The sequence below is a fragment of the Brassica napus genome, chromosome C2 (assembly GCF_020379485.1).
Source record: "Brassica napus cultivar Da-Ae chromosome C2, Da-Ae, whole genome shotgun sequence".
NCBI classification, from domain to species: Eukaryota; Viridiplantae; Streptophyta; class Magnoliopsida; order Brassicales; family Brassicaceae; genus Brassica; species Brassica napus.
The window spans coordinates 38,336,236-38,407,297 of NC_063445.1; the positions used below are offsets into that span (position 1 = coordinate 38,336,236).

A 71,062-nucleotide genomic window follows, 5' to 3' on the forward strand; every position below is an offset into this window, starting at 1 on the left:
CATAAGAATCATCATCAAAAGCAACTCTGAAGCCAAGATCTTTTGTCAACTGGCTCACGCTTAAGAGATTCAGTCTGAAGTCCGGAATGAACAGAACATTGTTTAAGATCATGGACTCATTCAACTTCACTTGTCCAATCCCAATAATCTGAACTCCTAAACCAGTCGGTAGACTCACTGATATATTGACAGTATCAGATAGAGCAGAAAACAGACTCCTATCATGACATACATGATGAGTTGCTCCACTATCTATAATCCATGACTCTGATGAGAGAACATGACCAGTAGTTCGTAATATTCCAGAAAAACATAAGGTCTTAGAAGAGAATGCCATACCGGGTAGTGCGGTAATGGTTCCACCAGATGTTGAGGGAATATCAGAAGTTGGTTGAGATAGTTGCATTTGAGCATTAAAGTACTCAATGACTTCTTGAATTTGATCTTTGGTAAGGCTGTTCACGAAACCTGTAGAATTGAAATCATTAGTATGAGTTTCATTCAAGGACATGTTTGCTACCAAAGGTTTTGCATCTGAGGATTGTTTGTCAGCTGAAGTAGTTCGCTTTGACTTGAATCCAGGAGGATAGCCATGAACTTTGTAGCATTTGTCAACTGTGTGGCCTGAATATCCACAATGAGAATACATTTGGCTCGCCTGACGTTGATGAGGAGTGGAATGCATAGCATTGATAGACGCCTGAGAACCATCATTGACAGTAGCTACATTGTAAGCAGAGGCATTGGGAATAGGAACAATGCTTCGCTGACTGTAATCTTGATCTAGTAGGTTGTATACTTCAGCAAGATCTGGGATGTGCTTCTTCATGATAATCTGACTACAAGCGTTTGAATACGACTCATTTAATCCAGCTAAGAACTTGATGATCTTAGTATGCTCTGTCTTGGTGTGAGTAGCTTTGCAGCATTCACAGTTGTGACAATTTTTAACACAATCTGCTCCATCAAGCTCATCCCAAAATGTCTTGAGTTTGGTATAGTATGTAGAAAGATCCATAGAGCCTTGATGAAGAGACCAGATTTGTTGTGTGAGCTGATAAGATCTTGGCAGATTCGTAATGCGGAATCTTGTCATCAAGTCTTTCCAGATTTCAGAAGCATCGTTAAATCTCAGTATACTCCCATAAATTTGCTTGGTAACAGAATTCAACAACCAAGATTTAACCATACTATTGCAGCGTGACAAGATCCTATAGTGTGGATGATTCTCAGGTGGTCTAGGAAGAGATCCATCAATAAAGGATAACTTGTTCTTCGCATCAAGAGCAATAGTAATGGCAAGATTCCAAGTATTGTAGTTCATACCATCGAGTGTATCTGAAATGATGGAAGATCCAGGGTTATCTCCATTCGTTTATAATACGGTGAATATTGGATCCCATCGAAGGTGAACGACTCGGTAGATAGTCCAGGAACCGGAAAGGAAGTCATCGGAATAGATGCCGGTACAGGATTGATCGGAAAAGTCATCGGAATAGATGAACTTGGAAAAGGATTCACCGGAATAGATGAATCAGGAACATAAGACACCGGAATAGGTCGTTGAACTGTCCGTCGAGCTGGATTTGTCGTCTTTGTCACCGGAGTAGAAACGTGAGTTCCACGGCGAGTAGATCGGCGAAAAGTAACCATTTGTGAATCGGAAAAGAACTTGATCTAACGGAACCTGGCTCTGGTACCATGTTAGAGTAATCGAAGAAGACGATGAAAGATAAAAAAAATGATTATGTTATTCAGTTACAGAGTAATTGCTCTGTTTATATACATACATAATGAACCGGTTTACTCGATTAGATATTGGTTTACATCAAACCAACTATACTTTTCATAATCTACTCTAATATTATCACAAGGACCCACATAGTCTTTACGAAACTTAATGATGAGATCTGAAACGGTGATTTCAAGAGTCGATGACTAAAGTGACAAAGCAGCCATTGATACTTTGCAGAACTCGCTTTGGTACGTAGCAAAGTTCATCAATTGGGTTGCACTATAAAACCCTTGTACATTTCAGGATTTTCTCCATCAAGCATCACTTTTGATCATCAACTAGGAAGAGATGAAGGTTTTGTCGCAAAAGAAAACAGAAACCTACAAAAGAACCTAGCTAAAGCATCCATTTGAAACCAGAAAGTAGAAAAATAAACTCACGAAGAAGTGGATATACATATAACAAAGGACCCGAATTAAAAGATACACAACTACTACATCAACTATGGGTCAGAATGCAGCAAAAGTTCATGGAACACACAGACGTGAAATCCATAATACCACAAAAATGCATTATGTTAATACTATCGCTCCAACAACAATTTAACATTTGGAAATATGGAAATATGTAAACGTAACATACTTTCGTATTTCTATCCTACGAGATGATATGTGCTATGATCCGCTAGGGTGGAGAAATGAGGGAAATTTCACATTTTTCTTTCGTTTACGCTTTCTTAGGGAAAGTTATGAATGATATAGTTAACATTACGATAAGATGATTCTTCAAAGAGGTCAATGTACAATGGCCAACAATAGAAACAAAATGAAAATGGGTTGCATGACTCAGAAACGATAAGTCAAGGATAAATTAGATAATTGAAGCCACTCAAAAACTTAAGCGAGTCAAACCCGAAGGGTGCCCAAGTTCGGTGATCTGGTTTGTATTGGTCAACTTTGACATCACATGATACTTCCCCAACGAGAACATTTTCAGGATGAACATTCACTGAGGTCGGCACAAGAACTAAGTTTACATAGCTTTATCGTTCTTTCCGAGAGATCATAGCTTTTACGAGTACTTACTCTTTTCTATTGTAATAATTGACCTCTTAGTAAACATCTTTCAAATAATTCAACATCGAATTTGTGCCTACTTCCGATATGTGCCAAATTCAGATTAAAGAGTTGACTCCATCAATTTTTCTATTTAAGTTTTTCTATTTAAGTTCTAAATCATATTTTCTTTATATGTGTGAACTCTCTTAAAAAACTGCTAAAAATATTGTTTCAAACAAAATTTTACATATTATCAAAAACATTATTTTTGTTTCTTATATTTCCGCAGTGTGCTAGACAGATATCTAGTACAGTATATTACAAAATGACTATAGTTAAACTAGTTGCGGAATGTATATGCCTAACAACTTATCAACAATTACTTGGTAAGCTTTTTCAGTTGGATGGTAACTGTCCCAGAAAACATGCGAAGATGCATTTTTGCATGTAAAAGGATTGATTTTGTTGCACAGTATTAAGACTTCAAATAGTCCTGTTCCGCACCCTCTGTTTGCCACTTCAAATCCTATAATAAGATATAATTTAAATCGTAGTTGGTGGATAGTAAATAATTTCCAACAGAATATTTGAAATCCAATCTAGTTTGCTCTAAAGATATTAGATGTTAGAAAAACGGATCCGATTAGAAAATTCATGGATCTATATAAAACATATCCACATTTTTGGATCACTCAAACATAAAATATACCTAGGTTTTCATTATCGTCAAAAAATCAAATATACTTTTAATTACATATATATATTAAGTGGTGAAAGTAGGAAAAATTTCAATATAATTTAATTAACTATAGTATTGCCATTTTAATATACAATTTTTTGTATCCAGAAATACACCAGTAAATTGTTATTTCAATATACTGACTATTAAATAAAACTTTATACTAATACACCAACTTATTTTTACTACAATTTAATACACGTACTTTTTCAAACCCAAAATATAGCTAATCTAAATTTTACTTTCATGGACGTTTTAACTGGCAAAAAAAACCGGATTTCTATGGACCTCTTGGTGATTAGTCATTGGGTCTAGAAAGCATTTAGGATCACTAAGGTTATCAAAAAAAAAACAAATTAAAAAATTAAAAAAAAACAAATAAAAAACTTTCATAATAACACTCCAATAATAATGATAAAATTAATATAAATGGGGTATTAAATGGTAGTAAAAAGATTTAGATTATGTGTTATTTTAAAATTTCTTGTATATGAAAATTTCTTTTAATGGGCTTTATTAATTTTGCTTTATTGGGTTCCATCTATGTATCGATACCAATTTTAATGTGTACTGCCCATTGGGCCTTTCATACTAATGAAAGACAGTGGACAAAAAAAAACATTTTCCCCAACAGCATAGAGCTTGGGAAGCTCGGACCCGGTCCCGAGGAACGAAGTCACTCGACTAATAGGTCTTCCTTTCTTTTTTTTTCACCTGAACATTCATTGATTCATTCAACTAACAGTTCCAGAATTACAACCTGATAGCAACAACCACAGCTATCTCCTATCATCACCTGCAACAAATTGCAGGGAGCGCCCAAAAGAGAGGCACCTAGCCTATACCCACCAAAAAAATTAGAGGCCACGACTTTCATTGACAAATACCTCAAACAACCACTCCGGATGACTTCTAGCAACATAAGATTGCATCAATCCTTTGTTAACACTTTGAGCTATGAAAGTTGCACCTCTATTTTGTCCTCTAGAGACCACCACCCAGCGTGCCTCTCTCATTCCAATTGCTTCACTCTCTATTTCTCTCACCTGAAACAATAAAGAGGGCCATGCATCCGGCCTATTCACTGCGCCAAAAAGATCTCCAAATTCTCTTGCAAACATCACTTTGTAGTATCTCATGCTTCGCATACTCTCAACTGCCCATAAGATAACTTGGAGTTTTGCTCCATCCTTGGAAGTGATATTTGAGAAGGCCCTTCTACTATGGCAAATAACCACCCCTCTGTCATTCCTCAATACCAGGCCGCTCCCATCATCGATCCCTCTTTGTTCCAATCATATGCAATATTACACATCAACCACTCCTAAGGCGGGGGAAACCACTTTTTAAGTGATTTTGGCCGTTTCTCAGGCTCTGCACTCTGAGCTTCTTCCTCCATCTCCTGTGCCAATCTTCACTCCCTCTCATCAGTTTTAGCCTTGTCTATGACCTTCCTTGGGGTGAAGTTTGTGCCCTCAAACAGGAGGTGATTCCTTGACTTCTATATACACCATAAAATCCATGGCCACTGACGCGTCGAGTCCACTATCCCATTTCTCATCTTCTTAAATTCCAAAAGATTGCTGATATTAACATATATCGCCTGATGAAACCCATTTTGAGGATTAGGGATATCAGATAAAGCCCATATATGTCTTGCATACGTACACTCCAACTAATAGGTCTTCCTAATGAAGGTGGGACTGTAAAAGATCTTTTTCTAAAATAACCTAAGATTATTAATGCCCATAAAAGGAAGAAACCCAAGCCCATATCGGATAATATAAAGTTTTCCGGTACCAGAAGAAACATCCACCGTGAGATAAACAAAGATTAAGTAAGAGACTACAAAAATTAAATCTTGAAAGGAGGATAAAAAAATGAGGAAAAGACCACTCGTGACCATACCGGAGCAAGTCCGATGAAGCCCAAGGCTCCAAACTCTAATGGACACAAGCAACATCCACTTAAATGTCTAGGGTCTTTCTCGACGGTCAATGTGTCCAAAGCTGACCGGTGGATCCAGACCCAGTTAATAGTCAGTGTGCCGCCATCGGAGGAGTCATGCGGCCAACAATGTCGGTATCACGAAGAAGAACCGACTCTTTAACCCAATGTTTCCTTCTGTTTGTGTCTCCGTCGTCAGTAGATCTCCACAATAGCGTGCCGCCCAGCTTCAATCTAGTCGAGGGGAAACCCACGACAAAGAGGATGCTAACCCCGAGGAACCGCCATCCTCATTGGTAGATTCGATGTCGCCAGGGCACCCCAAAACCGCCAATTATCAAAAACCTAGATCCCAAAAACTAACTTGTACAGTCTCTAGCGAGCCTCCATAGTCCTCAGGTAGAGGGAAACCACCATCAATTCCGACGAGTCACCAGGATCCAGAGCTGTCATGGAGGTCCGCCTCACCAGCGACCTTAACGGAGCTGGGAAATGAAAAAGAGAAACGTTTCCATGTACCATCAGAAACAACGCGAGTTTTCCAATGGTAATGACCAGATTCCAAAAAGAAAAAGAAAAAAGGAGTGGAGAACATCTCACTGTCCGACTCGAAGCCGGAGACCTAGAGCGGAGAAGACCTCCTCAAGCCGAAGAGACGAAAGTGAAGCTAGAAAGAGATTTGAGAGCGATCGTGAGATCCACGCTCTTGTTCTGTTTTACCCAAATTATCTATATACTTTTAACAGATTTTTTTTTTTTTTTTTCAAGTTTGGAAGATTTTTTGAACTTACGGATCTAGAACCGTATATAAATATGTGCAATTTCTACATATTACGCAAGAAACTTGAATGTTAACCATTTTGTCTTTCATATTTTATAGGAAATCACATTTGATATCTTCCACAAGCAATATTACCAAAATAAATAAAGTAAAAATAAATTGTGAGAAAAGATGCAGTGTTTGATATACATACCATATTTTTTAGGATTTTCAATCATGTTATGAAGAATGTCATATACGTCAACAAATACAATTTTACTCCCCGGCGACTTTTTTCGTAAAGCCACCAATCCTGGCGATAGTTTTGCATTGAACTGAAGAGCCATCTTGTTTAGGTTTTCCGAGCATTTTCTCTTTACTCCATTAAGAGTTCTGCGTGATGGTAAACATCCAACCGGAACTGCACTAAATATTGCAATTCTTCGGGCTCCAAGTCCATATAGCTTCTATATCATGATATAAACATTGCTTATCAATCTCAAATGGTTTGGTCAAATGTTGCTTTAAATGATTAATTATAAATGTAATGATAAACTGATCGAGGATTGGTTAAATGTAGTTTTAAAAATAAATTATAACTTGATCCGCGCATCCAACACTGATGGTTGCTTTTAATTTTCTTATAAATAAATATTTATTTTGTATAAATGGTAATATATAATTACGTAATTTTTCTTTTTAAATCGTCAATTGTATCACTCATATTTTTAAACTATGAACCGTTGCACAAATCTATTTTTTTAATGGATAAAATTTTAATGTATGATAAAATTGGTTTATATGCTATTTAAAATTTGATGATTTTCAACATTTATCATACTGGATTTATATTGCGCTATTATTTATATGAAAATATACGTAAATAATATATTTACATATCAATTTATATTTTATTTATGTATTATATAAATGATCCTTTTATTTGGATTTTTATCATTAATAATAAATAATTAGAAATATAATTGCATAAATTTAAAACAATATTGCTCTAAATTTAGTAAATGGATACTTTAATATTGCTTTATGGTTATTTTTGTCATGTTTATTAATTAGTTATTAATAATATATCATTTATATATCAAAGTAGTTTTATTGTTGGTTACCTAAATCAATATAACATTAATATTTTTTGTAATGTTTATTAATTAGTTATTTAAATTTATATTTTAACATTAATTAGTTTAAAACTCAATTTTTGTATGTTTTATGGTTGCTTTAATTGACAAAAAGACAATAAATGTTAAAAATTAGAACTATGTAGTTTTTCAGTGGCATTGACTTGTAAATAATTTATAATTTTAAGAATAAATTTATATTTGTACTTGGCAAATCTCCAAAATAGCACCTTTCTAAGTTTATATCACAAAAATAGCACTCAAAAACTAAAATGACCAAAATAGCACCTTTCTAAGTTTATCCTTTGAAAATTTTAATTTTTTTATTTTTCAAAATTTGAAATCTTATCCCAAAACTTCATTTCTAAACTCTAAACCCTAAACCCTAAACTCTAAACCCTAAACCCTAAACCCTAAACCATAAACCCTAAACTCTAAACTCTAAACCCTAAACTTTAAACCTAAACCCTAAACCCTAAACCCTAAACCCTAAAATCTAAACCCTAAACCCTAAACTCTAAATCCTAAACCCCACCCTTTAACTCTAAATCCTAAGTTTGTGACTTTTGATAAAACATTAAGTGCTATTTTTGTGACTTTTGACCTTGAGTGCTAGTTTGGGATCATAAACTTGATTTAGTGCTATTTTTGTCTTTTTCTCTTTCTACTTCTATTTTAATAAAATAAATAAAACAAAAAGATATACTCATAGAAGAATTTGTGCATTAAAAAAATAAAAGGGAAAAGTCGTAAACATGAAGTATGACTATTTTTTATACCTAAATTATGAAATTTTAAAGAAAAAGTAGCTACATAAGGAGCTAAACAAATTATATGTTAGACTTACTTTCACAAATTTAGAAGACATATCAGCCAAATAATCAGGATATTCAGTGCTGTTATATAGCTGAGAGAACGTGCGATATAGGTATGAGCTAAATCATTACTGCTGGCAACGACGAGATAAAGGCTGTTTTCCACCATAAATTTAGCTTTCTCCTCCCCAACTATTGCTTTTATTTTTTCTTTATACTCTTGAAAATATTTTAATTGATCCTCTAAGGATACCACTCTCTGAAACATTGCGAAAATAAACAAAATGAATGAAAAGTTGTAAAAGTCCAAAATATACAAATTATCGAAACAAAAACTTTAGTTTAACTAAGTACCACTATTTTAGCTGTCAAAGGATCGTAACCAGAACCACCCGAAGCAAAATTTATACCCTTTAGAAGATCCTTGCCTTTCAGCGCAGGATCTAAGTATGCTGGTATTGTTTTAGCTATTCCTAACCTTTCGGCTGCCACACATCAGAGTTAAAAAAAGGAAACTAATAGAGAATTAAAATGAGATGAGACTTTTCTCTAAAAATAAAAAGAGATGAGACTATACTAACCCACGAAATCAGATGGAACTCTTCCATCAGTAAATCTTCCGGTAGCAAATTTACCCTGAAAATCTTGACCGTACGGAGGGAAGTTACATTTCAATATTGTACGGAGATTGTTATTGTTTCCACTATCCACTATTGAATCCCCAAATGCTATGACTCCCGGAATGGTTACATTCCTTGGTAGCTTTATTGTGACTTTTTCATCAAAAATATATAATATATATTACTATTAAACAATATATGTATACTTTTATAATCTATTAATTAATCACTAACGTTGAATGCGTTTAAATCTTCGAAATTTAAACAAAACGGAATTTCGTATCAATTTTACAATCATAGTCCAGGTGAACAGATAATTTAAACACTTTTATTTTTTAAAATCACTTAAATTATCTTAAAGTAGGCCTTGCATTAAAAAAACGGAGCATTGTAACTGAAGTATATAATCTGAACCTAACTAGTAAAGTATAAAAAACAATTTTCTGCGACAAATCAATTATTATTCTACATACATTAAATCAGATATTTAAAAGCTTATTCTCTAGAAAAAAATACTGTTATAACTCCTACATATTATACCTTTTATAAATTCACAGTAAGCTTAGAAAGAAAAATATGGATGAAATGGTGTAGACCGTATGTATGTATTAATATGTATATGATACCTTCTAACTTAGACTCTTTTTTTGCGTCGACTTTAGTATTTTGGGGTAAAGTCTTCCAGCTAGCTTTTACTATGATACCTGCTAACTTGGGCTTTCCTGCGTCGACTTCAGTCTTTTGCTGTAAAGTGTTCCTGCTAGCTTTTGCCACTGCTAGCAAGAAGACTAAGTATACTAAACGTGACATTATAGAATAAGTTTTGTTTTTCCACTATCGTGGGAATGAAGTAATAAAAACGAATAGTAACAGACTGTTTTTGTTTTTGTTTTTTTGTTTTTTTTCCAAAATGAAAAAAATGGAAATTCCTAAAGCATGATAGTGAACTCTAGAGCAGCGGGCTAAAAGAAAATCGAACGATGGAAACATGGTTATATAGAGATGAGACTTCTGTTGCGCTTCCAAAAATAGCACGGGATATTTTTGGAACTTCCTCATGTTTTCTCTAAATGTATGCATGTCCTTCAAAATCATCCTTGTTCCGATTATTTTGCTTTCTTTTATTCTAGCGTTTGACATATTCAACTTCTAAAGGACTAATTAGTAATCGAGAAAATGTTTCCAAAGGTGGATGTAGGGACGGTTTACTGTCAAAAAAAAAAAAAGTGGATGTAGGGACGGGCGTTCGCATACCTGTTCGGGTTCGGGTCGGGTATTTCGGATTTTCGGATATTTTGGTATAGAGGTGTAGAATCCGTTCGAGTATTTCTATACTTCAGGTCGGGTACGGGTATTTTTAGTTCGGATTCGGTTATTTCGGATCGGGTTCGGATATTTAGATTTTGAAAGAAAAAAAAAAATTTCATTTTTCAAGTTTCTTGTATTTAAAGATATAACTTTCACTTAACTCATTTTTTTTTAATAAATTGAATGATTAATAGATTTGGACATAACATTTTAAAACTAAAAAGAAACTAATTTGGTTATTGTCTTAAAATTTCGGATGTAACTTTTGTTAATTCCTGAAACAAAAAAATTGACATGCATTTTAATTGAGTAGTAAATCATTTCCTCTGTGATGATATGCATATTATGTGAACTTAAAGTATGTGTAGTATCAATATAAATATTTTAAATAAAATGAAAGATATAAACTAGAAATATAGGGTTACTGGTATATATGTTGGAACTTCATCGTGTTTTCTCTAAATGTATGCATGTCCTTCAAAATTATCCTTGTTCCGATTATTTTGCTTTCTTTTATTCTAGCGTTTGACACATTCAACTTCTAAAGGACTAATTAGTAATCGAGAAAATGTTTCCAAAGGTGTAAGGGTGGGCTTTCGGATACCCGTTCGGGTATTTCAGATATTTTGGTATAGATGTGTAGAACCCGTTCGAGTATTTCTGTATTTCGGGTCGAGTACGGGTATTTTTAGTTCGGATTCGGTTGTTTCGGATCGGGTTCGGATATTTAGATTTTGAAAGAAAAAAATTAAAATTTCATTTTTCAAGTTTCTTGTATTTAAAAATATAAATTTCACTTAACTGATTTTTTATTTTTTAATAGATTGAATGATTAATAGATTTGGACATAAAATTTTAAAAAATAAAAAGACTCTAATTTGGTTATTGTTTTAAAATTTCGGATGTAACTTTTGTTAATTCTTGAAACAAAAAAAATTGACATGCATTTTAATTGAGTAGCAAATCATTTCCTCTGTAATTATATGCATATTATACGAACTTAAAGTATGTGTAATATCAATATAAATATTTTAAAATAAAATGAAAGATATACACTACAAATATAGGGTTAGTAATACATATGTTTGGTTATCTTCAGATATCCATTCGGGTTTGGATATTATCCGTTCGGGTTTGGATATCCAATCTCTTCTAATTCAATACCCATTCGGGTATCTTGCTACTTCGGTTCGGATTTCGGTTTGGGTTTTCGGATCGGTCCGGATACGGGTTCAGGTATCGGATAAAATGTCCACCCCTAGGTGGATGTTTAGAGTTTTAATATCATTCACTCAGTATTTTTTAAACCAGAACGGAAGATGAACCGGATAGTTTTTGAGTCACGGTTCAATATGGTTTGACCGGGTCAAACCTGGTTCAATAATCTCGTCTAATATATTTTAGTGTATAAATTTAAAAGTAATGGTAGTAAATATGATACATAGTTAAAATAAAAATGAATTTAAAACATAAAATATTATAAATATAAACTAGTTTTATGTTTTTATAGATGTTTGATAGTTTTTATCAGTTTAATAATTCTGAGATCCAATCCGGCTATGTGACCGATCCGTGGTCGAACCAGTTATTAGACCAAACCCGACTATATAACCAGTTCATAGTCGAACCGGGTTCAACCATCTGGTCGGTCCGGTTTTAAAAACACTTCACTAGATGTTTTCGATATTTATTTCTATAAATATTGCATAAAGTTTTTTGTTTTGATTAGATATAAGATCATTTGAAACTTTAGTATTTAGTGTTTTGTAAAATGGACAGATGTTAATTATAGATTTTTTTTGTTTTGCTAAATATATTAAATAGTGTTTGTAAAGCTGAACTTGGAATTGATGCAAGACTCAAATTTAGCTAAATAGGATAAATTTTCTTATCAATAAATTTAGAATAAACATATAATATGTTTGATGTTCAGATTTTTAACATAATTAGCAAAACAAAAATACAAAATTCAGTATTTCTTATCTATACTGTATGTTTGATGTTCGTTTGGTGTTATAGAACTACATCACATTTTTGACACATATAATTACATAAAACATACTAATTAAAGTGGTTTTGAAAGGAAATTAAATTAGGCTTCGATATCAGCCAGTTATATTACACGGTGAAGCCCAAAAAAATTGTGAATTAAGTTGAGCTCTCATGATCCACAAAATAATCACATATTCTCATCCAGGAAAATCCGCGCAACCAGAGATCTAAAGAAAATGCTTTCTAAAGCTAACATATTTCATATTTTAATGTTTTGGCTTTAGATTCAATTTAAAAAATAAAAGCATGATTACTTTTAAAAATGGCTGTAGAAATTAAAAGTCCGTCTACAGCTTCTGAAATAAAAACATAATTGCTTTAAAAAATGGCTTTAGAAATTAAAAAAGTTGCCACGGCTTCTGCAGACATTACCAATCACTCCCTTTAGTTGTGAAAAATCTATAGGATAGAACATATATTTATAAGAGATCTGATATTCAATTTCTCTCTACCTATGGAAGTAGGTAAAATCTTTCCAAAATCATGTTGATACCAACTCGAATAAAAGATGCGTATGTGGGAGAATAAATGTTGCAATATGATTAAGACCATAATTTATGGCCATTTGAGATTAAAATTTTAACTGAAAATGGTAGTAACATGGATTTGAAAATAACTCTAAAAATCAATGGCAGAATTCTAATAAAGATTTTTCTTTAATAGTATAGATATATTATTAACTCTTACCAATACTAGAGTTTTTGGCCGCGCTACGAGCGGAAAATGCTTTTAGATATTATTTTCGGTCAATTAATAGGCCAAAAATAGTTTTTCTGTAATATTTATTGATTTTGTGTATTTTAAAAACAATTTAATGAATTTAGAATTAATAAATCAGAAAATGTATTAAACCATAAAACAAATGTATATAGATTGAGTTTTTTAAGGTATATATTGTTGCTTTTTGAATGTGACATTAGTTTTCTATATAATATATGTTTTTATTAGCTTCATCTTAGGTAAAGTAAGAATAATATTTTATTCCAAATGCTGAGGTGAATAATAATTTATGTATTGTTTTAAAAAATCAATTAGAAAAAATCAAACATGATAATGAAATTTATTTTCCATTCACCTTTATATATGTTGGATTAGTGATTGTTATCAAGATAATTTATTTTTACTTTTATATGCTTTGAAATTGTCAAAAAATTATTGATTGGCCATTTCATATGAAGAAATGTACAAAACTTACATGTGAGATATTTCAAGATTAAAACATTTTTTGTAATTTTTCTTTCAGTTTATATTTTTTGTTTGTACCTCTAGAAAAGCAAACCTATAACGAATTATGTTTTTTGTATATAGTTTTTTTTTTGGTAAAATTTTCTTTGATGTGTATTTTCTCAATAATATTAGGATGGAACTTTAAAATAAATAAATAAATAAAATCTATTTTGAAATTTAAATAAGTAAACACAAATTTTATTTATAAATTTATCTAATATGAATGTGTTTGTAAGTGGCTAGGCATAATGTACATTTGATTGTAAGTTTGGCGTATGAGTGCATTTTGGGTATATTTTCTTAATAGAATGTATTCTTTACCATTTGTAAAAAATGCTATAATATGCATGATATATCAAAGATCCTTAATATATGATTTTAATTATATATATATATATATATATATATATTTATATATTGATGTTTAATTTTATATTTTAGATATTTAAAAATATATAATTAATAATTTATTTTGAAAATTTGATAGATTTATTGTTTACTTCTTGGTTCAAATTTGTTTTGGTAGAAAAATAAACAGACTCAACTTGGTTCAAACTTATTCACATATATATTGAAGTAATAAATTTGTGTGTTTATTTCCTCTTTATTTTACCATTTTATAATCCTTAATGTTTTATTTTCTTCTTACTTCTTTGCAAACTCATATTAGATATCAAATTTTATTCATTTTACTTATTAATTTATTACTATTTCATAGTTATACTTAGTAAATTTCTGAATATTTTATGTTTTATTTAGTTGCATCGTCAAAGATTAATACAATTCCTTATACTGCCTTATCACTAATTTGTTGCTTTAAATTCTTTTTGATAATTTATCTACAAAAGTATATTATATTTAATAATAGGTTAGAAATGTGTAAATTTAGAATTGGACACAAGTTTGAAACAATGATATTATCTTGGCCAAATAAATAAATTTTTATTTACCAACTTTCATCTAACCTTTTATTTGAACTGATCACATGTCAAAATAGAAATATGAGATCGCAAATATATAAAGTAAGAATCTAAATCATGTAGGGAATAAAACATTTTGTGGAAGTATTAAAACAAAGAGAATAATAAAGAAAAACACTATCTTTTAATCATTACCATAACAATTTTACGAAAACATAAAGAAGACAAATAGATCAGTAACCTCCGACACTGACTTGTTAGATTCCATCTTCCTTTACACATCCCTACTAAAAATCACAACAACTCAAATAACAACCAATCATTATAACCTGAAAGAAGGAAGAACAAATTATAATTTTGTGATTGTTCGCACTGGTGAAACCAATTAAGAAATACATTTCTTATCTTATCAAGTAATCTAATAGCAATACATAAGGAATACTCCCAAGATTAAAAAAAACACGCGTTATGTCCAATACTTCAAAATGCTGCTCTTGTCGTTCATTTCTTGCAGTGCTTTATCCTTTTAAAGCCCCTTAACATCCTTAATCCTTGTAAGCTTTTCTTTTTTCTCTTCTTTTTCTACATATATACCAATGTAGAAGCTGATATTTATGAAACTAATCATTTTGCAGCATAACCTGAGTTTTGGTTTTGCAACTAAGAAGCATGCAAAAGAACTTACTAACAGAGCTTGAAACAACATAGTTCTTATCCACAATCGCTTGTATCAAGTACCACTTAATTTGTGTAAAAAAGGTTTCGTCTATTATTCGGTATTAAAGAGATATACCATTTGCAAGATACATATCAATCTTGCTATTCATATCGCTGATCAGGGAGCTTGTAACAATACTAACCATAGAAAAACAAACAACTTATCAGAATTCAGAAACTATACCTTCAGTATTAGTGTTAGGATTCAGCTACTTAGGCAAATTACAAACTACGAACCTTATCAGCTGATGGAAGAAGTTCCTTTATGATCAAGGAAACCGTTTTCTCCCAAACCAATGTCTTTAGATTGGGAAAGCTTTGTAACAGAAAAGAAAACTTCTTTTGCTTCAACCTGCACAGTGCACATGAAGCAATATGAGAAACCATGTAAAAATTTTAATTCACTAATAAATACAAATGCCGCTAAACATTGTTTTGTTCGATAAGCATGTATCAGAGTTTCAAATGAATAAAACAGGAATCCATGTAACCATAAAACATCATTAGAGAAGTTTTGTGATGAACTACCAAATTTCATTTGGAAATATCTAGTAAGATGCCATATAAAGAAAGGGAGAATAACAAAAACAACAAAGAAGACGTAATACATGTAGTGTTTACCTGCGAGCACCTTCTAGTGTCTACTATGGTATGCTGCAGTTTCCACCCTCAGCGATAGAGGCTGGCTTCAAGTCGCCATGTTCATCTTCCCCCTTTTTGGCTTTGAAGATATGATGTTGGTGGAATCTGTAGTATATCGACAGTAGCATAAAGCCCCTGATCCCATTGGAGATAATTATGTAAGACCACTGGAAAATACGGAGTTAGGTACTTTTTTTCATTCAATGAGCTGTGATTTAACCTATCCATAGAAAGAAAAACAAATATGAGGCACATAATCATCAAAACACCAGTTTTAAGAACATTTAAAGAGCCTAGAAGACAACAAAACGTTAAAACAGTCACTGGCTTCTTCTTTTCTTCGGTGTAGAAAATAAATTCTCAAAGCCACAATTAGCTGCAAGGAAAATAAATAAGACAAAGTAACATATATACACCATTGAAAGCAGTAACAATCAAATTTTATAAATCATATATATTCTTATTTGAACTAATATCACGTAAGCATATTATACCCAGTTATAAAAAAAGTAATAATAATATTAGTGTTACAGCTGTATGTGCAACAAAAAAAATAAGAAGCTTTAATAGTGAGAGTGAAATGATTAAAGCACATACAGTCAGGACAATGTAAGGCCCTTTGCTTCCTTATCCTCTCTGCAAGCTTCTTCCCCATCTCCGTAACCCTGAAAAAAATTCAGTGCTTTAAATGCTACGTGAAACACATTTTGTTAGTTAAGGAGAATAAAATAGACGTGGGTTTAGGGAAGCCACCATTGTTAACACTGGCAACACAAATATTGGAGAGAAGGACAGGTAAAAGGAATGTGTACAGAGTATATTCGAAAAGCTTCCCATTGATCCGCCTTCTTGCTAGCATTCGAAGGTCAAAATCTCTTTTAACTCCTCTTGATCTTCAAATGTTTAGAGAATTTCAGTGTATGCCATGAATTTCTTGTACAGAACAGGAAGACAAACCATGTATCAGTTAAGGCCAATACTTTATTCCGAACAATGAATTAGTTTTCATACTTTTTAATTCTAAGAAATCAAAACGGAAAGCACTTTGCACAGACACAACACAAACAATAGATTGGTCGGAACCAAGATTCAAAAGATAGACAATCACTAACCTAAATCCAATTCGTCTTACCTAGTATCGATATCAGATCCACTCCCAGAATCCTAATTCGTATCATGTCTCCTGAGTGGCCATGGATATGATACACTAAACCTCCTAGGCGTAGGCGAACTCTCAACCGTTCGTTGTCCGACTTCCCCACTGGTCTGACCTCCATGAGTCATGAACTCGTAATCAGCATCGTCTGTGGGGAACTCATATGACAAACAGGGCACGAGTTATGAAGCTGCAACAATGGAAGCAAGCAAACTTGATGGCAAACGCGGTGGATTTCGCCGTTTTATAGGAATACTGCGGGTTTGATTACCGGGTATGTAGAGTAGAGGAAGAGCGAGAGCCATAGGCTTTACCTTCGTTAGTGGAGGTTTTTCGATTTTGGTTTGAGTTAAAATTTTGAAGAAACGATCTTCATAGGAGAAGATACATAGGGAGGAGGTGAAAGGAAACCATAAAAAAGGAGTAAAGGATATAATTGATTGACAAAGAAAGGGTTGTGGTAACGGAGATTTGCAGGGATACGAAACGGAGACGACAAAGGTGTGAGCCGTTTCGAGAAGTGGGCGTGACTGGACCATTAGGAAATATCATGAGCACACGAAAGTTTCGGTATTTTTTTACCGAACAAAACTCTTATGACATGGCAATTCATCGAAGATGACGTGGATGATTGTTTCAATATTAATGGCTGATTTTTTCTGCTGAAGTGGACAGGTTTAGAGGATTTGATATCTTGCTTTTAGTATTGTTAGATTAACTCATAAGAATGACGAACTCTCTCTCCTCCCTATATTTCCTCTTCTTTGCTCGCTGATGTTTGTTGTCTCGTGGTTTCTGGTTCCTTGCAGTTTGCTTCCAGTTATGTCGCGAAAGGAGCCCTAATTTAAGTCTTGCTAGCGGGGAGATCGACTCCGGGTTGCTCTTTGTTCGTGTTTGAATTCTTGGCACAGAAAGGAACAGTTGCTATTGGTGGGAGTCGGCTTTTTAGGGTTTCATAAGGGAAAATCCTTGTAGAATTCACGGTCCATGGAGATGGTGGTTGGGCTCTGGTTCTCGACTGCGGCGGTGGGTCTCAAATCTGCCTCTTTGGTCGCGAATGGAGTGTTTTCGGCAGTTGGTTTGGCGGGTATCCATGGTGTCGTGGAGAGCTCCGATCAGTGTATTAGCGGCTGAGGGCTTCAGAGGTTTCTTTGCTTGAAGACTTGCCTAGCCAAAGGAACTGACATGTGTCATATCCGGCGGTGATGTCATGTGGAGGCTTGTTGTGTCACAAAATCGCAGTTTTCGTCCATGGCTTCTCTGGTATGATGCGTGCAGCTTCCTTCTCATCTGACTTTCTTCTTCCTGGTGCTTATGTCTGGTTCATTGCTGAAGCCCTGTCGACGGGTTTCTTTGGTTATTCAGGTCATGTCGTTATTTGGTTCTGTTTCGTTGTCACGGGGACTTTTATCTTGGTTTCCGAATCCGGTTCTCGGAGGAGGTGACTGGCGTAATCGTGGTTGACGCTTGAGTATGTGTTCACCTCTTTCTTACAGTTACACTAGTCGGAGTGCCATATCCCATTTCTGTTAGCCACGCTTGTTGCTCTTAGTAATTTTCCTTTCTAACACCATTTTTCAGGTCATAGAGCTCTTCTCGGGTTATGTGCAGATGTATTATTTTTTCCGGTTTTATGCATTCCGTTATTGACGGAGGATATCGTTCAATTCTTCTGTTAGTGCAAGTTAGGTGATGGAGACGAGACTGTACAATCAAATTCTTCACAATCTTCGATTTTGTGTATTTCCCTCTCTCTTCTCTATTTCGTGTGCGCTTCAATGCTGGTAATGATAACAAGTTAGAAGAACACGTCGAAAGCTAGCTAACTCTGGAAACGACACGGAAATTTTCGTCATCCGAGGCAAGAAGGTCAATCTCACCTTATGTGATCATCGTCGAAAGTGGAGAACAGTAATCGATGCTTGAGGATATTAAATCTGAACTAGCGAACGCGCCGGGAGTGATGGGTCGAGCGAAGCTAGTTTAGGAAATAATTGAATTGGGTGCTTTTTTTGTAATTCAACTTGTAATCGAACTTTTATTCCCGTCTTTCGGGTTGATATTTAATAAATTTAATTTAAAATAATAATAATATTAACCCAGAGAAAAAATCCAACTACCTAAGAGCATCATACAAACTACCTATTTTGGGACACGATGATACGGCTATGGAGACACCATTGGCATCAACGACAAATAAGTCAGTCAAAACTGCCCATCCACATGCAATCTTCTCCAAAAACTCTGAGGTTGTCTTCATGAATTCCTATTATAGCTCCACTCAGTAAGAGAAGGGCCATGATTGGGATAGTACTTTTGATGATGAAGTCATCCTCATCGAAATGCCAAGTGTGATACCCCGATCGCGGAGGACTGAAAATAGAATTTGAGTTTCTTAGACTAGCAATCCGATAAAACCAATATTCTTATTGGATATTATTTTAGTCTTTTCAACTCGACCGAGTAATATCCGATAGTTGGATGGTTCGGACAAGAAGTAACATTATATAAAAATTCATCAGTTATAATCTTTATTTATACATTATATACTTAGTTTAAAACTTCTTACACAAAGGTTTTATACATTATATACTTAGTTTAAAACTTCTTACACAAAGGTTATAGTTTTATCGTCAAGCCTAACACCCAACAACGTTCGTACATACATATATATACATCAATGGAGATTTCTCCCATATATCCCCATCTTTCACCCAACAACTTTCATGCGTACGTGACATGTACTAGAGAGACTATGTCATGAGACATTATGCATTCCACAATGGGGATTTCTATCTTTCATTCTAAAATAATATTAAAAAGGGTAAACAAAAATTTTAAAAAACTTAAGAGAGGCAAGAATCGAGACTTTCGTTCGAGAGACTCTGACATAATTCTAAGAAACTCATAGGTCACTTTTCATTCATTTAAAGATCAAAATATTAAGCTATCACAGTTTATTGATTAAGAAACATATCTATCTACGGATTAATATCACAGTATGTTTTTCACCATCACAGGTGAATGATTGGTTAGAATTTAGTTATGTTGTAAGTGGTTTCAATATAGATGTTAATTTATTGATGTAGATTTTTCTGCATGAATTTTTTGTTGTAATTGTGTTAGGTGTAATTGTAAGTTTTTGGTTGTAGATATTTTAAAATAACACATGTGAAATATGTGATATATGTGATATATATAGTAAAACTAGGGGTTTGCCGGCGCTACGCGCCGGATTTTTGTATAATGATATATGTTTTAATAGTTTTAAAATTATTTTTGGTGTTTTAGTAAAAAATAGTTATCAAACATATACAGATATTTAAATTTATTTCAATTCTTGTATTAGTTGTCTTTAGATTTTTTTAAAAATAAGAAAAATTTGAATACATATGCAATATATTTTTGCCTTTTATGTAAATGGATCTTTTGACCTTTTTATTAATCTTTGTTGCTTTTGATCGAATTTTTAATACTTGGATATTATGTTCCTAAATTTTAGAAAGATATACAATGAATTTCAACTGCAATATAAACAAATTGAACATTATTAATCACAGGTGATCTAAAATACTATAATATCAATAAAAAAATGCATTAGAATCAAGACTAAAATACGAAAAATATTTTATTTCTTTCATTTGACAGAACATTTTTGATTGTTTTCCAACAACATACATGTATGATTTAATGTACTCCAATTTCAGCGAGATAATAATTTAGGAGAAGCAACCGAGCCTCTCGATTGAGGAGTAACCAAAGTCACGATCAGTCTAAGGTTGAAATCTGGATGGTCTTTTTGCTAGACCCGCTGGTTCGAGTCCAGCTCGTGACAAAAGGCTTTGATCAGACTAAAATATATAATCATATTATACTTATACCATTTGATATAACATAGTTTCACAAATACTATTATTTGAGCTTCATATGCATATATTAACGGTATTCATATATGCACCAAGAGTAAATCTGCTACTCAAACTAATAGATTATTTTATTTCTGTTACATTTCAAATTTTGAGAGGCTGAAATACAATTTATGCATGAGTATTGATATTTTATATGATTTTAATTGTTTTTGTTTGATTTTAAAATCATTTTATTATATTTAAATATTTACGCTATGAGGACTGTTTTAATTTTCTATTTTAGAAATTGTTCAATGAAATAATGATTGATTTAAAGTGTAACATCTGAATTGTTTATTATTTGAACATACGAAAACAATTAGTTGCACTGAAATGAGAGATAAATTGGTTCTAAAATTTGGATATTTTTCTAGAACAATAATATAGATTACCCTTATATGTTTGCTATTTCTGCTCATACGAACATATATTTGATGTAATTTATCATAAATATGTATAATATGTATATTATGAGTATGTATGCAACACTAATCAGTTATTGGGCTTGATTCTTGTTTAGAAGAAAGATTGTTGGAAAGAGGAAGCATAAGACGTTCTTTCATTGAACTCAAATGTTTATTAGTTTTCTTAATGTATGTTTTGTACGTATATATAAAAAAAAGAGTTAAAGGCAAATTAAAATTATCGTTGTATACTTGTAATGTGTCATCATCCTTTATCTGATAATTGTTTATAAATTAATCCTTTCTTAATTTGATCTTTGTTGGTTGGAGCTTTGGGGCTTTAGATTTTAGACCAGGATGAGATTTATTCGCAAAGTTGAAAATGTTAAGAAAAACTAAGTGTATCCGACTTTAACTTGTTTATTAAATCAGTATATATTATGCACTACAAATAAGAAATTTCATGTTTCTCAGATTAGTCATAGCAAGCCGATCTCCTTTCTAGATCATCCACTTCAGTAGATTGCAAGAAACAAAGTTTTAGTTTAAATAACCTAGGGTTATTTTCCAAGACATATTTAAGAAAACTATTTAAGAAAAACAAACCTTAAATGCAACACAAAACACTAATCTCATCAAGTACCTATGAGATCGATACAAAGGAATGAGCTACTTAGAAGAAGCTTGAAGAAAACAAATGAAAAGTGTGCGAGTATGAATCTTGTGATTGAAAAAGCAAATAACTACATGGTTTAGTGAGATCTTCAGTTTTATTTTCATCTTCTCTTCGCCAACTCCATCAGTAACCTCTGACATCATCGCTTTCAATAAACACTATAAACAAAACAAACATGACACAGTCAATCTTTGTGATTACCCATGATTTCAGAGTATTATGGTCCTAGAAATGAATGTAGTTTTTGTTTTGCGTCATGTCCAGTTGTGCATAAAGCTTTTGGAATTCGTTGATCACTTTTGCTTGATCCATGGATGAGATTTTCTGAAAATGTGAGAAACATAGCAAGGTATGAGAATATCAATTGTGCTAAGATTTTCTTTTGCTACACCTTTTAGCTACCATATCGTTAAGATATAATTTCCTCGTAGAAGTAAGTTTCCAGAGGTAAGAACACATACCATGTGTAGCCACAACCATTTCTTGCTTGAAAGTGCGGAAAGCATCTGCACATGAAATAGTTTTCAATTGAAACAAAGCAGAGTTGGAGTAGCTAAGAAGATTTCAACACTGTCAGATTCACTGCTCAATTTTTATAAGGAGATAGCCTGGGAGAACTAAGCTAAAACACTGTTACGAACCAGACCATCAGATCCTAGCACATATAAATATAAAAGGCAAAATTTTTGTAGAATCTTGTAGAAGCGGATGATAGAACCAGCTAGGAGAGTCCATACTCCATAGATGAAAATCAGTTTACGATCATGATCCCAAATTCCATTACAACCTTGACCGCAAAGGAATCAACAACATGCTAAGAGATCATCAACGAATAAAGAAAAATATTTAAGTGCATAAATGTATATAAAAACAATGAAAACTGCAAAGGGTGGCCCATAACATCTATAACCATCCTACTGCCACTTATGCCTGAAGAGCTTAAACCTCAATTTTTTAAAGCATACATACCATACTCACTGGAAAGTTGATAAGTGTCCCAGGTCCCCAGTATTTAAAGGTCACAAAGGTCGTAAGCTCTAGAAGCAGCCTCTTCATCATCATATGCTCCTGCCAAGTATATAAGGGTTAATCCAATCTAATACCAAGTATGTACAGATACACAAAAAAATACACAATGAAACCTTCAAAGCTTATAGCTTACCTAGATAAACTGATGCGGTGAAATTTCAACGATGAAAACGTGTAAGGACAACAAAGAAAATAGATCGGCTTTGTGGATGTGGAGAGAAATGTTGGTCGAATGTGGTGAAAAAAGAAAAAAAAGAAAAGAGAAACCTTGTTTTCCCTTCTTGTTCTGGTTTTGGTTCCATGTACTCTTGTCTCAAAGGTGAGCTTCACAACGACCTATCCATCTATGCATGTACTTACAAAAATTCAAGAAACAATACACCTCAGCATCTCCTACTGCTATGTAAGACAATACATTCAGTTCTTGTCTCAATGAGACATGATAATTGTCAGAATAATCAACGATTCCAGATGACACAACATCTCTCTCAATCCAACAATGACATCACAACAGTCCTAAGTTTAATTCTCCAGATTACACAATATGAAATTCAAAATGAATCACACCACCCTCATCCGGATCGTAAACATCTATTCAGTTTAGAAGACACACAACCACAGTACCTTGTGACTCCACGGTAAATGGAACCTCTCTCCTTCTTCGCCTTCTTAAAACCTCTATACAACAACGTTTGATCACTCGCCGCCACCGTCTCCGAGCTCTCTCCTCCTCCTCCCGCCTCTGTCTTAGGCCCCTGATCCGACAATGATATCGACGCCATGATCAGAACCTCTTGCCCCTCCAATCAAAAAACAAACCCTAGGAAAGAGAAAACAAAAGGCACCATGTGTGAAAGCTTGAAACAGAGCTCGATACTGTAGAACCAAAGATAGAGAGAGAGAGAGACACAATGCGGTGAACAAAAAAATCCTACAGGAAACTCACTTATCACTACTAAACTCACTTCCATATTGTAGTACACGATAAGGCGATATGAAACTATGTAATCACAGTGCCCTATGTAAATGCAATTAGTCAGGGTTTTTGATTCTTCAACATGGAAATAGGAATAGTAAATCGAATCATTACCTGTTCGTTGATGAACATCTCGACATCAATCCGGAGAGCTTCCCATAAAAGGATTAGCTTGAAGATGAGCTTGGCCTCTCCCAACCCAGAAGAAAAATCGTGGAAGAACACGATGGAAGGTTCCGTCACCATTGATTTTGATGTTTTGTTAGCCATGGATCCGATAGTTGCAGTTTTATAGTGGAAAGGCTTGGGGAGGTGAAAAGAACATCTTATGATTTCGTGATAACCCATGACACGCGAGAAGGAAGAGAGAGTACACAACCCCATGACGCGCGAGAAGGAAGAGAGAGCGTAGGATACACAGACGCACTACCGAGCTGACACGTGTCGACAAAAGCTTTGAGCACAATTCAAAAAATTATTATACCAATTAAAATACTTTATATTGATAAGCAAAATATAAATTATCAAAAATTTACTATTATTTAATGTAATATATGAATGACATTTATGTTACTTAAAAATTTAATGTTTTATATTATCTAGAAGTAAATAAAACATAAAATAAAAACTATATCAAGGTAAAATATTATTCTATATGAAATAGATGGTAGAATATAAGTTAGGATAAAAGCAAAAATATTCCAGCTATAGGCAGAACACAAAACAAAACATATATATTAAAAAATAAATGATATGAATTTTTTCTTAATCCAGTGGTTTAACTAAGAGCATATTAATGTTTATACACTAAAATGTATGATGTTCAAATTCTAGAGAATGCAAATTATCCATATTACAAAGAAAATGGTTATTGAAGATTTTTTAGTATAGTGGAAAGAGGGGACGCGGTCCCGATCAATACATGAACTCTGGGCCTGTGCAAAAACATACATCAACACAATTTTTATTCAAAATTCATACATCAACTAACACTCTTAGGTCAATACATACATGAACCGTGTTTCCGTTAACTTTATTCTAACTGTGTATTATGTGGACTTAACGTGGGTTACATGGATAAAATGAGTTAATTACGTGGATTATCAGACCGAAAGGAATAGAAAACGACGTTGTTGTGGGCTTTTGAAAACGACGTTGTTTTGTGTTTTCTGAAACAAATTTTTTTTCGTAGAAGTCGCGAGAAGAAGAAAAGAATAAGGGTTTGAGAGAGAGAGGAGAGTAAAACGTGATTGAGAGAGAGAGTTAAGGGAATGATTTAAGGAGCTGAAAGCACGTCTAGAAGAGAGCAGTTGGAATGAGGTAATGTTAGAAAAGAGAAGAAATCCGAGAGCACACAAGGTGTTCGAAGAAATGTGTCTGTGAATTTTTTTTCATGATTTCTTCTGTAACTGATGTGTTGTGTAATTGTTGCAGTGGGGATACAACGTTTATAATAAACTATGAAGGGAAGTTCGAGAATTTGGAAGAAGGTCTCACCTATGTTGAGGAAAAAATTCATTATCTTGGTTCGATAATCTCGGCCGGTATTGTTGATATGTATGGGCAGCGAGTGTGGTACAAGCTTCCTAACGAAAGATTATCAGATTTGAAGCTGTCGTGTGATGGTGGTATAAACTTTCAAAAACATGTGTACTGCCACACAATAGGTAAGGAAAGTGGAAGTGTATCTTGAACACGAGGAGGTTAACAATGAGGCTGAGGAGACTAAATCTTTGGATGAAAATGTTGATGATTCTCCAATAGGCAGGAATGAGGCTCGAGAGAACCCGGAATCAGATCCGCAGGAAGAGGCTGTGGAAGAAATAGTTCTCAGGTTTGTTGATGAGGAAGAGGACAATGAAGCTCTTAGAGATACACCTCCTGCCTCAGATGATGAAGATGACATCGAACCCAGATATGAAAGATGGCGAAGAGGAAGTGGATAGTTGAAGATTATGCATGTTTTTGAAAGTATAAAAGAGTTCAAGGAAGCTGTGTTAGAATATGCATTAATGGGAGGTTGGAATGTCAAATACACAAGATGGGGAAATGACATTTCCGAGGCAAAGTGTGTTGTAGTCGGTGAGGTTCCTTGTACTTGGCGAATCTACTGTTCTTATGAGAAATCAGTGCATCATCAATACATGGTGAAGTCATTCCAAGAAGAGCATTCTTGCACCTCTTGCAAGTTATTGACTGACAGTGTCATTGGTAGGCTTCTTATAAATGAGGTTAGACACGACAATGCATTGATGCCAAGGGCCATACAAGACATTATTCAAGAGAGATACAACTTGACAGTGACACATGATATCGCTAGAAAGGCACGGAAGAGAGCATTGGATATGATTAGTGAAGAGTTTGATGAGCAATTTGCAAGGATTAAAGACTATAAAGAGCAAATCCTAGAGTAAGTTTCTTTTTTTAAAATGTCTACGGTTGATCTTGTTTATAACAACCATTTCAGTTTAGTTTTAAATTGTTGCTTTCATTTGTTGACAGATCAAACCCGGAGTCTATGGTTGATCTTGTAACAACCATTAGAGATGATGGTGTGGAGATCTTCGACAAGTTCTATGTGTGTTTTAAAGCTCTGAAGACAATATGGCGAGCTTATTGTCGAACCATTTTTAGGATTGATGGATGCTTTATGAAATCTACCTCAAAAGGACAACTCCTTGCAGCTGTGGGCAGAGACGCAAACAATCAAATATACCCTGTTGCGTGGGAAATTGTTCAAGTTGAGGATGCTGACAATTGGAAGTGGTTCATTCAAAGGGTAAAGTCTGATTTAGACCTCAAAAATGGTGAAGGGTTCACTCTTATCTCTGACAAACAGAAGGTAAGTTTGTTAATTTTTTTTATACATTTTCAATCACATTTTCTCATTCGACTTGTCCTTATTGACAGGGACTTATAAAGGCTGTGGAAGAAGAATTTCCTCACATAAAACACCGGACGTGCACTAGACACATATACGGGAACATTAAGAAGCTACACCCCAACAAGCCTAAGTTTAAACATTTGTTTTGGGCAGTGGCAAATAGCTTCAACGAGGGTGATTATAAAGCGGCACTTAAGGAGCTTAAAGCCTTTGATTCTCAGATCTATGATGACTTGATGGTGAGAGATCCTACAAGTTGTACTCATGCATTCTTCAGCACCACTTCTAGTTGCGAAGATGGCCTCAACAATTTCTCAGAATCTTACAATAGCGGTTTGAAGAAATCACGTTCTCTGCCTTTAGTGGGAATGCTTGAGACCATGAGAAGACAAGCTATGGTTAGAATCAAGGTGAGGAAGAAGAAATTGGTGAAGTATGAGGCTAAATACAGTTTAAAGGTCGCTAAAACCATCGCTGAAGAGACAAAAAATCGCAAATGGTGTAAGAAAAGGACCCTTGGTCCTAATGGTGTTTCAGAAGTCGAAGAAAATAGCACTTCTCACACTGTCAATATGGACAGGAGAACATGTACCTGCAGAAGATGGGACCTCACCGGGATTCCGTGTCGTCATGCTTTGAAGGTGATTCAAGACAAGAAACTTAATGCTGAGAATTTTGTGGCGGATTGTTACTTGACGACTTTGTGGAAGCAGCAATATAGTGATTCAGTCACTCCAGTCGAAGGAATGAAGTTTTGGAAGGAAGCTTATGGTTCTCAGATTCAACCGCCAGCAAGACCTGATGAGAAAGGTCGGAAGAGTAGAATCCAGAGAAGAGGAAGAAATCGATTTATGAGTCTCCTACTAAAGGGAAGAAAGTTTGTAAACATTTGAAGACTATTCATTGTTATCGATGTGGTTTTCCTGGCCATAACTCTCTATACTGCAAGAATGATGGAGTTCCTAACAAGCTGAGGAAGATTTATCCAAGGAAGAAGACACAGCCATCGCAAGGTAAAGCTCAGGAACCAAGTCAGCCATCACAAAGCGAAGCTCCGGGACCAAGTTAGCCATCACAAGCTCAGGGACCAAGTCAGCCAACAGCCTAAATTCAGGTTTGCTCTCCTATTTATATTTCATTGGTTTTTTGATAATCATCTAACAGCATTGGTCTTGTGATAATCTTCTAACATCAATTTTGGATCTTTTTCAGGTCTCAGGTTATTAAGGAATGTTATTATTATGGATCGTTTCTTTTGGTATCGTATTTTCAAGAAAAAGACAGCCTAGAAGTTGGACATTGGTTTTGGTGCTTTAAGTGTGTTGTCTGTCTAGTAGGAAGCGGCTAAGATGTTTTAAAATTATCTCTTTTGTAAAACGTGATGTTCCAAAACTTATCTATTTCGTAAAACTTGTTATGTTATCACAATTTTTGACAAGTTCTTATGTTATAATAGAAGCCATAAATTCATAACATAAGTTCTTAATACAAGCCGTTAACCCCTTGAAAACCCAACAATCCGACAAACATATTGTATTCGAAACTGAAAAACATTCGTTGCAATCTTGCACATTAGTACATAGCAAAATAGTAGTACACAATCATCATTCCAACTCCACAAACTACCATCTTCTTCAAGTTCTTCACATCTTTCTCTTACCCGTGAACCAACTCTTTCATCTCCTTCATCTCATTTTCAAACCCAGCCAAGCATCACCCAAATCTTCTATCTTTTTTTCATAGCTTCTCACTACATCTTCATATTTCTGAGACTGAAGCTCCAAATGACCGATTTTGTCATCATACAAGCTCTTCATATCATCAATTTCCTCCACAACCGACTCATCCGTCCATTTGAACAAATGATTCTTATCCTACACAAGAACAGAATCAATTCGAATAAGCTTAGAACATACACAAAAAACAAACAAAGTTAGATTTTTTACCTCTTCACTACCATTAGGACAACCATGGAAAAGTCTCCATGGGTTCTTGGTCGTTTTCGATGTAAAAATCTCAACGGCTGCTCCACACTTCTTACAAGCACTCGGAAACCCTCTTTCAATCCTCTGTCGCTTCCAATTATCACTCATAGCTGCTTAATGATAACTCAATTAAACATCCTACAAATAGACCCAAAACTTGATTAATAACAAAAACGATAATGTTTGCCTGTACCATATGAGGAATTAGGGTTTGATGTGGTAGACATTAGTGGTTCTCTCTCAATCACGTTTTACTCTCCTCTCTCTCTCTCTCTCAAACTCTGATTCTTTTCTTCTTCTCGCGCCTTCAAAATTTTGTTTCAGAAAACACAAAACGACGTCGTTTTCAAAAGCCCACAATGACGTCGTTTTCAAAAGCCCACAATGACGTCGTTTTCTATTCCTTTCGGTCTGATAATCCACGTAATGAACTCATTTTATCCACGTAACCCACGTTAATTCCACATAATACACCGTTAGAATAAAGTTAACGGAAACACGGTTCATGTATGTATTGACCTAAGAGTGTTAGTTGATGTATGAATTTTGAATAAAAATTGTGTTGATGTATGTTTTTACACAGGCCCAGAGTTCATGTTCGGGACCGCGTTCCGCTGTTGATGTATGAATTGGCCATTTTCCCATGGAAAGTGTATTCTCAAGTGTAGATCTTATAAGACGATTCAAAATTGTGCAAATAGACGTAAATTCTCATGAATCATTAAAAATGTAAAATTGTCGGTTGTATAATCATTTATGTAATATTTTTTATACTAATCAGTCGGTAAAAAAAAAGAGCAAACTATAGGATAAAAGCAAAAGTATTCCATCTCTTGGTAGAGCATACATACATTAAACATTATAATAAACTAGGGGGTGATTGGTAAGTGTCGTGAGTGCTTTCCACAGTTCTATTTTTTTCTACGTCCACTTTAGTTTACCAATGATGCTTTAAGAAAAAATTTAAAGCTACAGCCATAAAAAACTAAAATAGGAAACAAAATAGCTTTGGAAATCAATTTTTCTAGAGTTTTATATTTAGTGCTCTGGAAATAATTAATATATAGCTACAACAATAAAATCTACACCTATTCTAAAGCCAAAAAATAAAAGCTACAGTACTTACCAACCATCTCCTAGGTCCATTTCCGCGCTATATATATTTTCTTTTAGTGTAATATAAATATACGATATCAATTGCTTATTTTGTTCTTAAAAAAATACAGAATTTAAACTTGGAAATCAGCAAAGATTTTATTGTCTCTGTTAAGTTTTTGGTGATATCTCCTTTGGCCTCATAGTTTTCATGTATGTTAGTTCAGTATCTACATAAATTTTCAGGAAGAAAATATTGTTGGATAGAACAGAGAGAAAACTAAATCATACATACATTCATATGAGGTGGTTAATACTTTTATTTGGAGAAGCAAAAAATCTAAATTTTTAATATTATTTTTATGTTAATGTGTCATTTATATTTGAGTATATAGATTATACTACATATAGATGCATATAAATATTCAGCTAATATTATTTATAAACTAAAATATATTGTTCTTTTGATGTGTAAACAAACTAATGTATTTTGTTTGAAAATTATTCTTAAATTTAAAAATCTATTTTGTTGGAGTTATAAAATTAAACTTTAGTGATTATATAATTAAACTTTAGTGATTAAATAAACAACAGTAACAAATCCATGACTGCGAGGAAAATATTATTCTTAGCAAAATAAACAAATTTTAACTGGATAAAAACTTACAAATTTATAGGTGTTCACAAACTTAAAATAAATTGTACATTCAAACTCGATATTTATTTTTCCCCATTTATGATGTTGGTTCAGTAACAGTATTTTTTTTTTGTCGGCTACCCATGTATGCAAGATCATTGGTGGCAGACGTGCCGATTCTCCGAAGAGCATCTCCATCAGTATTTATTTATTTACCACATTTGGAGATTTATCTAATTTACATTAACCAGGTTATGCAACGTATCTTAATCACATGTGTGTCTCACAATTTTTGGCTTTTGTGTTTTTTTCCTGGTTTTGATTGGTAAAGATTATTATTCCATGCATCTACAGAATTTTATAATATTGCACGCTTGAGTTTGAGAGGAAACATAGAAGCTGTATATGGATGAATGAGAACTGGAAAAAAAAAATAAGCATCATGTTTGCCTAATATGGTTAATCCTTATATATAATGGGTAAATATAAAATGACCAAGAGAGTGATGTGCAGTGTAAAGCTACAAAACGCTCCATTAAATACTAAAGTGTGAACGATTACCATTGGGTTCTAAGCTCTTTAACAGGTCGTTTTGCCTAATCCACAAATACAAAAAGCAGAAAAGCATAACTCTTGCTCTTCACTTGCCCAGGGACTAAATACTTTCTTTAAATCCTCCTCCATAGTACCTTTGTCTAAGCTTCTAACAAATATTTCAAAATCTTTACGCTTACGTCTATCATGGAGAACATCATGATGCTCTTCTTACACATCAACAACTTCTCCAAACTTGACTTCTTGATAAGCATGCACCTCATCACCTTCACTCTCAAGATCAGACCATCTCCAATCTCGTCGGCAAACTCACCTGCATTTTTCTCTGCCACAGTTTCCTCCTCCAGTTCTCTGTCCTACTGATTTACCAATTCATGATCCTCTTGTCTTAATTATCTCTCTTCAAACTCCTCCCCACTATATTCATCAGCATCATACTCTGATTCATTTGTCATCTAAATCCAATTTTTCATCTCTTTCAAAATCATCCGCACAATCCTTTACCTCAGTCTCCTCAGCGAGTAAAACATATAGACAATTCAAGGTAGCGTAAAGTTAGTTCAGAGAGAAAAAAAAAAACACCATAAGATATGTCTATCTTCCAAAGAAGTAAGAAGAGTTAGCCCTAAAAACTAAAATAACCATCCCAGGCAAATCTAAACTTAACCATCCCAGTCAAATATAAACATGTTATGGTCAGATATTATGTAAGGAATAAGTCTCAAACTTTTACTAAAACAGAACTTAGATCCGTCAAATCAATGAAGGAATACGGTTACTGATCCATTCTAGACTGATCAGTTGCATTCTCAACATATCTTTATTCACTCCCATAATCCTGGCTCCCTTCAACATCGAACCAATGTTCACCATCAATGTATCTCCTTCGACTATTATTGACACTCTGTTTTTCTTCTTTATTTCCTTTGTTATCAGTCCAATCAGACGCATGAGAAGCTTGAATGTAGAGCAGCAGCGTATACTGCGTTTCTTTGATAAGCCTTCTCATCTCCGAGATAGAGAAATTTTGATGCTTTACCTTAAATAATTAATAAAGCATATCAAATTTTAACTTTGTATTAAAAGAAAAATCAAAAAAGTATATAAGCTCCCATGAAAGTTTGGATGCTACTTACTTCCGATGAAAGATGGTAATCAGATTGGACTAAAGAGTCTACAAAAGGATTAGTGTCGAGAAATTGATATGGAATCTTGAATCTTGTTTGAAACATCCTTTTCAACCTTTTCGTCTGAGACTCCTCACAGAAAAGAAACACATGAATGGTAATCTGATTGGACCATCTCTTTGTAGCCATAAAGCACATGCTTTCTAAAGGCTATTGAGATTAGTTGTCATAAACCATATTTTTGGCATCAAAGAGTAACTCTGGAACTAAAGCTTTCTGGCCGCTTCATGTAAGCACAAAAAGCAAAGTAAATGAAACATTAGAATTAGAATGAATATATACAAACCTTAGCCTCCCAATCTCTTATCAAACAGCTGCTAAGGCAAATCTCTCTTTACCATCAAGCGATGTTAGCTTCTATAAAAGAGCACAAAGAATGTTATATTATATATATCTTACACCTGAAATATTTTCTCAAAACAAAGTGAGGCAGTAAAAATGCTTGGAATCCACACGAAGAGAATTCATGTGACCTCGTATGTCATCAATTTTTTTGTCATCACTCAAAGATTCCCGAGGAGCACCAGCTTCGACACTAATTGACATCACAGTCATACCCTCTACATCAAATACAACAAAAAGAATACAAAGATAATAAAAACACACAAAGCGATACTATGTAAAAGTTGTACCTGCTCAGCAACCATGGTGCTAAGCTGTGCATCATTCGCCTGAGGAGAATAGCAAAAACAAAACACCACTTAGGTTATTACATTTCCGGCAGAATTCAGAGTAAATGATCATGTTAGCATACCTGTTGACGTGCCATGCAATCGGCCTTGATTGAAGAAATATATTGCAAAAGTTTGGTAAGGGCAAGAGCTTCGCCACCTCCGGTAAAGCCGTCCATTTCGCTTACACACGAAGATCTTCTACCATCATCTTTCGCTAGATCACCTTATTTGATAACTCTGATCCTAAATTGTAGACCGTCTCTGCAAAAACAGAAAACATTGATTAGAGGCGTTTGGTTTAGACTACCTTTTCATCAAACATCAGGAGTATGATTCCCATGATTTTGCGATCTTTCTAGAGCCATAGACACCTTCCGACAATGTTTTAGGAGGTCCGACGGAGATGCGGATTGAATTGTTAGATTAATGTCGTTTGAGGATGTATTGCTGTCGCTTAAGGTTCTAACGGAAATAACTGCAGGAAGGAGCTAGAAGCTTAACTTTAGAAGTGGAAGGGGAAGTTCATTCTAAAATTTATAATATCTTGAACTAGTTTCTGGTCTGTGGCAGCTGAAGAATTGGTGTTTTCATGGCCGAAACTGAAAACAATTAAATTGACAGCTGGAATCCAAAAAGTAGACGTCACAATTTATGAAACATATAGCATTAAAAAAAAAGTTACGTAAAAGTAGACGATGAGTCAAAACATTTATTTTGGTTACTACCGTAAATTTTAATTTTTGTATAAAGGTAAAATGACATGGAAATTTAAAATAGTTTGATTGGTTGATTTTTTGAGGTGAGGTGGCATGATTCTCTGTTGAGTATATCTTCCTTTTAGTATTGTTAGATATTGTTCCCTACAAAAAAATATAGAGTAAAAGTTAGTGTATTAAAAAAAAGAACGGTTAAGAAAAAAACACACATTTTTTTTGACGTCGTAAGGCCATTCTATTACTCAAGCTAGAGGTGGTCTGAGTAACCAGACCGGAATAGAACAACCAATAAAAAGTAACTCCCTATGGAAGGATCTTACAGTTTTAGCTAAAAAATCTGAAATCTGATTGCGCGCTCTTGGTACATGAGTGATGCTGAAGTCCGGGAAGCATATTTGAAGCGTCTCTATCCTCTCCAATTTCGTCGCAAAGCTTGGCCAAGCATGAGGTTACTTTATCATTGCGATCAGGTCCTTACCGTATGTCCCAAAGCTCTGACATGTCGAGTGTTGAAGCATATTCTCCATTGCCCATCGCAGTGCTTCTAGTTCCGAATGAAGGGCTGATTCGCGACGAGTGATATTTCTGGTCCCCATAAGTTGTATGTTCCCCACCACTGTCCATCCAAACCCATCCACATCCACTAAAGTGAGTAGCAGATGTCCAAGATCCATCTAACAAGCAAATATTACCCAAGCTTAAGACTTGGGGTTCCTCAGTATTGTTTTCCTGTATCACTGGTTGTGACACTTCATTCACATCAAACAAGGCTTGGCATTCACTTTCTGCATACCTAACCAGTTCTAATGGGTCTCTTTCTATCCCCCTGAAAAGTTTGTCATTCCTAGCCTTCCAGATTATCCAGGGATAAGGATCCATGTGTTGTTCTGGCTCAATGATGTCGTTTTTCCTCCAGAATAGTTAATCCATGTTTGTGTAGACGCTTGATATTGGGAACAAATTTGGACTTGTTGGAGTTGATGATAATGACCAGGCCTGCAGAGCTGGTGGACATTCAAAGATGGCATGGGTTACTGATTCTTCAGGTTCTCCGCATCTTGGGCAGTAGTTATCACACCTCATATTGCGTATTGCTAAGTTCCTTGTTACTGCCACATGACCAGTTAACAATTGCCATATAAGATGACATATCTTCTTAGGTGCCTTTAATTTCCAAGCAAAGGCTTGCAGCTTAGTGATACTTGGCTCCAAAACTTCCTTTTTGTCCTCTGTCGTTAATAAATTCTGAGCCACTCAGTAACCAGATTTAACTGTGTATTGTCCATTCCTTGTGTAGTTCCAGCAGAATGTATCACGACGATGAGTTGAGCTTAAGGCCAAACTTATTATAAGTTGTATATCATCAGGATTGACATATTGTCCCAAGAGATTAACATCCTAATCCATCGTTACCTGATTAATAAGATTGATGATTCTCATATTAGGATGCATAACGGGCGCTATAGAAATGGCTGGTCTCGCAGGGGTCGTTGGGATCCACGAATCCTCCCATACCTTGACTTCATAGCCTGAATGGATCTTCTGCCCGATACCCAGTAGTAGCAATTTCCTTGCAGCAGAAATACTAGTCCACACATATGATGGGATACTGGTCGAGTTTACTCTCAGTGGAGAGCTCAATCGGTAATATCTTCCTCTCAAGACCCTGGCCACCAAAGAATCAGGAAATTGAACTAGCCTCCATAGTTGTTTTCCCAAAAGTGCCAGATTGAACTCATGAATCATACGGAAACATATCCCACCCTCCTCTCTCGGTAAACAGACTTTCTCCCATTTTTCCTAGTGTAATCCTCTTTTTTGGTGGATTCGAACTCCACCAGAAATGAGCAATGGCACTCTCTAATTTTCACATATTTCCAATGGGAGCAGGAATGTAGACATAACGTATGTCGGGAGAGCGAGCATGATGGATTTAATTAGCACTTCATTTCCTCCTTTTGAGAGCCATCTGCATGTCCATCCATTCACTCTATGCATCAATTTATCCTTTAGAAATGCAAAGAGCTTACACTTGGAGCCACTTATGTCCTCTGGGATACCTAAGTAGGTTCCCATTCCGCCTTCATTTTGTATTCTCAGTGCATCTTTAATCTCTTGTCTAGTGGCTGCATTGATCCGCTTACCAAAGAGTAAGGACGATTTATCAAAGTTGATGCATTGACCTGATGATTCACCATATTTCCTGACTACTTTCATTACTTCTTCACATTCACGAGACTCCACCTAACAAAAGAAAAGGCTATCATCAGCAAAGAGAAGGTGGGATACCGATGGACACGCGTGTGTGACGCACATCCTCGTTATCTTCCCTTGGTTCTCTGCATGATTGAGAAGGCTAGCGAGCGCTTCCGTGCATAGAATAAAAATGAAAGGAGACAAATGATCTCCTTTGCGTAGACCTCAACCTGGAACAATATTTCCTCTTGGCTCTCCATTCATGAGGACCTTATATTTCACTGACGTAATGCATCGCATTATCCAGGTGATCCATGTTTCTGAGAAACCCATCTTGCGCATGACTGCTTCAATAAATGACCATTCCATCATGTCATATGCTTTGTTCATGTCTGTCTTGATGGTCATCCTTTTACTGCGTCCACTTGGTTTAGTTCTAAGAGCGTGGAACATATCTTGAGCAATCATAATGTTGTCTGAAATCGGTCTCCCAGCAATAAAAGCTGATTGGGTTTCCGATATCAAGCATGGTAGCACTTTCTTTAATCTCTGGCATAACACCTTAGAGATTATCTTGTAGCTGACGCTGCACAAGCTAATGGGTCTAAACTGAGCCATTTCATTAGGCTTTGTTGTCTTTGGGATGAGACATATATTTGTATCATTCAGTCCATTCGCCACCGTCCCCTCAAAAAGGAATTTATTAACCATAATAATTAAATCCTCCTTTATTATATCCCATAGAAAAGCGCAGTCATCCCATCTGGTCTTGGGGCTTTTTCTGGATGCATAGCAAAGAGCGCTAATTTGACCTCCCATTCAGAGACTGAGGCTATAAGGTTGTCATTCATTGCTCCAGTGATCGTCGTAGGAACTTGAGCTAATACCTCTTCAATATCCTCTGGATTTGATGATTCAAAGATCTGCCTAAAGTAGGTAGTAGCAATGACTACTAATCCCTCTTCATCCTCAACTATATTTTCATTGCATCTAGGAGCTGTGTGATTTTATTCCTTGCTCTTCTTTGCTTTGTTAAAGCATGAAAAAAATTTGTATTTCTGTCACCTTCTCTCAGCCAAAACACTTGACTCTTCTGTTTCAGAACATTTTTTCTGCCTTAAGAGCGTCAGAGAGTTCCTTCAACGCTGCTGCAATTTCCTCAGTTGTAGCATTATCATCTGCGTACAAACCCTCCACTTTTTCTTTAAACTCCTCCACTAATTTTGCCGAGTTAACATTATGTTGTTTCCTCCATTCGCTCAAGGATTTTTTGCAGCTGGAAATATGTTTCATAATAGTCACATTGGGAGAGAGATCAGGAGATTTCCATCCCTCAAGAATAATTTGCCTTAGCTCCTCATTATCCATCCATCTTTTATCAAACTTGAACTTTTTTTATCTCCTCATTGGCTTTATGAGTATGTCTGCAAGAATCAGATGATGGTCTGATCCCCATAACCTTATATACTTCACAGTCGATTGGGAAACTTCTCATGCCAATCTGCATTTCCTACTGCTTTGTCTAAGCGACATCGAACAGTTGTTCCTCCTGCTCTCTTCCATACCCAAGAGAGCATGTCCCTCGTGAAAAGAAACTCTAGCATCCCACAGTCATTAAGCATCTGCTCAAAGGGGAGGAATGAAAAAAGCACACATTTAATCATATGATTTTGTTGTTTTCTATATTTTTATGTATTTACGTTTTTCAAAAATAAATACTGTTTTCCATTGATAAAATTGTTATAAAAAAGATGCTGTGTAAGCTTATTATTACTCATGACCAGAGATCTATATTTATACAAGTATTAGACCGTCTTATTTAGACCGTCATAAGAGAAAAGGAAATCATATTCCTAATAGGAATAGGAAATAGTAATTATCCTAATACATATGGAAAAGGATAAACATCAAGTATAGATAAATGTAAACTCTCATTCGCCTAAGTCATTAGCGAATTGGCCGGATGGATAGCTGATGGGCCGGACGGTTTGGGCCTGATATGGATCGATCACCACTTGGTTTATAACACTCCCCCTTGATCGACACATCCGGTTCAGGGCTTGTAACATGCTTAATGTTTCCTCATTAAAACCTTTCCAGGAAAACCCAGTGGGACAAAACCATGGATAAGGAAAAAGAGTACAACACATGAACTCCCCCTGACTTGTACCCCCGTGTATGTTCTTCAAGTTGGCGCATGGACAATTTGATAGTTTAGCTTCATGGGTGCCAAGTCTTGAACTGGTCCTTTAATTGGCACATCCCAAACTGATTGACAAATTTCATGGACGTGTTGTTGGTGTAGAGTAGACATGGTGAAGAAGTCGACTGACATATCATATGACTGAACTTGTAGTCCTTTGAGCTTCTTGAACATTGATGTAGGAATATCTCTTGCCGAATTGTAACTTGAGTTATCTTGTAACTCTCATATCTTCTGGAACTTCATTAAAACATGGTCAAGACGTGCATCTTTGCAGCTGGCCACTCTATGTCCTGGTCGGACGGATGACACTCGACCAGTACTAGGATGGACCTCTAATCTGCGATCAAACTTTATTCGCAAGTCCTCTCATGTCGTGGATACTTTAATATATATTGAGTCATCGACCCAAACACATACGAATCACTTGGCTTCTCACGGACATGCCTTCGTCCATTCGGACATACATCACCCGTATGTGCTAATGGCTTATCCATTATAGCCGACCTTTCTTCATTGGTCGATCCATGTTGAGTTATAGACCTTGTCTATACTCGTCCATACCCCATGAGTGTCTAAGGTCATATCATTAATAATCATTGCTGCAATGAGTTTTATAATCTCATCAAACTATGGATCTGCAGTCAAATACACTCAAGGACCTTTATACATGGTTATCGATCTTTCTTGCCTTCAGCAATGCCATATTCATTTGACCTCGACCAGACATACTTCTGGTCACTCTCTTGGACCATTATGGTTTCCTTTTATCCATTGATATAAACATAATGGCTTGTGCTTACATTGCAGTCCCATACTATAATCTTATTACTTGAAAAACATCGCAATCCACACTTTCTTTGATGGCATCTCATGACCTACTTACAGTGCCGATTTATTATAAACACAAGGAATTTCTTTTATAGGAATATATGGACTGATTTTGATTGTTCTTTATCGAACTCCTTCACTAAGTTTTACTTAGTCTTATCATATTCAATGCAGTTGTTTTTGCTTCAGTCCATGAACAGCTTAGGAACAATGCTGTTCTTTGAGAACTTCTTTTCTCATCTTTCTGGTACCTTTATTTTCTTTATCCAGTGATCAATATACTACTTACTATATCATTATTTCTTTTGTTTCCAAACTTCATCAATTTCGAGTTTGTGTAGTAGCATCCACCACATAGGAGCATATTTCCTTATAATATGTTCCTTTGGTCTCTATGTGTATCCTTATGTAACAAGCCATTCTTTGAATGTTGTAAGTAGTAATGTGAACGACCTCTTGACTACTTGGTCACGTTCCACATCTCACGATTTTCTTTCCCTCACAAGACCCATTTATCCACTGGTCTATATCATCAGATGGCGTTTCTATATATTTGGCCAATACGCCCATCTCTTCTTTAAACTCTTTAAACCTCACGTTTTCTTTTAATCTGATCTTTATTCTTTATGAGTACTCTTACGTGGGTTCATGATCCTCGCTTTATATCTTTAAACTCAAGTGCTACTTTCTTTTATGAGCTCTCTTATATGTAAATACATCATTGGTGTTAACACTCTTCTGTAGTTCCATAGTGTTCCAGACATGATCTAATAGATTTGAGATCTCATTATCCAGGACCTTTACTACCTTGCAGTTTGGCGTCCCAAACTACATGGTTTGGTACCTTAGATGTTTAGTTGGCCAGCCTTATCTCTCTATCTGGACTGGTTTCCTTTGAACTCGGATTTGTATCATTCTATGCACCTTTCATTTCTTTCTGAGGTTTCTTATCTTTTGGAACTTATTGGTCTATCTTGTATAGACACTGTAGCAACTTGATTGTGTCTCTTAGGACATCAAATTCATGGTGCTAAGCTGGTATGACTTAGTCATTCTTTTCTTTTCGGGTCAATGTGTCTGACATCTAGTTCTGCTAGCTTTTGTATCATTTGATCACATTCTTTGGACGTCTTAAATCATATTTTCTAGTCCGAGGATCTTGCCAAGACAATGATGGTAAATATCATTCTATTTCTCTTATTCTCTTTTACCAGCTTATTTCTTTCTCCCCCTGATGTTGGATAGTCGGATTCATCAGTCATGCGATCCGTGTACCTGGCCATAATTTGATCACCCATATTTGGCACAAGGTCTCTTAAAAAACGTGGGAGAAAGACATGTTCCTATCCAACATATATTCCCAATCTTTTTCTCATCCTCTTCTGAGGTTCCATCCTAGACGGCACATATGTATGTGGTGGTTTATTCAAAATCTCTTAGGATGGTATATGTCTGGTTTATGACCCGTATTCATTTTGAGATGGGATTATCTATGCTCACTTATATCGCCTGATGCATATTAACCTTACACATGTAAATCCTTGTGTCCCCAAGCATTAGGTAGTGGCCTTTGTAGTATAAAGAATTCGGCCAAGTCTTATTATGGTCATAGACCATGTCACACGGATTTGTAGTATGTTCATGGATCACAGTTTGTCCTCACTCCCCCTCATGGACATACTATAATCACGTGGTACTTGGGACAATAGAGCCTAATGAGTTTCCGTTGTGTACATGTTACACAACGTGAGATTTTATGGGATAACTCTTTGTGCCTTTTGCAATATGTGCATCAATTTTTAAAGACCTGGATGGCTAATCCAGTCATGCCATAAAGTGTATAAAATTTCGTGGGTATACATGTTACCATGGCTTTTGCCTTTATCATACTGATCCTTGGCATAGTCTAGATCAGTAGAGTATGTAGGTATAGTTTTGACCACTTTCTTATAAGGCCTTAGGCGATTTTCTTATAATCTGAAAGGAACTTTTGTTTCCTTTGCCCATTGGTTCAATGTGGAAACCATTCATGCTCAAGTTTTTAAAACTCAATGGGTCTTTTATTGGGTGAATAAATTCGTGCCCTTTTAGGCAATGCCGTGGTCTATAATAGACTGACTATCCTTTTATTAAGTTTTCATTGTCATTTATCAATCAAGAAATCATCAAGCAAATCAAACATGATAACTAAAAACAACTCTTATTATTGCTATAAAATTGTAAATGACAAGCGAATCAAAGCAAAACATAAAACATAAAATCAGAATGTCGAAATCTCGTTTCTTTAGTCAATGTATAAGCCGGCCTCACAATCCATATATTTCCACACGGCTTCCTTGGATTCCTCCTTATCATTTTTAGCCTCATTGGCTTTAGGAGGTCTCATCTCACTGTTTCGTTGCTCAATGTATATTTTCTGAAGTTTTTCAAATTTGCTAATGGTATCTATAACTTTCTGCTCTCTTTGCTCAGTTGCCAAAAGGCATGACAATAGGTCATTATAGGTGGTGAAACCCTTAGCCTTATGTGATAACAACAGATCCTTTGGATGGAATGTGGAATAGGTTTTATATAGTAAATCCTCATTTGTTACCACTTCACCACATAGTTCAAGACTATAGGCGATTTTCATTAGAGCAGAATTATATTCGTCCACGGATTCAAAATCCTGGAACCTGAGAATCTTCCATTCATTCATGGCTTTTCGGCATAATGCCATTGAGTATCTGGAATTTAGTTTTGTCCAAAGGTCACAAGGATCCTCAATATTTAAGTACTGATCTCTCAGATCCTCAGTGAGATGATAGCGCATAATTGTTATGGCTCTATGATTTTCACTTTCAATTGCATTATTGCCATCAATGATACATTTCCCGAGTCCTCTAGACTTCAGGGCAACTGAAGTGTTCATTACCCATTCTAGATAATTATCTCCAAAGAGATTTAGGGTAGCATAATCCGAAGGCTCAAATTTCGACATCTGAAACATATTATTAATTAGTTCAAGATGCAACCGAGTAAATAAAATCAATGCATACGGTTTCACAAGTCTCTCGACCAAACAATTAATTACTCGACCATGGTGCGAGAAAAACAAGTATGCGAGGTCTATATGATGCTTTAGGCCACACGGCCTTATAAAATTGTGATGCAACAACCCTAGAGGTCGGATTTTATATCTGAATGCAATCAAAGCATCAATCATAACAACAATCATATTCAAGCCGATTTTTAATCAATGTGAGACCAGGTCAATAATTCTTATGCTTTACTTTTCTTAAAACATTTAGTATGATCAAGCAATCAGAATAATAATGCAAGTATCATCAGATCATATTAGGGTTTCAAGGCCCATTTTTTTCGGTTTGATTTTATCAATATCAAGCTTTACAAAAGAATTAAATCAGATCAATCAGACAATTTTAGCAATTCTCTAGCAATCCTAACAGTAAAAGGAAATTTTCCAGCAAGTAGAAAAAGAAATTTCAGGAAAAAGGAAATTTTCTACTTTTAGCAAAAAGGAAATTCACAATTCTGGACAAATTATGGTTTTAACCAAAACTAGCAATTTTCCTAATCAGTTCATTCGATATTCAAACAATTAATCACAATATGGAAACTTGTTTATCAATCGATTTATGCAAAAATAAAAATTAGGGTTTTCAGCAATTTAACAATTTAAGATCAAATTCGATTCTAAACAGTTCTATTTACTCAAACAATCATCAAAGATAATTCAAGGTTTTAATCTAGCAACCTAAACCTCAGATACATCAAAATCAATCAATCAAAACAATCGGATCAATTTAGGTTTTTGATATTTCAGATTTTCAAAACATCATAAAGGAAACAGATCATATAATTTAGATTTAGGGTTTCAATGCCCTTACTGATCAATCAATGTTCTAGCAACCCTAACAGCCATTGATCTATCAACTTAAGAGGAAAACAATTTAACCAAAACTTAGTTCCATATGTTAGGGTTTCTATTATCCTAGATTAGGGTTCTTCAAATTTTAATGGTTCAGATCTTTATCAATCAACCAAATTCAGTGTAGGTTTTTTTAAGTTTCGAGTTTTACCTTTAGAAACTTATGGAGTGTAGATTTGGACCACCAAAGAGAGAAGGAGGCCGCGAGCTGATCGTTCTTCGAGTCGGGTCGCGGACGGGCTGCTTGCTTGGTCGGATCACGAACAGGGAAGAAGGAGAACGTCTGGTTTACTTGATCACGCCTAGAAAGAGCTAAGAGAGAGAGAGAGCTCGGATTTGGGTTAGGAAAACGATTAGGGTTCCAAAGCAAATCGGCGACACATACTGTAGCAGAGCGTGACGGCGCGTCAGTGATTGGATCGACAAGCAGTTTGCAGCGTCCGATTCGTCTCGGTGAGAGCTTCAATTTGATATATTGCTCGTCGTCTGGGTCCTCACGGTTTGGGAGAACGATCTTTTTAAAGTTCCGCCGGAATTAGGGTTTTGTGATATTCGGCTGAGTTTAAGGAATTTCGTGGGGGTTTAGGGTTAGAGGCTATCGTACTGATAACATGTTATAAAAGAGATGATGTGTAAGCTTATTATTACTCATGACCAGATGTCTATATTTATACAAGTATTATACCGTCTTATTTAGACCGTCATAAGAGAAAATGAAATTTTATTCCTAATAGGAATAGGAAATAATACTTATCCTAAATACATATGGGAAAAGATAAACATTAAGTATAGATAAATGTAAACTCTCATTCGCCTAAGTCATTAGCGAATGGTCCGGATGGATAGCTGATGGGCCGGACGATTTAGACCTAATATGGGTCGATCACCGTTTGGTTTATAACAAAAATATAATTTTCGAGTACTGGTTAACCAATTTTCCATATTCCCAGTATTGGTTAACTAATTTTCGAGTATTGGTCTATTGGGAGAATTAAACCGCCACTTTGCCTTTTAGAGCCAATTTTCCATATTCCCCATTCTCGAATGTTGTCGAATCGTTGAGAGTTGAGAAATAATATTATTATATTATGGTATATTGATTAAAACACATCATTAGCAATTGAAAAATACAAGAAAAAAAATCATTTCGCTTCCACACAAAATCACAAATCTTTTTTGGTTTTCAATAGTTCAGTATAAATTTTTGTTATATAAATGTTGTATTACTGATTCAACAGTTACAATAAGAGCAAAATCCAACAAACGACTTTTTAGCAAAAGCAAGAATGACAAAACCATGCATGTCACAGTACTTTAAATCCCCATTCACAAGAGAAGTTTTTTACTTTGGTTTCTTTCTCTAGTTCTAAAACTTAAGATATTATTAGGCCATGAAATACGCGAAATATTATGCAATTCATTTTCTTATTAGAGATATAAATCAAAGCAAACTCCTTTACTCTTTGATCCCAGAAGGCTCTCCGACCGTGTTCTCCATACGAGAAAACCATTCACCTATGCGCGTGTTGTCCACCATATCCTTACCTGATCTAAGGTACCTTATAGGCCTCAAGACACCAAATACTGCGAGATCGGCTAAGTTTGGTCTTGACCCACCTGTAAATAAATGCTACAATTATGGACCAATCAAGAAAGTGAGGACTATGAATTTGCGTTGTAAAGTTGGATATACCGAGGAATGGACGCCCATTCAAGGCATCGACCCATGTCTCAGCAGCATCATAAAGAGCTGCACGTTCATCTGTTATGTTATATTTCTTCTTCAGTTTCTTTGACACAAAGTACATTGCCGTTGCTCCTGCATACTTTGCCACTAATCTTTCCGTGAAACTGAAATTTCCTATAATTATCCAGGGAAAAGGCAATATATTAGGACTTAGACAAGATGTACACTCCTACATAAGCTGTACGATTATATAAAAACAGGAATCCCAAGAACTCATCCGGTTATAACATACTGACCAATACCTATAATCCAAAAGGATATAAATACAAAAAGAGCAAGCAAACAAGACTGTAAGTCTGTAACCATACCATGGGTGGTGATGTAGTCAAAGGACTCTAGAGCCTCTGAAGTACTCCTGTATATGTTTGGTGACAAAATATGCACAAGGTGATTGTCTACCCACCTATCAAAGGTAAATTCATTATCAGCTGCAGGTACCTATAACAAGAAACCAGCATTGGTCACCAAAAATTAGAAAGAAAAAGAATCATACTTGCGCCATATTGTCTCTTCATCATCTTCAGACTTTGAAATTCCAGGGTGCATCCTTTGGAATAAGCTATCGATTATCACTGCACAATAGAAACAAAGATTACTCAACAGAGCAAGCATGTGTGTGGCCTGGAAAGAAGAATACAGGATGGGCACAAACCTGAAGAATCAACCAACTGTTCACCGTCAACAGTAAGGATTGGTACCTTCTTGTAATCAGACCATTTGATTTCTTTCTTAAACAAGGGGTTCACTTCAACAATCTTGTATGGAATCTTGTTGAAATCCAAGAAGGCTACAGAGAATAACCAATACATCAATGAATCCGTGAAAAGAAGACGAGAACCCATGAAACTGGATCGGGATCTAAACATTACCTTTGACCTTATTGCAGAAAGGGCAAGCCTCGTACTGATACAGAACCACCTCTTTAGGGTTGAATTTATGGGACATCTCCTTGGCGTGGACTTCCTGACCAAGGGACGATGCGGCGGCGGCAGAAAAGAAAACAATCCCAGCGATTCCCCCGGCAAAAGACGGCGTGGGTAGACCACCAAATCTCGGGGACGGAGGCTCCCAAGAAGGAATCGTGGTCATCATCGCTGTGGTATGAGCGAGCCGTGGATGGACGGCGACGGAGGATGAGATAGTGCGCGCAGCGAGTCCGGTAACTCTCCTCATAGCTCCTGGGGGAAAATGAGATGAGATCTTTGATTGTTCGCTTTGGAGGCGGTTTATTCAACCAAATGGGTTTTTAGGGTTTTAGATGTGTCCACGATCCAGCCTTTCAGATTATTCGTTTCTTTGTATGCTTTGCAAATATACATCTATATATATAACTAGGATAGACCCGCCCATGTATCAAAAACAATATCTAGTTTATTCCAAATTTGTTAAAATTATCTAAAAATGTATTTATTATTCGGTTTTGTTATTTTTATTAAAAATCATATGTTTATCTAGATATTGAAGAGATTTCACTTTTATTATGTACTTATTCTACGTTTCTCAATACAATACTAGTATTATTCAGATTTGCGGTTTATTTTTTACATTCTATTTAAAATCTACTATTATTTTAAATTATGTACAAAGTAAACTTTACCTATCATCTTTAATCAACTTAAGTCATAACATATTACTCTTTAAAGATTTACATATTTTAAAATTATAAAATAAACCATATCATCCAAAATAGTTAGGATTTTTTTTTGTCACAAGTTAGGACTTTTTTGAAAAAATATTGTTGTTTAGTTTTCAAGCTATAATTAGTAATTATCTTATTTTTAATTTCCTTTTGTAATATAATTTTTTACACTGGTTTTACTATATATAATTATGGTTATGAACTTAATTTAGCGATTAATAATTGAATTTACTGTTAACCAATTTAAAATATGGTTAGGATTTGGAAATGGCGGAAATGAGTATAATAACATTAGGATGACTTAACAACTTTAGGAACAAACATGAAGATTTGGACCTTTGTTGTGAGGATCCATAAGAAAAATTACAAGAGATGAATATATATATATAATATGTAAAGACTTTTCGATGAGGACACTAAGAAGCATTTTGCAGTTGCACATGTGAGAAACAGAAAGCAAACAATATCCGAAATTAAATGTGTTTGAATAGAAAAATAGGAATTGAGACACCCCTAGAACTGTTTAGTAATAGAAATGACTAAACGGTGATTGACAGATACACTCAATTAACTTATAGGAAAAAGAAGGGTAAAAAGCTCTTGAGAATACAGATGTATGTATTAGTTGTAGGAATAACAAAAGCCTAAACCTCTTGCCATAAATATCAAATTCATTTTATTGAAAGAGCTTTGTTTATGTTTTATTAAAATTACATATATAGTAGTTATTTTTTAATGAGACCATATATTTATATAAATTTTTATTCTTGTTATTTTAGCAAATTTATTGTATTTATTCATTTGTCGAGTATTAATTTATATCATTTCTACTATATTTAGAAATTATTATTTTTCATTATTTTGTGTCATTAAAATGAATCTCTAGATTGAATATTTTTATAACAAACATTATCGGATAAAGCAAGAACTTCATTGACTGTACCATCGAATTTGTTAAGTAAATACATTTCAAGCTGAACCAGACTTATAATTGAGTATGAACAATTGCTTCGGTTTTGAACTGGTTTGGTTTAGGTCTTAAATTAAACAAAAAATGTATGTTTTATTTCAAATTAAAACAAAGCGACCAAACTAATTCAAGAACAAACTCCCAAATACTTTAAAGAAACTATAATCTGAAAATTCATTTTAACATATGAATGGATCATCCACATTATTGTCGCTGCAATACATATACATCCCAAGTTGCTGAGCATAACATTCAGACTCAAGAAGATCTCTCACACCTCAAAGTCTCAAACCAATTCTTGGTTTGTGATGTTATTAACGTTTTGTCTCAGAAAGTATGTTAGTTGTAGCAAAAAAATAGAAGAGAATTACTTCTGTAATAATGCGAGTGATAAATGAGTCTTCAGAAGTTGAGACCTTCCAAACAGTCCAGAAGTTTCACTTAGAGTCAACAAAGTCTCTATACTCACTGAATCTCATAAAATAATTTTTTACTGGATATAGAAACATAGGCTCAAAAGAACAAAATAAGGAAAGCAAAACTTTTATTACAAAATAGACGTGGTCACTTTAGGAAGCATATAAGAAATCATAGTTCTCTTCTTCTGCAGTGTCTGCTTCATCACCTTTGAAGGCACCTGCAACAACCACCTCTCTACTTTGTCTCCCTGCATTCGGAAACTCTATCTTAGATCAGATGTCGTTGTCACTGAGTGGTTCCGTTTCTGACGGTATTGATGTTTTTGAATATGTGTTAGAAACCGGATTCTCTCAGAAACGAAGAACATGTGTTTAATGTTAGGATGTCACGTACGTTATACCTGTCGAAAACATGTGTATAAACATACAAAAGGAAAGACATCCAAAGATTCACATCAGAAATATAAGCAAACATCAAATTGTTAAACAACTACAGTTTTAAAAAAATTTCAATTCAACTTAGATAAACATTCTTACATAATGTTTTTACAACGGAACCTCTTATGCAATCTTGGAAGGAATCAACAGAACTAAAAATGAATTGCTTGGCGATAAGGTTCTTTGAGAGTGAAGCGAGTCATGCTATTTATTATGTTGTGAGGAACAACTTACTATGTATCTTCGTAGAAAAGTTTCAAGAGCTTCATCCTCAATACATATGACTTGGCAACAATGATCATGTTGGAAACTTTCAATAGATTTTCACGTGTCCTGACATTTTCCAAAATTGGTGATACATATGCATTTTCAATAGATCATCTGACATGCCTGAAAGATTAAAAAGTATATCAATTTAGAATTGTCATGATAATGATCATCCCAAACAAAAGAAAAACAAAAATTTAGACCTGAGTCGTCCACCATTAACCCGATGAACAGTAATGGGTAAGAAAGAGAGAGCTCACAACCAATATTTTGGATTAACCCATCGATGTTCTTGGTTACATCTTTCTCCGCCGCAGTCCTTGTACAGCATCACCAAATACCTGAGAGAGTCTCCAATACAAAGGCGACAAAGTTTCAACCTCGTCACCACCGTTCATTCTCTCCTCTCTCTATCTCTCTCGCTCTCAGACACTCCCTTGCCTCTCGGATACAATCTAAAAATGAATAAGCAGAGCAATAGTTAAACATGAGCAACCAGAAATAATCGGTGAGGAATGAATGATATGAGTTTCGATGGAGTGAGATAACCTATTTATAGTGGATGATTCACACAATAGCAATAATGGGGACGCATTGAATTACAAATCGTAAAAGACGACGATTGAATTCTAGTAACGTTCCCAGAATTTATTGGCCGGTGAGTTGGCAATCAATAGAAAGACACCTCCGCCAGGTTTGAATAGGCTATCGCCGGAAACAATGGTTTCATGTATTAGAGATGAAAGGTCTAAGCTATGGAGTTCCTAAGCAATTCATCAGCTACGCGTAATTATCAATACGAAGAGAAGAGAAAAATGGTAGACATTAGTAATGTGAGACCTATTAAAGTTCAATAAGAAGAAAGAAGCCCAAGAACAACAATATTACCAAGCCCATATGTGCTTAGGTTGTGAAATATTATGAAACAGAGTATTAATAAAAGGACACGTGTCAGCTCCATAATACACGAATTTCTGACCTGTAATCCTAGGTGGACACCTTAGGAGAGAAACAAAGCCTCTTTTATATATAAAGAAGTTTGTTTTTTCCCTTCTTATGACATGTGGAAGGGGGGTTTGTTACATGTGTCCTCTTTTTTTTTTGTATTTAAATTCTTCTTCTTTTAAAATATTGCAAATTTTTCCATCAATTTCTAATTGTGTATTATCTAATCTTTCTCACACTTATTGGTCTCTAAAATTCAAGAAATAAATAAAATAATATAAATATATTTTACATACTTAATTTATTCACACCTAAAAATAGCAAGACTTTTCATCATTTTATTATTTTTACTAATTTTATTATTTTATTTACAAATTATATTTATTTCACTATTAGTATCATAAGATAATCAAATTAAGAATAAGAAATTAGACGACCAACGCATAAACTAAGAAAGCAGACCAAAGGGAGAATAATAATCGAAAGACAAAAGCCACCAAAAAGCAGGAAAATATATGCCTAAAACACCGGAATCACAACCAATAGCTAAAAAGTAAGAAACACCTCACAAACTAAACAAGAACATACAAGACAACATGCAACTGAAAAACCACAAAGCTCTGTATAGAAAGGACCAAAGCTCCAAGAGACTAACTCCGCACACCTATACCAAGGAAAACATGGAAAGAAAAGAAACAACTTGAGAGAAGGAGAATGGAAGAGAACCACCAAAAACTCAGAGACTAAACTTGAGACCAGAAATAACCTTCCAAGCCTACATAGCATACACGAACGAAAATATTATCCAAATCTCGAGTGGCAAACATGGTGAAAGTGAGAGCCACCAGAGATGCAATGAAAGCTGCAAAGAGATGCAAGAATAGAGAGGGAAAGGGAGACAGAGCGAAATCAGAAAACTATGGAACCGTCCTCGAGCTATGAAAGAGAGCATAGAAGTCAGAACACCAAAAACTAGATCTTGAAAACCAAAACGAGCAGAGACTATTGACGGTAAGCCAACGACGAGGAGTACAAAATCAAAGACGAATAAACTCTGACCCAACCAAGGAGATGCAGTTCCTAACATCAGCTGAAATCTAAGGAAGAAGAGGAGCAGTCAATATTGACTGGAACAGCCTACAATGCCTTGGGAAGCAACGAACAACTGAAAACTCATAAACCCGATCTGCAACAAATACCATATAATCTCATAGGTGAAGAAGGCAAGAAGAACAAGAGAAAAATGTGAGTCTTTTTTCGGTGATGGTGAGAAGCACCGCACACCAGAAATATAACGAAATACATAGACGGTGAGGGCTCAAGTTTAAAATATGGGGAGAGGGCAAAAAACATCTTAAAAATTATAATTTTCAAAAATATGAAAAAATATATAATACAATTTTGACGATGAAACCATTAATCTTAGAATCAACAAATGCGTAGACGCAAAGTTATTGAAATTCAATATTAGTTTACGTTAGAGGCTCATTTGACTACTAACAAGTACTATACACACAACAACACATTATTAAAAAAAAAACACAAAATATATTAACTTATCACCTACTACATAACACACTAAAAATATCAAATAATGATCTTAACAAATAAAAACGACAACATAATTACATTATCCAAAAAAAAAATCATGCTCTTGGCAATAATAAAACAATATTCTGCGCGAAGCGCGGACACCCCCTAGTTTAAAATAGTTTTGACCCAAAAAAATATATATTTAAAATAGAGCTTATTTGTTAAATAACCAAAAAAGCAAAATTAGTTTCCTAGAGAGATGCTAGAGAGAGATAAAAACAGAAAAATGGAAAAAGAGTGTGTTTTTTTGTTACTTATTCAATTTTGTTTTTTTTTTATGTCATTGGGTGCAATTTCCCTTTAAAATATTTAACATTACTGTTTTTATCTTGACAACGATGGCTATAAACTATAGCGAAAGGCTAATTTCGACGGCACGTATCAATTTATCAAGTCATTGTATTTATTTTTGTCTTTGGAATAAGCTCAATTGAGAAATTAGGAAAAAAATCTTTACTTCCCTTAAATTATTCCATATGAATAGCAAACACTTGCCATTGTGTTGGCGTAAACAATATTTTCATCGGTTAAGAATTATTTGTTGCAAACACCACCTTTTTAACATTATAGGTCTTTATACACTTCATCACACAAATCAAAGCTTTACATCCTCTAAGTATGATAGACTTCATTAGATATCCATTGCTTTCATCATGCTGTCAGTTAACCTTTTTTAGTACAAAACCATCTCTATTCTGTAAAAACATCTTTTTTTCCATGTTCCATCCACAAAACACCACGTGATATCTATCATAGTTACATTCAGGGAGGGTACACTATCTTTTTGAGGTGGAATTAAATCCGTGACAACCTTTAAATATTTTATTTGTATTTCAGTCCACAGCGCTTCTTCGATTTTAGTGACAAGTATTATCTTCGATGGATTTCCATTTTTATTATTATAAACCTTTTTATTTATGTTCTTCCAAATAAACCACAAAATCGTGAATAAAGCTTAAATCAGACACTTTAGATAACCTCCAAATTAGATAATTCATGTTTGCAAAAAGCGATGCATTTAGAAAACTTCCAGGTTTAAAGGATTTTTCGATAGTGTCCAAGTTTTTAATGTTGGAAGACATTTAATAGAACATGATTTATACTGAGTATCACATTTTATGCCATGAGATCTCAATTTTGTTTGTAAAGGATAGCCTACTTGAAATTATTTGCTAAACAAAATTTCTTAACTTTGATGAACATTGTAACTTCCAACTAAATGCAAATAAATTCTTTGCATCGGGACCATAAAATTCTTGAACTAAACCCTTATCCGAATATAATTTTTTTTTTTGTTTTATAACCTGATTGTATACCTTCCCAACACCGTAAAGTTCCATCCATATGAATCTGGATTAGCAAAACGACTAACTGCCATACTGCAAATAATTATAACATCATTCGGGTGTATGTATTCATTGAGTAAATCTACATTCTAAGAAATACTTACCGGATTAATCAGATTTTTTACCCTAAAAGCAGGTTCAAAATTAGTGTTGATGTTTTGGTGTTGCTGACCTTGGCAAGAAGCATGAATCCAGAGATAGTTCCATACTGAGATGTGAAGTAATACTCCTCCATATTTAGGAAGGGAAATATGATTTAACTGGATCAAGAAGATCTGATTTCCGATAATATATTCCTTTAAAAAATTTCGCGAATAAAAAATCGAGTTTGTTCATCAATCTTCATAGTTGTTTTGCTAATAAATCAATATTAAAATCTTTTAATTCGCGAAAGCCAATTTCATCATTTTATTTTTCCCTACACGTAGTATCCCATTAAACCAATGAATACATGTATGATTCCCGCTGATACTCCACTAGAAGTGTGCAACTACACTTAACAATTTTTTTAATTGTTTTTTGCTGTCGAAAACATGACATAACATGGGTGGACATAGCTGATGACACTGATTTCATAAGTACTTCTTTTCCTCTTTTTGTAAGAAACCGAATTGTCCAACTATTCACTTTATTGTTGATCATTTCATTGAGATAACCAAAATATGCGTCTTTGATCTACCTAAATTTTATGAAATCTCCAGATAATATGTGTTTACTCATGTACATTTTAATTACCATAAATTTTTCTTTGCACAAATTCTTTATTCGTAACCCGTGGAACATCTCTTGGGAAACTGAAATTTTATCCGAAATTAATCAAATATGATACATTTATAAATTTAAAATCAAAGATGACACATTTATAAATTTAAAATCAAAGATGACAGATTTATAAATTTAAGAGGATCAGTTTAGTTATTTTATCAAAAATTTAAAGTAATTATAAAACTATTAATTTTTAAAGGTAAATTTGTAAAGCGGTATCAAATTTAAAATAAAAGTTGATTGGTTTAGTGATTATTGTTTAGGTTTTAGTAGTAATTAAGGGTGAGTTGAGTTTACAAACATATATAAATGTTTTATACTATGAACCACGGGAACGGCTATTCACTGCCGTCTCATATATATACCAGTTGTGCTTCCGGGACGGCGTGGGGACGATTCCGAAACGTTTCAGAGAGAGTGGGGACGGTAAAGGTTCTTAGGAACTGTGTAGTTAGGTTTTGGAAATGTATCTGAAATGTTTATTACGTAAACCTAGTATCATTTTTGTAAAAGATTGATTATTTACATTTAATGTCTTTTAGTTTTGGAAAAAAATTGAAAAAAAGAAACACATCCTTATATAAAGGATTAGGGTTACAAAATTTTAATCCATCTTCTCTTAATCTTAGACAAACTCTTATTCTCTTCATCTTCTTTCTCAATTGTCAATTCTCACGTCTTAGGAAAACACAGTAAGTACTATTACAAATTATGCTTGTGTTGTTTCAAGTTTATATATGCTTCTCATGTTTCATCTATCTCAGCTTATGTACAAATCATACTATGTTACGTTTGTCTTTTTATTTTGTGTTTTATGTAATATGTATTCTGTTTTATCTATATACAAGCTTCTCACGTTTTTCTTTTTTTCTTTCAGGTTAATCATATTAGTTATGACTTCTCAAGGAGCAAGTGATAATATTGACCATGCTTTCAATCGTGCGTTAGCTAATTCATCGACTCAAACCAAAGAAGCTCCATTATGGAACAACATGACTAAATTAGAGAAATCAGGGGCAAAAGGAGGCACTTGACAATTTAAGTGAAATATTTGCAATGAAGATCGACAAAGCTCGTCTTCCAGAATTAGAGATCATCTACTTGGAATTGAAAATGAAGGTATCGAGGTCTGCTGCTATTGAATCACCTGTAAGAAAGCAACAAGGAGTCAAAAAGCTGAAATGCAAAAGTTGGAAGATCAGTTTGAGAAGAAGAAAATTGAGAGTGGTTTTTTTGCCTTGTGAAATGAATCATGCTTTAAAAAAATAGGTATGCTGGTTATGCAATTGCTATATCTTTATGTATTAAAGTCAAAGATCAATTGGATCAATAAACTGCAAGAATGTTCTTCTGTGGAGGTGTGCCATTTAACCTTGCAAGAAACCCACATTATCATAGGTCTAACCAATTTTCTGCTGCAAACAAAATTGATGGTTATGTGCCCCTGGTTACAATAAGCTTAGAACTATGTTGCTTCAGAAAGAGAGAAACAATGTTGAAAAATTACTGGTTCCATTTAAGTCAACTTGGAAAGAAAAAGGGGTGACGATTGTGTTAGATGGTTGGAGAGATCCCACTGGAAAGTTTTTGATTAGTTCCATTGCTACTTCTAGAAGTGTTCCTATATTTTTCAAGGTTGTGAACTGTTTTGGAGAAGTAAAAGATAGATTTTTCATTTCTGATTTGATGCAAGAGGTTATCAATGAAGTGAGTCATCAAAACGCAAATCATCATTGATAATGCAGAAAATTGTAAGGATGCTGCAGAGATTATTCAGAGTATGTTTTCTCATATTTATTAGACACCATGTGTGGTTCACACCCTTAATCTTGCTTTAAAAATCATTTGTTCAATAAGCTACGTGGAGAAGAATGAAACAACATATGAAGAATGCAATTGGATAACAGATGTTTGTGGAGATAGCTTGCAATAAAAAAATTCATGAACCACAAGCGTGATTCAAGCTCTCATTTTTGCCACCTCGAGACAGAAATCCCTACATTAATAGCAGGTCTAATTCCATAGCAATCTTTAGTAAATGATCTCCTCTCAAATTATTTGCAGTTCTTGATACACGTTTTACTTCTATAATTGTGATGCTTAAGAGAGTGAAGCTTATCAAAAAAAATGCCTCGAAGCTATGGTCATAAGTGGGAAGTGGTCTACTTATAGAGAAGATGATGTAGGGAAAGCAACTTTCCTTAAAGGTAAGATTATTACTGATGATAAGGTTTTGTGAAAATACATGCCTTCATTTGGTATATGAGATGTGGGATTCTATGATTGAGAATGTGAAGTTTGAGATATATAAGAAAGAGAAACGCCCAACATTTGAAGTTAGTCTTTTCTACAAGGTTATTAATGAGATTATAATGGCTCATTGGGCAAAAAACAACACTCCTCTGCAGTATCTAGCTCACTCTTTAAATCCAAGGTATATGATTTTAAACTATGTATTTTTTTTTTGTTTTGTTGCCTCATATAAAACATGTTTTTGTATTGTAGATTGTATAGTGATGAATGACTAAGTGAAGATTCTACAAAACTTGGTCCACATAAAAATCCAGAAGTCTCGAGTGAGAGAATGAAATGTTTTCGAAGATTGTTTCTGAATATTGATGATTGTCTTTGTGGATGAATATGCTTTGTTCTACATGAGAACTGGTCATTTGGAGGATTTAACATGCATTTCAGTGATGTTTACCATGGATCCCAAGAAGTGGTGGGCTAACGTTGGTGCCCAAACTCCTTTCCTACAGACTTTGGCTTTCAAGTTGCTTGGACAGCCTAGTGCATCTTCATGTGCTTAGCGTAATTGGAGTAATTGCTCATTCATTCATTCACTTGGAAGGAATATGTTGAATCCAAATCGTGCTCAAGATCTAGGTTTTATCCACAACAATTTACGTTTTTTATCAAGGAATTCTGAACAATTCGAGGAATAAAAGACAAAGATGTGGCATGTTGGTGGATATAATTTTGATTCTATGAAAGATATGGGATATTTGGAGTTTCTAAGTCTTTCACCAGACGAGCCAGAATTGGAGAATGAATTGCTTAATGATTAGTTTATTTTTTTTATTTTACTTAAGATATTATAGTGATGCTTTATTTTATTTAAGATATTATAATGGTTTTTTATTTTATATGAGAATTATGATTTGGTATTTATATTTATTGAAATATATAAGTATATATTTATAGTTATTGAGATATATAAATATATAAGTTTAGCCGTTTTCCATCCCCATTCCGTCCCCGTATATGTCCCCATATCCGTCCCAGTGCGACATAGATTTTATAAATTATTTTTAAAAATTTATACCAGTTAATTTAATATTTTAAAGATAAATTTAAAAAGTGGTATTAAACTCGTAGTAAAATTGAAATATCCACAATTAAAATTCCCCCAACCTTTATAAATTTCATAAGATATATTAAGAGATATTAAAAAAAATTCTATACAAATTATAATTTCTCTGAGTAAAAATCTATCAATAAGAAATCTGAGCTGATAAAAATATATTTTTGTCAATTGGATTGTATTGTGTAACGATTTGTATTTTGCACCGTAGAAATTTTTTGTCAACTTGCACCGTATAACTTAAGTATTATGCTTATACTTTTTACTTTTCTTAAATAATTATACGATGAAATCTTGTTCGATGTAGTACTGGCCCCGAGGGAAAGCGGTAGAAGCATTGACGTACGGCCTCAGGTTTATAAAAATAGTTTTCTGCCTTCAATATCGTAAAATATCTAAGTGGTTACGTGTCAGGGTGACTTTCTTATAATGCAGGTTAAAACCTCCGCAAATGCCAAAAAAAAAATGTTTTGGTTATTTGCAAAAAAATCGTTTAAGATATATTTTTTATATTTTTTTGTAATAAAGGAAATAAAATATTCTTTATAACTAGTGATAAAATTATTTTACTTAGTTTAAACAAAAAATTAATTATCTAATGCTAAAAGAGAGAAAAAACACACAAATTACAATCGCTAGTCTTCATCATCATCATACCATCATCTTCTTCTTCTTCCTATTAGGGATTCACCTCTAATTCATTAGTATTGATATAAATTTCTTTTTTACTATCATTATTTTTTTTCAAAACAAACTCATATTTCTCTTATTCATTGATTTCTCCAAGTTGTGATTTGAAAACTTTCAATCATCATGAAGGTGTGTTAAATGTTAACCAAATATAATCATATTTAGGTGTTAATTTTTATTCATTGTATCTTACTTTTATATAACGATATAATTTCTCACAAATATTTTTTTTTGTAGTTCAATGTATTCAAAACAAATAAAAAAATAAGATGCGATGTGCAGCTAAAGTAAGATCAAAGAATAAGCAAGAAGCACTAATAAATTCAATGGCTGATTGCATGTTAAGGTATGTAAAAAATCTTAACCTTCTACACTTGATGAATTCGTAGAGGAAGAGTAATAAAAGTTGAGAAGAAGCTAGTGGGTTTGATCATTATCAAAATGAAAACAACGGTGAACATGGCAATGAACATGAGTTTGACGAATGAGAATGAAGAGGATAAAGCATATGGTGTTAAGGAATATCAGATAGATGGAGATATAAATGGTCCTCGAGTTGGGAAAATTTAATAAAAGAATGAGAGATTTTATGGTTGAAAAAGGTCCAATGGCAAAACCTTCAATTGATTATCATTTTTCAATAGATTATTTAGTCAATTTTTTTCTCATTCGTCTTATATTAGAAAAAATAATGAATGGAGAGAAGTAAGATAGGCAAAGGTTACTTTACTCAAAAGTGAAAGAAAAAATCTTTTGTTTGTGTTGTAAGTTATTTATGCAACACAAACTTACGAATTTGTTGGCAACTATTGGGTCTGATGATAGGAGAAATGTCTCAAAACTGGTTAAGGAACATGAAAAAGATCACAAGAATCAAACAATTGATAAGCCTTTTCAAGAAGAGATCAACAAAGAGAAAAAAAAACACTGAAGAGATGTGTTGCTGAGTATAATTGCATTGGTAAAAAGTCTTGCTAAACAAAATGTTGCATTTCGTGGAAATAGTGATAAGATCCATGTGAATGGTAATGGGAATTTCTTGTGTATGATTGAAGTATTTGCAGATTTTGATTCAGTGATGAACGAACACGTTAGACGGATCTAAGCGTGAAACTCTCATTATCATTATCTCAATCACATGATTCAAATTGAGTTGATAGAGATGCTTGAGAATGAGATCAAACAAATGATCTTAAAGAAGATTCGATATGAAAAGTATTTTTCAGTTATTCTTGACAACACTCCTGATATCAGTCAACGGAAACAAATGTCCATGGTTATCTGATGTGTGGATATTTCCGAGACTTCTCCAAAGATTGAAAAAGTTTTTTTTTTTGACATTTTTGGAAGTTAAAGACAAAATAGGAGAAGTGCTTTTTGACACCCTTCAAGATGTGTTGCATAGTCTTGGGCTGAGTATAGATGACATTAGACGACAAGGTTATGATAATGAATCAACATGAAAGTGAAAGTTAAGGAGTACAAAAGAGGTTGCTTGAAATTAATCTCAGGGTTGTCTACCCACCATGTGGTTGTCAATAGACTAAATCTTGTATTTTCTAATATCGCTTCCTCATCTTTGATAGCAATATCATTTTTGGAATTATTCAATGCATCTATAATTTGTTTGCTTCTTCTACAAACAACTGTGAAGTTTTCAGAGAGATTGTGATTGGTGTTATAGTAAAACCATTATCACAAATTCGTTGGGAAAACTGCATCAAAAGTGTTAAACCAATACAATTTCATGCTCCATAAATACGAAACCTTTATTTTACTTGGCTGAAAACAGTGGAAATCCATGAATAAGAAGAGATGTTGAGTCTCTCGCAATAAGTGAATTTATGGAATTGGAAGCTTTGAGTTTTTGATTAGAATGGTTATTTGGTATGAGTTTTTGTATGTTGTTAACAAAGTAAGTAAGATTGTACAATTAGAAAAAAAAATATATATATATATGATATTGCTATTATTCAACTGAAACGTGGTATTTTTTTTTTAAAGACTATAGAGAAATAGGTTTCCAATAGGCAAAAATAGAAGCTGAACAGATTGCTTTTTTTTTTTTTTTTTTCAAAGCTGAACAGATTGCTATTGCTATCGAAATCGTTCATGTATTTTATGTAAAATCAAAACAATTCATTAATAAAAAGCAAATTTCATGATGAAAAACCTAGAAAAAATGACAAAGGTGTGACATTTACGGCAAAAAAATTTCAGAATCAACTACTTATCAAAATTGTGAATCAAAAGTTTGTTTTTTTTTCAATAAAATGTTGGATTAACTCTATAATTAAGAAAATAACTTTTGGATTTTTGTTTGATTCAAAGAAGTTAAAGTTGACAAATGATGATGAATTTATGGTTTATTGTGTTAACCTTCAAGTTTTTCTCAAACATCGTAATAATTGTGATATTGATAGTAATAAATTATTGTTGTGATATTGATAGTAATAAATTATTTATAGAGTTGAAACTTTTAAGAAGAAGTTGCTGAAGCTTGTTATTTATATATATGGACAATATTTCGCTTAATGATGACAAATTCCGTTTCAATTGCATTGGCTGAAAGAAAATTTTCCAAGTTAAAATTCATAGCAAAGAAAATTTTTTCAGTTAAAATTCATAGCAATCATATTGATTGGAAAAAATGGCTAAAAGATAAATGAGTTTGCAAAAATAATTATTTTTGGGAATAATGTATTTTCATATATTTTTTTTGAATATTTATATTTTTATTTAATATTGAATTCTTTTATATATTCAAGTTTTATTTAATAGTTATAAGAATGAGATAATACTAACTTTAAGAAGATAAACTATTCAGTATAACATTGTTTTATATCGACATCAATAAAAGTTAAGATATATACATAGATGGTGAAAGTTTACAGCACCAACGCAGGGTTCTCCGCATCTAATTGTTGAAAATATGTTTGTTCACTCGGTTAATTATAATCCAATATAATCTGAACCTAGAAAAAACGATTTAACCAAATATTAAAAAAACAAAAAAAGTAATAATCAAAGAGTCAGAAATCTCGTGTGGAAAAACGACGCTCATCACATCTGTAAGACGCTTGCTTTCGATATACTTTGGATTTCATCATTCTCCTCAAAAAAAATTGTTTAAAGAAAAAACCAAGGAAACTGAGTTATATAACTATGAAACAATAGATTAGAACAGAATCGATGTCAAGGAGAAGAAGACTGCGTTGATATATAGAAGATAAACGATTCGCCCTAGTTGCGGTGATATTGGGCTTTTATGGCCCATTTAGGGAAACTAGGTTACACATTAGCGCTTAGGGGTTATATATAAAAGGGTTACTATTATTTTGCTTACTTCATCACTTTGTCAGCAGCCGCAGGACACATCGAAGCTTAAGGTTTTTCTATCTTCCCTTATCTCTCCGTTGATTCGTTTTGTTCGTCGTTAAGATTTACAAATCTACGATTTGTATATACGAGTAGGGGAAGAATGTCTCACAGGAAGTTTGAGCACCCAAGACATGGATCACTTGGTTTCCTACCAAGGAAGAGAGCTAACCGTCCCAGAGGAAAGGGTCCGAGTCTTCTGTCTTGTTCAAATGCTTATATAGAGATTCGTTTGAAATGCGTTTTTAATGCATATGAAGTGGTTCTTAGACACTTTGGGTTACTTTTTGTATGTTAAAAATGGCCACACACTGTCATTTTTGAAGTTTGGTTTCAGTGTCTTTAAGTTTAGAATCAGTGTTACCGAAATGCTTACTTGGGTATCTTCAGAAAGAACGCAACTATGCTACTTTTGTGTGTCTTTGTCAAAATTTGAGTAAATTATTGAAATTCCTACTTGAGTGTCTTCAAAATTGATCACTGCTTCTTTGTTTTAGTGTTACAATTGATATTTCTTCAGATTTAGATTCAGTGTCTGCTATCTTAAGATATTATTTGTATTTCTATTTGAAATACTTTTCTGCTTCTCTTGTGAATGGATGCTTTGCTCTTATTTCTGTACTTACGATTAAGTTGTCTCTTTTGTTTTGTTAATTAACAGTGAAGGCCTTCCCTAAGGATGACCAAACCAAGCCTTGCAAGTTCACAGCCTTCATGGGATACAAGGCTGGTATGACCCACATTGTTAGAGATGTCGAGAAGCCCGGATCCAGTAAGTGCTTTTACTTTTATTTATTTTTTATTCACAGATTGATTAATCTAATGATTATCGATCTATGCTTGTGTAGAGCTTCACAAGAAGGAGACATGTGAGGCTGTTACCATCATTGAGACACCGGCTATGGTTGTTGTTGGAGTTGTTGCCTACGTCAAGACTCCCCGTGGCCTGAGGTCTTTGAACACTGTCTGGGCACAGCACTTGAGTGAAGAGGTCAGGAGAAGGTTCTACAAGAACTGGGCAAAGTCCAAGAAGAAGGCTTTCACCGGGTACGCCAAGCAGTATGAAACTGAAGAAGGCAAGAAGAGCCTCCGGTCTCAGCTTGAGAAGATGAAGAAATACGGAACTGTCATCCGTGTTCTGGCCCACACTCAAGTAACACCTAAACGAAAGTTTAAACTTGTTCAGCAGCTTGTTTAGTGCTTACAATGTTTCCTCTTTGCCTCTGTGCAGATCAGGAAGATGAAAGGATTGAAGCAGAAGAAATCACACCTGATGGAGATCCAGATCAACGGTGGTTCCATTGCCGACAAGGTCGACTTCGCCTACAGTTTCTTTGAGAAGCAGATCCCAATCGATGCTGTATTCCAGAAGGATGAGATGATTGATGTGATCGGTGTGACCAAGGGTAAAGGTTACGAAGGTGTAGTTACCCGTTGGGGCGTGACAAGGCTTCCACGTAAGACTCACAGGGGTCTACGTAAGGTTGCTTGTATTGGTGCGTGGCATCCAGCTAGAGTCTCTTACACCGTAGCCAGAGCTGGTCAGAACGGTTACCATCACCGTACCGAGCTGAACAAGAAGATTTACAGGTTGGGCAAGGTTGGTCAAGAGACGCACACAGCCATGACTGAATACGACAGGTGAGTAGATTTGTCTCTTTTACTCCTGTTCAAGTTATTATGTAACTGATGATGGTAATGTTTACTAATAATAGGACTGAGAAAGATGTGACCCCGATGGGAGGATTTGCACACTATGGTGTGGTGAAGGATGACTACTTGATGATTAAGGGATGCTGCATGGGTCCAAAGAAGAGGGTTGTGACCCTGAGACAGTCACTGCTTACTCAGACTTCCCGTCTTGCCATGGAGCAGATCAATCTCAAGTTCATCGACACTTCCTCAAAGATGGGTCATGGTAAATTCCAGACGACCCAGGAGAAGAACAAGTTTTACGGCCGTGCCGCTACCAAGGCTTAAATAAGTTTGTTTCTCTCGTATTAGCTCTTTCCCCCAAAAAGTGTTGAAAAATACTCTTTTGAACGATTCTCTGCAATTTTGTGTTTTAGTTATTTGGAGATTAAGACCATTATCATTCTGCGCCTCTTCTAATTGTCTCATTTTATCATTCTGATAGATAATTTTACGTAAATTGGTCTTTTTAAAAATTTGGAAAATCGGTATTAACCATCCTAAATCATAGAACTAAGTGATGCTCTGATATGTGCGAACTGAATTAGTAAATATGTTGTCTAAATGAAGATCCGTGTTTAGACAAATGAACACCAAACAAAAGGAGTAAATTAAACCCCCAACTTTTAAATTTTGTGCAAATTAAATTCTAGATGTCATTTTCTTCAAATCCCAGCGTTTTGAATCTGCAGCTCGAAACAAATAGTTGAAACTTGAAATCTGAAATATTATAGCCGCAATTATTTTTTTATAAATTATTTTTTTATAAATCTTGTCAATGTTCTTTTCAAACGATTTAGGAGAAGAAGAGAAATAATTGAAATTAATGTTTTATCCTCGATCTATGAAGAATACGTCAGTTCAGCTGAGATGTGCAGGTGAAATCAAACATTTCATAAACAAGATACAATTTTTATAGTAGATGTGCTTATGGTTCAATTTCTTTATATTGTTATGAATGCGTAGATCTGTTGAGATGTAGAATGAGTCGCATATTTTCAAGTTCTAGTTACAACTCATTCCGTTGATAGAAAAAAAAAAAACAGTTACAATTCAGTTACATATGGCTATGGAGAGAGCAGCAAACCAATAGGATGAGCGATTTTTTTTTTTTTTTTTAATCAAAATAGGATGAGCGATTAAGTTTCAATTTCTTATACTGCTCTCGTTGGTACGATATCACGTCCACAAAAATATTTTTTTCTTTACTTGATTGGTATGTTTTATGTTAGATTAGGATTGGAAAATCATAAATCTAGATTTTAGTTTTTTATGTCTAGAAAGTATTCTGTGAAATGCTTAACATAACGAATTTAAGTGCTTAGCATGTTAAGCCAATAAAAATTGATGTTTAAGATGATTTGTGGAACTGAACTTGTGCTAATACATATTTGCTTGTAATCAATCAAGATAAATTGACATTAGTTGCACAGTTAGTATAAATCATAAGATGTGGAAGTTTGTCTTTTTGTGTGGAATCAATACCTCCAGTGCTCCTGGGTGAAAAAAATAGATTACATAATAGATTAGACCAACATTTGGGCTATGTATGATATGCAACTACAAAATAACAATCTATACTTTAAAGTCAAAAGAGGAAACAAAAAATGTTACATATAGTACAACAAAAGAGGTCTTTGTATACAGATTTATAACTATGACATAGCTTCCATTGCTGTAACATCAACTGCAATGTTATTAATCGGACAATTGGTTGTGGACGGCTCACCTGCACCCACTTCACCAAACATGACATCACCAGAAGTCACCCCACTAGTCCTCGGAGATCCTGTCCACACGGAGCAATACCACGACGCCCCATCCACATATCACCCATCCCCACATCAACCGTCCACACACAACCCATCCACGCGCTAGCTATCCACACACCGTCTTCGTAGCAATCTGTTTCAGTTGATGGATCACACCAGTCCTGAGAGTATCCACACATACTAGGGCTGGTTTGTAGTCTTTCTTCTGATGATAATAAGCATGCTTTGTACTCGTTGTAGTTTTACCAACACCTAAACATTAATAGTCCACACAAGTTTCAATACTACCATTGTTATCGGAGCCTAACAAAGACTCATTATCAGATTCTTGGCCTTCTTATAATACGAACAAAGAAAGAAATCTAGTAAAGTTAAAGCTTTACCGCTTTGGGTTTCTTCTCCTTTGTATTATTTTGAGGTTCTTGTCTTTATTGCTTTTGTTCTTGTTGTTGTCTTTATCTTCTTTTCAAGTTTCTCCCTGACTTTAGCTTAAGAATAAACTTTGGAAATGGAGTATTATTTATAATCTACTCATAAAAGAAACTTGAAATTGTGAATTTTAGAAAGCTTAAGAATCCAGTAATATTTGAAATCTAAACATAAAAGAAAGCTTCAACTTTAAAAGCTTGAGAGGAAATTTTTACTCAATAATTGTAAAAGTAACTTTTTTGAATCGATGATTATTGAAAGGTAAGAACTTTTTAAACATGATTACGGAGATACTGACCTCCACGTCGGAGACTCTTGACTCCAATTATGAAGATCTCTCAAAGTAACCACATCCAGAGCCGGTCCCAAGCTTGTTAACTGTAACCTCTGCGTCGCCGTCATCGGTGGAGGTCCGGCAGGAGAGGCGCCACTGAAACTCTCGCTTAGGGAGGGTGACGAAGATGAAGATGACGTAACCTCCTCTCAACTTGTCGCAAGACATCATTGACGGGAGGGTAACGAAGATGAAGATGATCTCTCCATCCAACATATAGTGAAGAGAGAGGTTCTTGACCAGTACCTGAATCATGTTACTTTGAGGTTCTTCCACCAGAATCAGATTGGAGATAATGGTCGGTGCTTGAAATTGGAATGAGGTCTTAATTAGGGATGCTTTTCTCCCATCGATTGAGAAAAATGAGAGAGCAGTGGAGTTTCGGAGAAACTAGGGTTCTTGATTTTATTACATCGAAGATGAAAGGGGAAGAGTGGTTTGGGTTGGATTGGTTATTGTCTTTATTAAAATGGAACAGAGGAATCTTTAGCTGACCAAGTTTTTTCTTAGTTTGCTTTTAGTCTTGACAAGTGGAGTGTAGACAAATGGTATGACAGTAAAATAACATCCAAAATGTGTGTGATAAGTCCAATGTGACCTTTAGTGTAATTAGAAAATGGAAAAGTGTCTCTAGGTGTAAATTTTTTTTTATTTAAATAATAAAATTTAGTAAAAAACAATGAAACAAAGAGAAAGTTAGATAATTACAATCCTACCTAAGACTATCCACCCAAACCCAACAAAGACCCACAAAAATCGGATCTCTAATTATAGAAAAAGTTAGAATTCCCGAATACGTTTCCCCGGTAATACGGGAAAAGTTTCATTGTCTCTCACTCATTCTTTCTCTCGACCGTTTGCTTCTTGAAATTCTCATAACCCTAATAATGTTGAATCGAGTCGACCCGAAGACGAAAGAAGACTGGGCTAGTACTGTAGTGGATGAAACCGCTAGGGTCACATGTGAAACCGGAGAAGTAACTGGGGATGAGGTCGTAAACCGAAGCACCATCGAAAAATCTGTCGAACCGGAAACCGAGGAACTTCCCCCAGATGGAGAATCCGTTACAGATGAAAACGAAGAAAATTCTAGTGATAAAGAGGAAGAAAAGGAATCCAGAGAAGAAGAGAAGGAACCCGGAGAAGAAGACAAGGAACCCGGAGAAGAACAAAAGGAACCCGGAGAAGGAGTTGAATTGGAGTCCCGAAGAAATGACGAACAAGCTGAAGAGACGGGGGAGACCCAAGCGGCTCGACAACATCAAACTGAGTCGCATGCAGAGGTAAGTAACTACTAAGGAATATGTAGAACTTTTAAATCTTGGTGAATCATAACCCAATTCAACTGTATAACTGTGTAAAACGAAGTGAAATTTGGAGTAAGCGTAATACTGAGAAACAAAGAAATGTTTAGAGAACTTTGTAAAACTAAGTTGAACTTCAACTGTATTCATTGACAAAGTTTGTGAAAGTAAGAAAAGCTTCAACTTTATGATTGTATAACTAAGTAGAACTTTGTGAAACTTATTGTTGATGGTTGTACCATTTCGTACGTGATCCGGTTTTCACTTCACTGCAGCTTGAAGTTGACGAAGGCATGCAACCGCTGAAGTTGCACTTTCCTCCAAGCGAGTATCAAAAGGGTTTAAGGCTTTCAGGAAAATGTTACATCGACAAGGCGCTGACAAAAATACAATTGATCCTGAAACATAAGGAGGTGGACTGGTTCATAGAGCACCCATAGTTCCAACATTTCTTCCATATAAAAAACGAAAGCAGGAGTGGATGGGAATGTGAATTGCCGTTTTGCGTTCAGCTTCGATAGCGAAGAAGAATGAGTTATGGTTTATTGTTAATGGTGTCCCAATCCGATACCCTCTCAGAGAATTCAGACTCATATCTAGACTATACTGCCATGAGTATCCCCCGAACCATGAGAGGTTGGGTGGTACATCCATCATGAACAAGTACTTTGAAGGGAAAAAGGTTACATATGCTGACGTGGAGAAGCAGATGTTGGCAATGAAAGGAAAGCCAACTCAAAATCGTCAGAAGATGGCAGTTCTGTACTTCTTAGCCAGCATCCTCGTCGGAGGCCGAAAGAGTGGAGAGGGAGCATCACCTGTGGACAGTTTCTTCCTGACTGTTTTTGATGACCTCGATGCTTGCTTAACGTTCCCTTGGGGACGGTATGCATTTGAACAAAACTTGAAGGATGTATCTAGCTTCTTGGAGAAGTGCGAGGGGGTTGTGCCGACGAGTTGGGTATTTACAAGCTTTCCTGTTCCTTTGGAGGTATTCTCAAGCTCTTCATGTACTTAGGATAGTAAATACATTAATTTGTTAATGTTGTTGTTTGTTGTGTGTAGTTGTTGGCTTTTGAGGCAATTCCAAGCTTGAGGAACCATTTCCTAGAAACTGTGAAAACTGCAAACGCTGATTGCCCGCGGATGTACAAGATGCATTACAAACACATAGGTGGAACGAAGGCATACAGTCTGAATGCAATGAACGGGAAACTTGGTGAAATTAAGGTAATTAATGGTATATTCTGTTGTATGTGTATTCGAATTAAGCAGAAAATAAGTTTGTATTATTTGCACAAGATATTGAGAGTATCTTGATAGCAACAAGGCTGAGAAGGGACTTCTGGAAAGATGTCAGGTGGCCAGAAGAAGTCAGGTGGCCAGATGTCAGGTGGACAGAAGTTAGTTGGCCAGAAGAAGGCAGGAAAGAAGTCAGGTGGGCAGAAGAAGGCAGGTAAGAAGGCCAATAAGGGAAGCAAGTAAGAAGAAGGTGTGAAATCCTTATGTGGTTGTTTTAATAAATTGACAATTATGTATGACTGTGGTTTGCTGAAGACTTATGTTATTCCATGTTTTACTTTCAACTTCGTTTTACTTCGTGAAACTAGAGTAATTCGTGAATGCGTAAAGTACTTTCAACTTCGTAGAACTTCAATTTCGTATTGGTCTAACATATTGAAACTAGAGTAATTCGGGAATGCGTAAAGTGAGTGAAACTTTGTAATAGAGTGCTTTCAACTTCGTATAACTTCGATAAAGCAGGTGAAACTTTGTCAAAATTTCACTCTCGTATTGGTCTAACATAATGAAACTAGAGTAATTCGTGAATGCGTAAAGTGGGTGAAACTTTGTAATAGAGTACTTTCAACTTAGCATAACTTCGTGAAAGTAGTGGAAACTTTTACAAACTTTCACTTTCGTATTGGTCTAACTTAATGAAACTAGAGTAATTCGTGAATGCGTAAAGTGGGTGAAACTTTGTAATAGAGTACTTTCGACTTCGCATAACTTCGAGAAGGCAGTGGAAACTTTTACAAACTTTCACTATCGTATTGGTCTAACTTAATGAAACTAGAGTAATTCGTGAATGCGTAAAGTGGGTGAAAATTTGTAATAGAGTACTTTCAACTTCGCATAACTTCAAGAAAGCAGTGGAAAATTTTACAAACTTTCACTTTCGTATTGGTCTAACTTAGTGAAACTAGAGTAAGCTTATCCTTAAGCTCAGAAATCTCTGCAGCCATCTCATCCACACGCTTCTTTAACATTGCAACCTCTTCCTGGACACCGAAGACCCATAGTTGACGGAAATGGAAGCCATCATTCTACACATAAAACCAGAAAGTATCAAAATCTGCACATAAAACCCAAAAGAATACATTAATTACCTCAAAATTTATGCAAGTGAAGTATTTTGTCCCTGGTAAAGTATCAAAATCGGTTCGATACTTTGGATCCCGAGACACCTCGTTGATGATTCTCCCCCCGCAAGGGCAGCGGGTAGGAATCCCGCTCTCGACATCCGCCACAAACCCAAGCATGTCGTTGTGTGTCTTCAAGGCCTTCATCTGGCTGTGCTCCTTGTTTGGATGAGTCATGATTCTGGGGTGAGTTCTCCTGAGTTAGGAAGAAAGAATACGGTTCGAAAAAAAGGAAGAAAAGAAGGAGAGAGAAATTTGTAGAGAGAGAGAGATGTGGTTGAATAAATGGGACAACCTAAAAAATGGGTTTAAATACATATCTTCTTCGATTCCGCATCGATTTTGGGGAGACGGAAAATTAGAAAAACTGAGCGGGATGGATTCCCGTGTTTAAAGTTTCACATGGTTTGTAATTATACAAAAACCTTTAAAGTTTTACTTTTCTCTTTTTTGCAATTTTCTTAGTTTTACTGTACTTAGATGATAAATTTTATGGTTATACCAACTATATTCTGTATGCTACATACATTTCCCATGGGATCATGTAGAAATAAACTTGATCATGTGACATATAAAAGTTTTCTAATCCCGGAAGGTAATGTCTGACAAAAATATATATTATAGTAATGTATTTCCTTCTCAATGAATACAAAATGTGATGAGGAATTTTAAATTTTGCATTTAATATGATCCGGAATTTTAAATTCTGCATTGAAATCATTATCAAATGGATAAAGTATGAATAAGTAAGGCGATGCAAAGTTTAATCTAAATCATCAGTTACTCTAAATCATCAACAATATAACGAAGGGTTCACCAACTTTTACAATCATATAACACAGGTTTCACCAACGTGATGCAAAGTTGCAAAGTTTAATCTATATCATATAACGCAGGTTTCACCAACTTGTCAAAAGTTTTCTTGTGTTCCTTGAGACCCTTGAGCTCCTTGAGTTCATTGAGTTCCTTGTGGTCCTTCTGTCCCTTGTGATCCCCCCGACCAGTTGAACCACCGACCCAAATTCCTGTTTGGCACATACTTATTGGCACGAGGGCCACGTTCTCCAACCAAAGCAAACCTTTTTTCCTGAGTTCTTCCCTTTTTTTTGTGTACTCTGGCGGTAAGGGACACTGTTGGGGAAAAATATTCCATGAAGAGATTACTACAGCTTCCGGCTTCCAGGTTCCTGCCTCCAGGTTCCGGGTTCCTGCCCCCAGGCCTTGGTCCCTTCCCTCGGGTATGGGTCCCCGCCTCCAGCCTCCGGCTTCCAGGCCGAGTGATTTATCCTGCCTTAGGATAAAGGGAAATCGTCCTTTAATAAGATAACCAGCTTGGACAAGAGAGAATCTCCCTAAATCCGAGAGAAAGATGAAGTATTCCAATACATATGACCTCCCTTAAAGAAAAAGGGAAATAATCTATTATCTAAGGATATAATGAATATTTCCAAATCCAAAGAGGGAGGCACGACCTCCACTATAAAGATAGGTTTCTAAACCTAAAGAAGAGGTCCACGACGTCCACGACCAGAGTTCATCAAGTCCACAGCCGCCAAGGTAATATTCCAGACTTAGAAGACCCTCTTCTTCGACACGCCTATGACAGGCTGATCCCGGCGATTACTATCAACAAGATGAAGTTACATGGTCACAGCAGCACATCTACAACTCTCCTTCTTGGTTCAGGCCACGATCTCCAGCTCATCAGCAGGGTCCCTCCATGCTCACTGAAGCACATCGACACATCATGCTCACTGCAGCATATCGACGGGTCTACAATCTGTTCCGGCCATGCGCCCCCTAGAACAGATGACTCCTATCACCTGCAGAGCTGCGTGCTCCCAGAGCCCCATGCTCCCAAGGCTACGTGCCCATTAGGACATGTGCCCACTAGAGCCCCGTGCTCCCTAGGCCACATGCCTCCATTAGGCTATGCGCCTCCATCATGCCACGTGCCTCCATCAGGCTCCGCGCCCATCTAGGCTCTGTGCCTCCATATACATGAACTACGAACGACTTGATCCATCACTGAAGGGTACGTAGGCAATCCCCACTGAAGGATGCCTCTATAAACCCAAACACCTTCCACGATTCCACACCTAGACGCTCAGGGACCGCCCCTAATGGTCAGAACCATCTACTACAGATCAGGAGGCACCCAAGGACCGACCCTGGTAGTCGGAACGATCGATCATAGATCAAGAAGACCCTGGGATCTTCACTATCGGTAGGCGGCCCCCGCCTAACGACCAATCTCCCCTGCTGCTACTAAGGCACCGATGACATATACTGGCCCATACCCATATGGCAGTATCCTAAGAGCAGGATCTCCTAGTTTATCAACTATCGAAACAGGAGAATACACTAAACAACGCGTCTCCTTCCTCCTATCATTCCGTAGAGCTGAGCACGGATCGCCTGTACACAAAAATACCCTAACAGTTTGGCGCTACAGGTAGGGGCAGTTTTAAACTATGTGATAATGTGATAGACGGAAGAGACATTACATCTATTCCTGCAAAATCTCTTAACCCCAGCCACCTAGGGGCAAGAAACAACTTCTTCTCACCAGATCCATGGTTCACCCGGCTGGAAACACCTCTCCAAGGGAGGATAGCACCAGGCTAACATCAGTATCAAGATCCAATAAGGGAATTACCTACTAGTTCCTGCTACTCCCTGCCGGTTCCGGGTTCCAACCTCAAGGCCGACCTCTACAATCTTTGGTTCCTGCTGGTTCCGGGTCTTAACTATATATCAAGCCTCTAGCCCTTTGGGCCCAATGTGAGCAGTCATCACCAACATCAATATCAGCGGGTAGTCAACTG

The 71,062-nt window shown here is 35.0% G+C and overlaps 6 protein-coding genes and 4 long non-coding RNA genes across 20 annotated transcripts; 3 read left to right on the top strand and 7 right to left on the bottom strand.

Moving 5' to 3' along the window:
• Positions 1-2,267: 2,267 nt before the first annotated feature.
• Positions 2,268-9,787, bottom strand: LOC106416597 (GDSL esterase/lipase At5g42170). The gene is given in 7 exon segments (XM_022696315.2): positions 2,268-3,319; positions 6,454-6,706; positions 8,223-8,288; positions 8,291-8,449; positions 8,545-8,675; positions 8,772-8,963; positions 9,515-9,787. Coding segments are annotated over 7 exon segments (1,098 nt in total). The 5' UTR covers positions 9,621-9,787; the 3' UTR covers positions 2,268-3,128.
• Positions 9,788-14,548: 4,761 nt separating this feature from the next.
• Positions 14,549-17,363, bottom strand: LOC106416623. Of its 7 annotated transcripts, XR_007319599.1 has the most exons (7): positions 16,809-17,197; positions 16,430-16,609; positions 16,274-16,341; positions 15,656-16,052; positions 15,272-15,386; positions 15,111-15,172; positions 14,622-14,899 (listed from the first exon to the last, which is right to left on the bottom strand). It is a non-coding gene; the product is annotated as an uncharacterized LOC106416623 (long non-coding RNA). The 7 variants fall into 7 exon arrangements; XR_007319601.1 differs by having other exon boundaries at positions 14,549-14,899; positions 15,111-15,386; XR_007319600.1 differs by having other exon boundaries at positions 14,622-15,386; positions 16,809-17,022; positions 17,147-17,363.
• On the top strand, positions 16,302-18,948 carry LOC125581848. Of its 2 annotated transcripts, XR_007319604.1 has the most exons (3): positions 16,302-16,541; positions 17,642-18,303; positions 18,414-18,948. It is a non-coding gene; the product is annotated as an uncharacterized LOC125581848 (long non-coding RNA). The 2 variants fall into 2 exon arrangements; XR_007319603.1 differs by having other exon boundaries at positions 17,642-18,948.
• A 7,222-nt stretch (positions 18,949-26,170) lies between these two features.
• Positions 26,171-27,602, top strand: LOC106417082. The gene is made up of 3 exons (XM_013857941.2): positions 26,171-26,235; positions 26,328-26,667; positions 26,736-27,602. Exons 1-3 carry the CDS (start codon positions 26,171-26,173, stop codon positions 27,600-27,602), a joined length of 1,272 nt encoding a protein of 423 aa, XP_013713395.2.
• A 69-nt stretch (positions 27,603-27,671) lies between these two features.
• On the bottom strand, positions 27,672-28,802 carry LOC106417083 (uncharacterized protein At4g04775-like). Its single transcript, XM_013857942.1, has 3 exons — positions 28,656-28,802; positions 28,461-28,583; positions 27,672-27,833 (listed from the first exon to the last, which is right to left on the bottom strand). Exons 1-3 carry the CDS (start codon positions 28,800-28,802, stop codon positions 27,672-27,674), a joined length of 432 nt encoding a protein of 143 aa, XP_013713396.1.
• Positions 28,803-35,143: 6,341 nt separating this feature from the next.
• On the bottom strand, positions 35,144-36,372 carry LOC106417084. The gene is made up of 3 exons (XM_048749050.1): positions 36,025-36,372; positions 35,464-35,802; positions 35,144-35,224 (listed from the first exon to the last, which is right to left on the bottom strand). Exons 1-3 carry the CDS (start codon positions 36,370-36,372, stop codon positions 35,144-35,146), a joined length of 768 nt encoding a protein of 255 aa, XP_048605007.1.
• A 7,534-nt stretch (positions 36,373-43,906) lies between these two features.
• Positions 43,907-45,775, bottom strand: LOC106418718 (prostaglandin E synthase 2). The gene is made up of 6 exons (XM_013859475.3): positions 45,336-45,775; positions 45,119-45,253; positions 44,960-45,038; positions 44,775-44,869; positions 44,413-44,580; positions 43,907-44,336 (listed from the first exon to the last, which is right to left on the bottom strand). The coding sequence occupies exons 1-6, from the start codon at positions 45,637-45,639 to the stop codon at positions 44,176-44,178; spliced, it is 942 nt and encodes a 313-aa protein (XP_013714929.1). The 5' UTR covers positions 45,640-45,775; the 3' UTR covers positions 43,907-44,175.
• A 1,679-nt stretch (positions 45,776-47,454) lies between these two features.
• On the bottom strand, positions 47,455-49,016 carry LOC106416720. Of its 2 annotated transcripts, XR_002655982.2 has the most exons (4): positions 48,749-49,016; positions 48,403-48,654; positions 48,167-48,322; positions 47,455-47,895 (listed from the first exon to the last, which is right to left on the bottom strand). It is a non-coding gene; the product is annotated as an uncharacterized LOC106416720 (long non-coding RNA). The 2 variants fall into 2 exon arrangements; XR_001283283.3 differs by having other exon boundaries at positions 47,455-48,322; positions 48,749-49,012.
• Positions 49,017-60,136: 11,120 nt separating this feature from the next.
• On the top strand, positions 60,137-62,385 carry LOC106418390 (60S ribosomal protein L3-1-like). Of its 3 annotated transcripts, none has more exons than XM_013859087.3 (6): positions 60,137-60,291; positions 60,377-60,468; positions 60,942-61,052; positions 61,129-61,433; positions 61,512-61,921; positions 61,996-62,385. In XM_013859087.3, exons 2-6 carry the CDS (start codon positions 60,384-60,386, stop codon positions 62,258-62,260), a joined length of 1,176 nt encoding a protein of 391 aa, XP_013714541.1. In that variant the 5' UTR covers positions 60,137-60,291; positions 60,377-60,383; the 3' UTR covers positions 62,261-62,385. The 3 variants fall into 3 exon arrangements, with proteins under 3 accessions (XP_013714541.1, XP_022552206.1, XP_013714542.1); XM_022696485.2 differs by having other exon boundaries at positions 60,233-60,291; positions 60,377-60,462; XM_013859088.3 differs by lacking the exon at positions 60,377-60,468 and having other exon boundaries at positions 60,273-60,291.
• Positions 62,386-63,469: 1,084 nt separating this feature from the next.
• On the bottom strand, positions 63,470-69,960 carry LOC106416531. The gene is made up of 2 exons (XR_001283192.3): positions 64,128-69,960; positions 63,470-63,996 (listed from the first exon to the last, which is right to left on the bottom strand). It is a non-coding gene; the product is annotated as an uncharacterized LOC106416531 (long non-coding RNA).
• Between the last annotated feature and the right edge of the window lie 1,102 nt (positions 69,961-71,062).

Bases quoted from the DNA above. Each gene is read 5' to 3' on its own strand.
- LOC106417082 (XM_013857941.2), top strand. From the start codon at position 26,171: ATGATTAGTGAAGAGTTTGATGAGCAATTTGCAAGGATTAAAGACTAT. The intron at 26,236-26,327 runs GTAAGTTTCTTT...ATTTGTTGACAG, and splicing joins TATAAAGAGCAAATCCTAGA to ATCAAACCCGGAGTCTATGG. The intron at 26,668-26,735 runs GTAAGTTTGTTA...CCTTATTGACAG, and splicing joins TTATCTCTGACAAACAGAAG to GGACTTATAAAGGCTGTGGA.
- LOC106417083 (XM_013857942.1), bottom strand. From the start codon at position 28,802: ATGAGTGATAATTGGAAGCGACAGAGGATTGAAAGAGGGTTTCCGAGT. The intron at 28,584-28,655 runs GTAAAAAATCTA...GTTCTTGTGTAG, and splicing joins GTCCTAATGGTAGTGAAGAG to GATAAGAATCATTTGTTCAA. The intron at 27,834-28,460 runs GTGAGAAGCTAT...AAATATAAATAG, and splicing joins CTCAGAAATATGAAGATGTA to GAGAGCAAACCTGAATTTAG.
- LOC106417084 (XM_048749050.1), bottom strand. From the start codon at position 36,372: ATGGCTCAGTTTAGACCCATTAGCTTGTGCAGCGTCAGCTACAAGATA. The intron at 35,803-36,024 runs GTCCTCATGAAT...TTCTTTTGTTAG, and splicing joins TTACGTCAGTGAAATATAAG to GTGGAGTCTCGTGAATGTGA. The intron at 35,225-35,463 runs GTTATGTCTACA...TTTGGTGGCCAG, and splicing joins TGCTCGCTCTCCCGACATAC to GGTCTTGAGAGGAAGATATT.
- LOC106418718 (XM_013859475.3), bottom strand. From the start codon at position 45,639: ATGAGGAGAGTTACCGGACTCGCTGCGCGCACTATCTCATCCTCCGTC. The intron at 45,254-45,335 runs GTAATGTTTAGA...TATTCTCTGTAG, and splicing joins TTTCTGCAATAAGGTCAAAG to CCTTCTTGGATTTCAACAAG. The intron at 45,039-45,118 runs GTTTGTGCCCAT...TCTATTGTGCAG, and splicing joins ACAGTTGGTTGATTCTTCAG to TGATAATCGATAGCTTATTC.
- LOC106418390 (XM_013859087.3), top strand. From the start codon at position 60,384: ATGTCTCACAGGAAGTTTGAGCACCCAAGACATGGATCACTTGGTTTC. The intron at 60,469-60,941 runs GTCCGAGTCTTC...GTTAATTAACAG, and splicing joins TAACCGTCCCAGAGGAAAGG to TGAAGGCCTTCCCTAAGGAT. The intron at 61,922-61,995 runs GTGAGTAGATTT...TACTAATAATAG, and splicing joins GCCATGACTGAATACGACAG to GACTGAGAAAGATGTGACCC.